The sequence below is a fragment of the Tasmannia lanceolata genome, unplaced genomic scaffold, assembly GCF_043159265.1.
Source record: "Tasmannia lanceolata isolate RefF3 unplaced genomic scaffold, GAP_Taslan_0.1 ptg000016l, whole genome shotgun sequence".
Lineage (NCBI taxonomy): Eukaryota > Viridiplantae > Streptophyta > Magnoliopsida > Canellales > Winteraceae > Tasmannia > Tasmannia lanceolata.
The window spans coordinates 8,813,794-8,874,584 of record NW_027518693.1 but is presented as its reverse complement, the minus strand read 5'-3'; the positions used below and the strand labels follow the sequence as shown (position 1 = coordinate 8,874,584).

General features: G+C 38.9%; 4 protein-coding genes and 2 pseudogenes across 5 annotated transcripts; 4 read left to right on the top strand and 2 right to left on the bottom strand.

The window, feature by feature from the left end:
- Positions 1-5,296: 5,296 nt before the first annotated feature.
- On the bottom strand, positions 5,297-6,811 carry LOC143848595 (uncharacterized). Its single transcript, XM_077357563.1, has 2 exons — positions 6,353-6,811; positions 5,297-6,080 (listed from the first exon to the last, which is right to left on the bottom strand). The coding sequence occupies exons 1-2, from the start codon at positions 6,575-6,577 to the stop codon at positions 5,682-5,684; spliced, it is 624 nt and encodes a 207-aa protein (XP_077213678.1). The 5' UTR covers positions 6,578-6,811; the 3' UTR covers positions 5,297-5,681.
- Positions 6,812-10,586: 3,775 nt separating this feature from the next.
- LOC143848976 (Major facilitator superfamily protein) lies at positions 10,587-16,104 on the top strand. Its single transcript, XM_077358014.1, is given in 8 exon segments — positions 10,587-10,710; positions 11,899-12,134; positions 12,136-12,222; positions 15,453-15,587; positions 15,589-15,672; positions 15,675-15,948; positions 15,951-15,973; positions 15,976-16,104. Coding segments are annotated over 8 exon segments (1,092 nt in total).
- Positions 16,105-18,896: 2,792 nt separating this feature from the next.
- On the top strand, positions 18,897-31,747 carry RABH1C (RAB GTPase homolog H1C). Its single transcript, XM_077357161.1, has 6 exons — positions 18,897-19,060; positions 20,932-21,002; positions 21,558-21,646; positions 28,650-28,761; positions 31,135-31,225; positions 31,312-31,747. Exons 1-6 carry the CDS (start codon positions 18,944-18,946, stop codon positions 31,456-31,458), a joined length of 627 nt encoding a protein of 208 aa, XP_077213276.1. The 5' UTR covers positions 18,897-18,943; the 3' UTR covers positions 31,459-31,747.
- A 1,944-nt stretch (positions 31,748-33,691) lies between these two features.
- Positions 33,692-49,358, bottom strand: LOC143849002 (Ribonuclease II/R family protein). 2 transcript variants are annotated; one of them, XR_013235515.1, is made up of 8 exons: positions 48,919-49,358; positions 47,186-47,721; positions 47,007-47,060; positions 46,833-46,901; positions 41,289-43,559; positions 35,110-35,181; positions 34,122-35,029; positions 33,692-33,951 (listed from the first exon to the last, which is right to left on the bottom strand). XR_013235515.1 is itself a non-coding variant. In XM_077358047.1 (7 exons), exons 1-7 carry the CDS (start codon positions 49,037-49,039, stop codon positions 34,613-34,615), a joined length of 3,540 nt encoding a protein of 1,179 aa, XP_077214162.1. In that variant the 5' UTR covers positions 49,040-49,358; the 3' UTR covers positions 33,977-34,612. The 2 variants fall into 2 exon arrangements, 1 of the variants encoding a protein (XP_077214162.1); XM_077358047.1 differs by lacking the exon at positions 33,692-33,951 and having other exon boundaries at positions 33,977-35,029.
- A 5,459-nt stretch (positions 49,359-54,817) lies between these two features.
- On the top strand, positions 54,818-57,267 carry LOC143848973 (putative inactive DNA (cytosine-5)-methyltransferase DRM3; annotated as a pseudogene).
- Positions 57,268-57,917: 650 nt separating this feature from the next.
- LOC143848972 (putative inactive DNA (cytosine-5)-methyltransferase DRM3) lies at positions 57,918-60,194 on the top strand (annotated as a pseudogene).
- The last annotated feature ends 597 nt before the right edge of the window (positions 60,195-60,791 follow it).

Sequence of the window (60,791 nt, the reverse complement as noted above, 5' to 3'; positions counted from 1 at the left end):
CTTTTTATTTGCACCTGTCGTTTCAATAAATGTTAGCATCCCCATGTATAATAATTAATAACATTGTATTATTAATATTATACGAATTCTGATTTTCTTTTTTATTATTTTCTTCTACGGAACAGTGGATTCATTGGCAGTCGAGAGTCTTTTGGAGCTTCTCGATGTTGAATCTGTTAAGGACACCGCTCTTCCATCACCTCACTGGCCGTCGAACCATATCGCCCTCATGGCAAGTTTCCGCTTCAGACCACCAGTCAAGGATCTAATTCAAAGACCATTGGTTGTGCAAAGGCTGTAGAGGGGGGATTTTTTCAGTAAGCTCATTTGGTCAATTTTCCGATGATCAGTTTTGCTGGGAAGCCTCAGTTTGTGAGAGGGAAATGGGTTATGTTTTAGGAAGTTGTGATGTTTTGATTGAAAATATAATTCAGAATTTTTTTTCCTTGAGTTGTTTAGTATGAACATGCCATGGTCACTTTTGGACTTATTGCCATCTTTTTCATTCTTTAAATCGCCCCGTTTGTGAGTGAAAGACATCAGACTAGAGGGATCTTGCCATGGATTTCTTATTATTATTCGAGATATGTTTTCTTCTTGGGTGAATTTTCAATGCAGAAGCTAGGGTTTCTTCCATGAAGAGTTTGGAATGGGTTAGATTCCAAATTCTCCTCCACGAAGATGTTATGTGAGCAGTTAACCGAAACCCTCCAGCACTTGGTTGGCCAGGTTGTAGCAGGTAGGGTTCTTGTCTAAATTGCTTGATTTTATGTATTAGATCTAATTCGCATGCTCACAATGATTTGCGTGTGAAGTTTGGAGTTTACTGAGGAAAATATAAAAAGTGCTTAGATTTTCAACATGTTCCCTTTTGAAAAGTATTAGGTTTTGAATTCACCTATTTACATTATTTCTCTTTTTATGTACAAACAGGCCTTTGTTTCAAGAACAGTTTCCTTTAAAGGGACTAAATAATCTTGAACATGTTGAAATTAAAAGAAGAATTACATATTTTGGAGGATCTTTTCTTCAGACTATAGTAATTGATGTGTCTCTTTTTTTCTTTTTTTTTTGTAGAGAAACAAGAGCTGATGGAACTCAGGCGTATTGTTTAGAACAATGTTGTTCAGCTGTTCTCTGTGTTACTTGAGAACAGTTTCCACTACAAAATGATGCCTTCCAACAAGAATTGAGTTGCCCAAAAATACATGTGAAAGTAGAGAAATATATAAACTCTCCAAGAATGCCTTGAAAGTAAGGGGGTTTTAATGTGATTTAACCTGCTAATTTGTTTGGTAGGGTTAAATGACATCAAATGCTTCTCAGTTGACTAGAAATTAGCTACTGAAAATGAATGAAGAGTAAAAAAACATAGAGAATTTGTTAAAAATTTGCAAAAGTGAAAGAGGCAGAGGAGATAAAAACACTTCAAAATTGCCATAAAATTAAGGGAGTTTCAATGTGTTTTAAACTCCTAATTAGCTTAAAAAATCCTAAAAGATATCAAATGCTTTTCAAAGGCATTGGTAGAATGTATTTCATTTGAAAAGGGGTTGCGACTATCAATTTATAACCTCCGCAAAACACAAGTGATTGTAGCAAACCATGCTCAAGAGGAGTCATGGTCCCATAAATGGAGAGGCATTGCCCAATTACCATCACCAGGGACAATCTTGACCGTCCATCTAATGAGTCCCAAATGCAGATGGGCCAATCTAAATGTACCCTGATTGCCTTATCCTAGCCATCAATTTGGTTTGTGTGATATTTGACGTACGACCCCACTTAGATAGAGGCACAAAAGATGGGCGGCTATGATTGTTGGCATATTGGACTACATGTACGATGACGATTTGAGTTATGGATTCTTGCCCTTATCAGATAATTGGATTCTCTAGGCCTTTGAAGGGGCCGAGTATAGAACGATAGAAGCTAACCCGCTAACAAAGAAATGTCAAAAAAGAGGTATTGACTATTGAGTATGCCTTCACGTTAGTTTTTCAGTTGAACCTTTCGATGTGACATGTTGTGAAGTAGATAATCTGTACACATGATGTGATGTGAGTTGAGAAGACCTCAACTAAAAGTATAAAGACAGGAGGAAATGTGATGTGAGTTAACAGGGCTCAACTAGAAGCAAAAGAGAAAAGTATAGAACCAGGGCCTAGTTAAAATTCGGATTGCGGACACCTTTTAAAACAAGAACAAAAACGGGGCTAAACTTCAAAATCGGGTGGTCAAAAGACCTTGATACCCTTATGACATCGACAGAGTCCTCCTTTTTCATTACTGCCTCTTAAATTGGCCCGATTCGCGATGCTTCTTTTAGTTCATTTAAATGTGTATTTGAACCGAGAGAACCTTGGGTTCGTTTCTATCCTAGCCGTCAGAAACAACTAGAGACGGATGGATCTTGACACGTGTTGGAAAACTTTTTAGAACCCTGATGTTATTGTACTTTTTGGAACATTGTCGTTATCTTTTCTCACTTATCTTTTGGCTTAGAACGGTAGACGTTATCTTTTCTAACTTATCTTTTCAACACGTGTCAAGCATACATCCGTCTCTAGGTATTTCCGACGGCCAAGATAGAAATAATGGGTACGCCGATGGAATTAATGGTTACAGAGAGGGAAATAATGAGTATGCCGGCAGAAATAATGTGTACGCCGATGGAAACAATGGTTACAGAGAGGGAAATAATGGGTACGCCTTTGGAAATAATAGGTACGCCGATGAAAATAATGGTTACAGAGAGGGCAATAATGGGTACACTTGCAGGTATGCCGGCGGAAATAATGGGTACGCCGATGGAAATAATGGTTACAGAGAAAGGAATAATGGTTACAGAGAGGGGTATCATTAGAAGACGCCACCGTTTCATATTGATGTCCACGTGTCGTGGATCCAACTGTCTATTCATATTGGCGACGACCAAGATTTAAAGGAATCCAAGGACTCTGGGTCCACTGAAAGATTTCAATCCAAACCAAACAGACTATGTATAGAGCCGCTAGCATTCCAAAAAAATTTTCAACACGTGTCGGGCGTCCATGCATCTCTAGGTATTTCCGACGGCCAAGATAGAAACGAACCCAAGGTTCTGTGACTTCTGTCGCTTCAAATACTAGACGAACCAAAAGAACCTCGTGAAACACGCCAGTAATGAAAAAGGAGGCTGAATGACGTTTCTGTTGTTGTCAGAAGGGTATCAGGGTCTTTTTCCAACCCGATTTTGAAGATTAGCCCGTTTTTTGTTCTTATTTTAAAAGGTGCCGTATATTCGCTAAACATCGGCCCGCATTCCATACTTTTCTCAAAGCAAAAAGGCGATACGAAATGTCATCTTCTCAAATGATTAAGAAGGAGATGTTAGGTAGAGAATTTGGAAGAAATTAACAAGGGCTCAACTAAATGCATAATGGCTATATGAAATGTCATCGTCTCGAAGGAATCAGGAGATGTTGCGTAGAGGATTAGGAAGATATTTAACGTGGCAATGAAACACCTTCAACAGTTTAACTCCATAAATTATGGGAATTTAAGTAATTAAACAGAGTATTGACAAATAGAAATGGATAATTTATAATATGGCTAATCCGAGGTTTTAAGATTGTTGTATGCAAATCAGAATACGAATAAAAATTGAGGTAGATGCATTTATCTATTTTTGAAGAACAGCCCTTAAATGAACAACCCATTTTGATCACTGTTAAAAAAGAGAACAGAAAAAAATGGCTGAGTCATGTCACTTGGTTACTTTTGTTAGGAATCGTATTCAACCTCTAAACCACTTCAAATCGTGCTCGGATATGGAACAAATAATAGAGGTAACGTATCTAGGCAACATGCCCCAAGGAGAAGAGGCAATGTTCTCTCTGCAACCATTAGACATTAGACAATGAACCACAACCATTAGAAAATGGCTGAGTCAGTTCGAGTGTTTGTTCGTAGGAAATGAACCACAACCATTAGACAATGATCATGTTAAAATTGGCTTACCTAAACAATTCCAACACCGGCCTCTTGAAAGGCCCAAGCATTTTCCTCCACATCATCTCTTATAAGGAGGCAAAAGTTTCTTCCACTTTCCAATGTCGCACATGGTCTTGAGTTTAAGTTTCAAGGCAACACTAAAAATAAGAAGTATAAATGCAAGAGGGAGATTCTTATTTTGAATCATCCCTCTAAATTTTTGAACAAAATTTCTAAGAGAGAGAGAGAGAGAGAGAGAGAGAGAGAGAGAGGGATCGAGGGGGGTGTTAATGGGTCAGATGGGTCAAAAGGATCTGAACATTAATGGACAGTATTTGGGCGCAAGAGCTGATCTGATTGTGTCCATTGGAGCCATATCCCCATGTCTGAATTTATTATGGAGCCACAAAATCCGGTCGAGCGTCCTAGATCGGAATGGAGGGTTTCAATGTATGAAAATGTATATGGTTCATATTTTCTATTACGCACCCGAATCGTTTCACAATGGGATTGATCTTCTTAGAGGGAAGATCAGCCTCTTGACCCACTTCGAGGGAAGGGTCGTCCTCCTTGCGCAAAAACACAATTTATGAGATAAAATTCTTCAATCAAAGAGATTAACATAGAAAGAGATCAAACTAGATATATAAATCAAGACTAACCTAATATAGATTAGTAACCCAAGCTATCCTAACTGCATCAGATCTCAAGATCTGATCTTATTCAATAACCTATGCCAAATAACTAATTCTAACCTAATATAGATTAGTATCCCAATCTATCCTAACTAGCTACTAAATCTATCAAATCTTGTGAGATATGATCTTATTCTATAATCCCTGCCAAATAACTAATATAAAAAACTATACTAATTTATTCCCTTCTAAATGCAACCCATCGCAGCATGTAACATTTTCATTCATTTAAATTTATTCACCAGTGGTATTTTTGTGACATTTAAAGCCCTACTAAAAACTACAATGTTTTTCTCGCTTTTCATTTGGATGACGATTCTCCTCTCTTTCACTCTCTCAAGTTTCTTCCCTCCTTCCTTCCATAATCCTATGCCCTAATTGTGTAGGAACTAGGTCACTCCGATGTGTGTGTGTGTGTGTGTGTGTGAGAGAGAGAGAGAGAGAGAGAGATTCTTTTGACGTGTATCCCATGTTTGGTTCCAATCTCATATGCTATATATAGCATGGGTAAGTAAATTACAATAGATTATTGCAATCACAGAATCTACCAAAGATTTTCCTTCATAAACATCCAGCCTATTATTAGAAGCTAAACCCAAGTCATCAATCCAAAGGAAACCTAAAAATGCAAAAAAAAAAAAAAAATCCATCTTCATTAAGGATAATCCATATGCCTTACAGAGGGAAATCTTGCTTTTCTATTACTTTTTTTTATGTTGATGGTGGTGAATCCTCTACACAAAACACATGATGCAATTCAACTATCTTTTTTCTACCACGTACTAACCTTTGTATATCTACAACATGATGGATTTCATTTCGTTACAACATTAATCTAATTCTACTATTCTCTGTGTCTATTATTTACTCTTCTACTATTCTCTCTCTATTATTTGTTTTTTTTTTCTTCTTCCTTCGGGTCACAATATATGGAAGATTAAGAGATAGAAAACCAGATGAAATGAGCTCTTGTGTCCAATTTGTATCCTTAGGCTTGATCAGACTCAATCCTTACAACACAAGCCTAAGCTTGGGCTTAAACATGGATAAAGGGTTTTGGGTTATGGGATGCATAAACTTGCAATTAGGGCACACAGGGGATGATTTGTGGAGCATCACCAACATATGACAACGCATGCACACCGCTGCAACCATCTCCTCGCGGTCCCCCTCGAGTGAAGCCCACGACGATGATCTCGAGAGAAGACCACTAGAATTGTGATTCCTTTGCTGCTTAAATTCCTTTGATAAGTCGCTTGAATTGCGCCCCGGGCTATCAAGGGGGTCACACGGGAGGTTGAGCTCCAGGTCCAAGCTCATGGGTTTGGAAGTTGGGGTCTCTGGACTCTGTCTCGGATCTCTACATGTTCTCTTATGGGTCCTCATGTTGTAGAAGTGTATTTGGCCTGACTGCATGGAAAAAGCGGATAAATATAGTCAGGTCACCCATTCTAGTACTACCCTCACTCAAGTATGCTTAAAAAAAAAGTGGATAAACATAGTCAAGGTCACCCATTCTTTAACTACTGTTAACTTAAGTATGCTCAACTGTGGTCACAAATTCTTAGTACTAATCTCACCCAAGCAGGCTTAACTGTAGAGCTTTTCGTAAGTTCCAATGCAATAGTGCAAGCCTTAATACACACAAAAAAAGTGTAATTTTCAATATTTGTATATGTTACCTTAAGATCGAGGCAACGTTGCCACTCCAGAGGCAAGGGCCCTTCGAGGTGGAGCTCGATATTACAGGTGGTGGGTTCGACAATTTCTTCCTTAGATCGCTTTGATGTGTTCATCATGTCATCTTCTTCGTCTTTGCCGTCAAAATGCTTTCTCTTCTTCCCCGAGTTCTCAGACCTGGGAAACGTCTCTCTCCCCAGAGAGCTGGAGTTTTGAAAGGAAACCATGGATTTGAATTGGAGATTTTTAGCTTTCAAAGCTCAGTCTCTCTCTCTCTCTCTCTCTCTCTCTCTCTCTCTCTCTCTCTCTCTCTCTCTCTCTCATGATTCATGGAATGGTGAGTTTAAGCTAGTTTTATAGCCTAAAATTGGCCCAAATTTGCAGATGCAGAACTGGAAGGGAGAATCCAATAGAGGAACTTTAAAAGGACATTGATGTGCCCCACCTCTCCAAACATGTTTCCCTCATAAAATAGAGAGAGATAGAGAGTTAGAGAGAGAGAGAGAGGATATTAAATGGGAGTCTGTATACAGTTGAAGAAAGGTTGAATGCCATTGCTCTTCAATAACTCCAACTTCCTGATTTGGATCAGCTAAAGAACTAAAATTTAAAGCATCCAACACCCTCAAATTAATCCTCAATTAAAACAACCATATCCAGGTGGGGGAAAATAAATAACCCACCCCCATTTAAGATCCACCCTTGTTTTAAAGGTAAACTTTCCTATCATACCCATCTATTCCCAACAAAATTCTGCTCATGCCATTTATTCTCTTTTCTCTTTTTCTTTCTTTATTCTTTCAAAATGTGCTTTCCAATTTAGCCTAATCACTGTTAGAGTGAGAAATCTCACCGTTGGATCTTCATGGTGTTAGATTAGATAACTAAGCTCGATGGGATAGTAAATTTAGATTATTGTTGAATTTATTCAAGATTACCGAAATTATTTTATGCTATTTTATTATGACAATTATAAGGAAAAATTCATTTTACTATACTATTTTTAATTTTAATAATTTTTAATTTATCTTGAATGTCAATTACCATTATATCACTTAAAATTTACCGACATGTAGCTGATAAATCAATTTATAGCAAAATAACATGTTGCCGATAGATTCTTGATAAAATTCTGACACTAATAGTGATATGATCAAACAATAGAACTTTATATAGCCATATTTCACAGCAGCGGATTAAGGGCATCAATGGAACTCCCTAAAAATGATTTTCATATATAGTGTTATTTGCTTACAATCTTATATTTAAGTAACTGTTATAATAGTTTATTATCTAACTTAGTTAATGGCCTCCAAAGTAGCCTAACGTCCCATTTGCAAATAAAATTAACTTACCATTTCTTCTTTTCCTAAATAAGGGTCAATTTTGGTAGCATAAAAAGATGCCCTAAGTCGTCCATAATTTATTTATTGACATTTTTTAGATAATTGATATCCGCACTCTCTTGTTTCAATTATGACAACCCAATATTTACTTTAAGAGTTTTTATATGATGCCTGACCCTGAGATTTACCACCTAGCCCTTGATTTTTTTATTTTTTTTTTTGATGATGTAGGATGTCCCCACCCCCTTTGCGAGTAGGACTAGTCCCTACGGAGACACTCAACGACCCACTCACCACATGTATCAGGTAAGTCGGGGGTGGGATTCGAACACTCGTCAACAGGGAGCAAACCCGTGACTTTATGCCGAAGAGCCAACGCCTCGGTGGGTTAGCCCTTGATTTTTTATCTGGTCAAAACGCTCAAAAAGGTGTTTTGACCAGATAAAAAATTAAGGGCTAGGCCTCCTAACCCTTGTTACTTTGACGGTCGGGCATCATATAAGATCTCTTACTTTAAACCTTTGAAATATCCTTTAAAACTTGTTATTATTCTCAAGATACTCTCAATAGCTAGTCAGAATAGTAGTTAGTTAAGTGTGGAGTGAGATTATCAAAATCAGGACACTCTTTTTATAAGTCTCTGATGTTGCAAAATATATATTTACTGAGTTTTTTTTTTTAGGGAAATAAACTCCAATGTTTTGATATCATGCATGCTCTAGTAGCTTGTCTTTTAGGCTGTCAAACAGGTTATTAGAATTCCCAAGAAGCTCTCACAAGCCCATTAAATACTAAAAGACAGTAAAGAGAGCGTGGATATCAAAACATTGAAGTGCTGATATCATTTCCCTTTTTTTTTTTTCTATTCGGAGAGAGAGAGAGAGTTGCCATTTTTTCAAGAGAGAATTGCCACCTGGTAGTAGATTTTGTCTTACTAGCGTGTCATATAGGATTTGCTAGACAATTTCGCAGAAAGCCATATGGATGTTCGCTTTTTCAGGGACAGCCACTTGGCAGTAGATTTTGTCTGAGGTGGTTGTTCTCCTCTGGGAAAGTGAGCCGCGAAATGGTTTTTGCCTACCAAATCCCACGTCATCTTATATGTATTCACTTCACTACTTTACTTGAGGAATAAGGGCACTTTATTAACCTTTTGACCTTTTGGAACTCGGTGGGTTTAAGGAAGGCAATAAGATAAAAAAGAGCCAAAATAACATTTAAAGCGACGAGAAGTTGGTCATTGGACTTGGGTTCGACCCCAACTGCTTCCATTAACTACCCATGAATTCCCTTAAATGCTGAATTCAGGGGCGCATTCACGCGCCTCGCTTTTCTTTTCTACACACTTCCCATCTCTCTCTCTCTCTCTCTCTCTCTCTCTCTCTCTCTTTCTCTACACACCGGTTTCTGTTAAATGCCCAACCCACCTTGCAGTGGTTCACAGTCAAACTAAAAAACTAAAAACTTTGAGCCATCGTAGATCAAAAGCATGTCCTCTCTGATGGATGGTTCAGATTAATGAAAGGTGGGACCCACTGTGTTGTAGTGGGCGTTGTATTACGATGAAGTCATTTTTGGCCTTTAGGAGTTCCAAAGCATGGCCTAGTTAAGCAATTCTCAAAGTTTAATATAGACATAGACATAGAGTAGCTTAGGACATTCATTCATTGAAAGTAGAAAGTTTTTAAACTTCAATGATTTTTCCGCCAAAGATAAAAGAGGGAGAGGGAAGTAATAGAAATTTATGACTTTCTCTCTCCTTGATTGGTTGTTTTATCTTGTATGGTTTTTGTTGTCTCCTTGTTTGTTGATCAATGTATCTTTCTTCATTATAATTCCTTATTGGGATTTGCTAGCGCAAAAGGCATTTCGCGGATGGTCTGTTGCATGTGAAACAGCCACACCGGCTCACTTTTCAGTAGATTTTGTCTTCATTTGTGAGGTGGCTGCTCTCACATGCAACAAAACTTGCGATGGACACGCTAGCAAATCCCTTCTTTAGTATTCAAAAAAAGTAATAGAAGTACCTCCTTTGGAAACCTAGCCAGATAAATGGGAGCTTAGGATTTCTTGGAAAAGACAATTACAGGGTTTTTTACCTTTACTTATTTTTTGAAGAACGTATATTTCGAGAAAAACAAAATCAATGCTAAATGAGTTAACCAAACTATGGAAAACTTATTTTTTAAGGAAAGTCTTTTCCAAAAAAGAAAAATTCCTACATCCAAGGTGGGTTTTTGCTGAGCATTTAACAGAAACCGGTGGAGAGAGAGAGAATTGGCATCAAGTCGAGGAAACAGGTTTTACCGGCTTGAGGTAAATGACGTGGATTTAACGCCCTTTTTCCAAGGGGTTTTTGCAAGGGTGGGCGCCCTTCATATTTTTTTCCATTCCTCATATAGTACAAGTAAATATGGGAATAAAACTTGGCTCAGGTCGGGGTCTGAGGAAAGTTCCTCGACTCCTTGCTAATAGTCTAATAGCAAGGGGTGTGGAAATATCAATTACATCTGAAAATATAAAGTAAGCATGTAATTGATATTTCCACACCCCTTGCTATTAGACTATTAGCAAGGAGTCGAGGAACTTTCCATGTAATTGATATTTCCACACCCTCACACCCTTTGCTATTATAGGGGGACTGAGGAAAGCTCCTCAAACCCCAACCTGTGCCAAGTTTCGTTCTAAATATGGTGCTCCGCAACTAACATAACTATTTTTACGTACTCATTATCCTTGAATATGTAATCCATTAAGTAGAGTAATGAACGCTTTGCATCTTATTCTTGTTTTCCTTTTGTTCTTTTCAAATTCCTCTCAGTAAAAAGGAGAGATGCTCCGGTTAGAATTCTCTCCTCTCTGAACAATTTTCAAAATCAGAGAAGAGAGGATGGCCGGAGGTGGGTTTGCCGACGACAAAACCCTCAATGGCAGGTTAACGGCGTCAGTTATCATCACCTGCATCGTGGCCGCTTCTGGAGGGTTGATTTTTGGATATGATGTTGGGATTTCTCGTGGGTTAATTTTTTTCTAAATCATTTCACTAGGTTTTTTATTTTTCAAATCATTATTATGGGTTCTTTGATAGATCATAATCAAAGTTTTAAAATATGGCTTTTTGATTGAATAATTGAACTTTCATAGGGTGGGCCATAGAATATTGTGAGGGGTCTTTGTATCATGATCTCGACCGTACGTTCATTCGATGGTGATTAGATTTGGTGGCTACCGATGGCTAGAAGAAAAACATGGGAAATTGTCTGTTAATTTACATCCGAGAACTGCTTGTTGATGGGTGGAATTTATCTTGTCGTGGCCCATGAGCCCATCCACGGTGTGGCCCGTGGTATGAACGATCAAGATCATCCTAATACGTATAGCCACGTGTGAAGTACTGGTGGTGCTAGGACTGGGACCCATATGGTTATGGATTTAGACAACACTGCCGCTTTTCTTATTACCATTTGTTAAGCAACATGATGGTTAGACCCCCGCCTTGTTTGGTATCAGAAAAGGAGATTGACAAAAGCATAAATATGTAATGGTGCGCATTTACCGAGAAAAGAACCAATATATCTTACTTAGGAAATGATAATTTCGCACCCCTATAGGATGATTCTCACCACTTTTACACAACAAAAGCGTTAAAGTCTGTCACGTGAAAAGGGAGCGAATCATCCTACAGAAGGTGCGAATTTATCATTGCCCATCTTACTAACCCGAAGAGCATGCGACTGACCCTTCTTGTTTTTATTTTCACAGAGAGAGAGGGGGAGACCAAAATATAAAGGCGGGGACAACTTTTTGTTCAATGACTAAAAAACATTCATTTGGTTAAGGAATAAACAAGGACAATTTTTTAATTTTGGAAAAAAATTCCATGAAAATGAGCATACCAAACACTGGAAATTGATTTTCCATAAAAAAAAAAATTGAATCTCTTTTTCCATACATCGAAACAGTCCCTTACATCCAAACAACTCAGGAGAAAATTTATTTTCGAGTGACGAAAATCATTGAATATATATAATTAGAAGTGATAAAAATCATTAATTATATATATAACCATATTCATTCTATATGTACTGACGAAAATCATTGAATACATACATTAGAACTGACAAAAATCATTAATCTCTAAGGAAAAAATGTTCATGGTTGCCAAACATGACCGATCATTGCGTTAATTATCGGATTTGCAGGAGGAGTGACGATGATGAGACCTTTCCTGGCAAAGTTTTTCCCGTCGTTGCTAAGCAAAATGCATGAAGCCAAACAGAACGGAAATTGCATGTACGATAGCCAGATTCTTACTGCATTCACTTCGTCTTTGTATGTCTCCGGCTTTGTTGCCTCGCTCATGGCTAGCCGTTTGACCAAATGTATGGGGCGCAAAGGCACCGTGATTCTCGGTTGGTCCACCTTCATGATTGGTAGCTAGTGCTCTCAGTTTCTTTGCGGAGAATGTGGTGATGCTCATCCTCGGTCGCCTTCCGCTTGGATGTGGCATCGGCTTCACAAACCAGGTGGGTCATACATAACCATGATCATGGAAACACATTTCTCATGGAAAAAATTTTCTTGGGATTTTTTTCCCATAATTTAAAGGGAAATGTTATGATCATTATGGCATATTTAGAAGGATGTCCTTGTAAATTAAGTACATGTACGTTTGACAACCCTAAAAAAACATTGGGAAGTAATATAGTCGCCTTCTTTTATTACCTGGCCAACCTCCTCGAGTGTATTTTATGACTAGTGGGGCCGGATGAGAGAGCGATGAACAGCCAAGCCCTAGAAAAACAAGAATAAAAAACCTAATTTGATTGCACAAAAGTATGGGAGGCTTAGGGATTATGCTTGGCATTTAGGTGTCGTTTGGTTATTGAAATCTCTGGAGACTCCTCCGTTTGGTTGCTGGGTTTTTTTTTTCTTAGGATTAATGTGGGAGAATATTTAGTGTTGTCTCCTACCTTTACCCACATAAATCCCAAGAAAAAAAAAAACCCGGCAACCAAACGGAGGAGTCTCCAGAGATTTCAATAACCAAACGACACCTAAATACCAAGCATAATCCCTAAGCCTCCCAGACTTTTGTGCAATCAAATTGGGTTTTTTATTCTTGTTTTTCTAGGGCTTGGCTGTTCATCGCTCTCTCATCCGGCCCCACTAGTCATAAAATACACTTGAGGAGGTTGGCCAGGTAATAAAAGAAGGCGACTATATTACTTCCCAATGTTTTTTGAGGGTTGTCAAACGTACATGTACTTAATTTACAAGGACATCCTTCTAAATATGCCATAATGATCATAACATTTCCCTTTAAATTATGGGAAAAAAATCCCAAGAAAATTTTTTCCATGAGAAATGTGTTTCCATGATCATGGTTCCCTATGAAAATTTGATCAAGCCGAAATCTACAGCAACAAAAAACAAATGTAAGACTTTTGCCTGAATGGTGCTTTTTCTCTAGGGGTGGCAACGGGGCGGGTCGGGGCCGGATGTTGGGGTCCCCTTACCCTTCCCCTTTGCGGGGAATTTTCCCTCTCCCCTTCCCCTTCCCCTCTGCGGGGATGGTGGGGAATCCCCCTCCCCTCCCCGCGGGGAATATCTAATCCCCTTCCCCTCCCCTCATCCTTCGGGGACAAAATCCCCGCCCCGCCCCCTCTTTGGAACCCAACCAAACCAGCAAACAGAGCTTCTTTCTTCTACGTCCATTACAGACAATATTGTGATGAATGCTATGATTCTATTCATGTGATCAACAAACAGATGGACAAAATCAGAAATGCATGGATGAGACAACAAATATAAATAACAACAGGACCTCATCTTTCAGCAATTTTTTGCATAAATTATGGAATGATAAATAGGAAATGAGCACCAGGATTACCTTCATTAACAGGCAGCCAATGTGCAAAAAGTAACTATTTCAGTAGTCACAATGAACTTTAAAAGTCCATAAGTGGGCGCTCACACACGCAAAATAATGTTCATCAGTTCATTATGTATAGCATGTTAACTCCCAGATGAGCATGAGAAATGAGAATGGAGAAGAGAACAAAATTAACAAATGACTTATTTCTTTAATTGCAATTCAGTCTAGTGCTGACATGAAACAAATTTCTAGTAGCTAAATTTTTCTTGTTGAAAATTAAAACCTGCAATCCAACCCTAAAATTCTGTTGGCACTACGATTTTTTGATAATTGCATACACTCAGCGTCTCAGGCTCTCAGATTGTCTTTATTATTTCAACATCTGTGAAAAGGTTATTATAGTTCTCAAAATGCTCTCAGAAGCTAATTAAAAGGAAAAGACAAGCTAAGTTTATGTTTGGGGGAATCTTGTAGCCGATCCACAGAGTTTCTAGTCGTTTTTCTTAAAAAAAACACTTAAAAATTTACAAAAAAATGGCATTGATTAGTGGGGCGTAGCGGGGCGGGGCGGGGACAACTCCATCCCCTTCCCCTTCCCCTCCCCGCACCGGGGAATTTTTATATTCCCCTTCCCCTTCCCCTTCCCCTTTCAAATCGGGGAATCCCCTCCCCAAACGGGGCGGGGCGGGGCGGATCCCCTCTTTTTCGGGTGAAATTGCCAGCCCTATTTTTCTCTCTCTTGCTCTCTCTCTTCCATCTCTTATCTCTATATTGGTAATGACAACCCCTTCCACCATTCTCTGATGTTGACAACCCAACAGTCCAACACTATAGACCGCTGTTCTCCCAATAAGTTATATTAAATCCAATGCTTATCTCCTGCCTGTTGACTACGTACTCCACTACTATACTTTCCGAGGTAAATGCCCACAACCAAACATATGAGGGTAATTTTTCATGTTCTCTCCATTCGTGCCTCTCAAGTACACTCTCCCCCTCCCCCTCCCCCTTTCTCAGCTTCTATTTCACAATAGGGTTCACTACTATTCAATAGAATAAATTTTCATGGCTGTCAAACATGCCCTCAAGGTAAGGTCGTGTAAAATAAATACAACCCAAACTTTAAAGTTCCTTTTTTTGTTTTCCAGTAATCTAACTATGTAAAAGCAAGAAATTCTGGAAAAATGTTTTCTTTCCAAACTTGTCCAGAACATTCTGCTATAAAAATAGGGCCTTAACCGTCCATGTGACGGAACACAACGTAAATATGTTGTTCCCCAAAAATCATTTCCGTAGGATGATTCCAGCCCTCCGATCTATAGAAGTTTCCATAATATGCAGTGGGATCATCTTATAGAAATGATTTTTGGGGCATAACCTATTTACGTGGTCGCACATAGGGGTGCAACTTGGGCGGGTTCAACCCGAAAAAAAGACGGGTTGGGTTTGGGTTGAGGGCTTGGGCAACTTGACCCGAGTCAACCCGACATTTTTAATAAATTTTTTTTTTTAAGCTTAAAATCTCGGTTTGGGTCGGGTTGAACTCGGTTTCGGGTTGGCAAAAAGGGTTCCTCAGGACGGGTTGGGTTGGAACTCGAGTCGGGTCGGACCCGGGTTGAGCAAATGGTTGGTCGGGTCAGGTTCAGATTGGCCTCAACCTGACCCAACCCGACCCGAGTTGCACCCCTAGTCGCACATCATATGGACGGTTTGGATCATCCTATAGTATTGTCTGTGTTGAAAAATACGGGACAATAAGGGCTTACGCCATATAAAGTCTCGTAAAAAATAGGGCCTTAGCTTACAAAGTTTAGTGGCAGGGGTGTCTCTATCAATTTTGAGTTCGTTTTACTTAGGATCTTCCCCTGTATATTCTAGTCGGCTCCAGTCTACCTCTCCGAAATGGCTCCACCAAGATGGCGCGGCTCCTTCAACACCGGCTTCCAGCTCTTCATGGGCTTTGGCGTATTCGGCCTCAACCTAATAAACTACAAAGCGGCTCAGCTCGGCTCGATCCTGGGGTTGGCGCTTCTCACTCGGCTTAGGTATCGTACCAGCTTTAGCCATGACCAACGGCAATTTTCTAATCTCCGACACCCCCCATCCAGCCTCATCCAAAGTGGCAAGCTAGACAAAGCTCGAGCCACCCTCGGCTCACTCAGAGGAGCAGGCGTGGACATCGAGCCGGAGCTCGACGATTTAATCCGTATCGACGAAGTTACAAATTCCATGAATAAAAACCCTTTCAAAAGCATATTACTACGGCCGTACAGGCCCCACCTAGTGATGGCGATTATTTTGCCGATTTTTCAACAGCTCGCGGGGATTAATGTGATAGCTTTCTACGCGCCGATTCTTTTTCACAGTGTTGGAATGAAAGCGATGTGGCTTTAATGGCGGGGCTATGATACTCAGCTCGGTCAACATCGGCTCCGTCCTCGTCTCAATAGCCGTTGTGGATCGGTACGGAAGGAGAGCCTTATTTTTGGAGGCTGGATTCCAGATGTTCATTTGCCAGGTGAGATACTGAGATATAAAGATTTTCCTGCATGCTTACGGGAAATGATATTTCTACACCCCCTGTTCTCAGTATCCGCCCCACTTTTGTTTGTCTTTTAATGAATATATTATTTTAGATTTTGAAAAAAGGAGATAAAAAGAGTAAAAGACAAACAAGAGGGGGTGGAAATGCCAAAAAAGGGTGATAAAAAAGAAATTTACGTAGAAATTGTGTCATATTATCTGAGTAGGGATTTGGAGTTGGCGTCCATCGCAAAGGGCATTTCGCGGATGGTTTGTTGCATGTCAAAACAGCTACATAGGCTCATTTTTCAGCAGATTGTCTTCATACATGAGGTGGCTGATATGCAATGCAACAAATCATCAACGAAATGCCTTTTGCGACACTAGCACATCCAGGGGCAGAGCCATGAATTTACACTTGGGTGGGGAGTTGGGGGTGGCGGACTAATTTACACTTGGCTGCATTGGTCATTGGGGGCCATGGCCACTAAACTAACTAAAGCATGAATGTAGACCACTAAAAACTAACTAAAGCATGAATGTACACCCATGCAGTATTAGAAGGAATTTTGCAAGTCGTGGGGGGGCCATGACCCCCCTCATGCTATGTGTGCCTCCGCTCCTGAGCACATCCTTTTGAGTTTGTACGTTTTGTTTGCATCAAGTCGCGTTTCACAATAAAAAGACCAAAATACCCTCTTCTCTTACCATTTTTTCTATTTTTCTCATCTCCACCACTTTCGGCACTGTTGTTGCAACTCGGAAGAAGAAGAAGAAGATGACAGAGAAGAAAAAGAAAAACAAGCGGAGGGGGGATAGATAAAGAGAAGAAGAGGACAGGGAAGAATAAGAAAAAGAAGAGGTGGGGGAATAGATAAGGAGGAAGAAGGAAAAAGAAGAATCAACGACAAAAAATAGAAGACACCGGGAAAATTGAAAGTAAGAGGAAGAAAAAGAAAAAAAAAAGAATCAATGAAGAATCAATGCCAGAAAAAAAGGAAGACGGCAAAAAATAAAAATGAAGAGGAAGAAGGGAAAAAATAAGAATCGACGTAAGAAAAAATGTAAGACACCCGAAAAAATAAAAAAACATGAACTTTTTCAACATGGCCTGAACTTTCCTACTTGACCCAAACTTTTTCTGACACTATCTGAACTTTTTCTATTTCCAATTTTTCCTCCTTGGACCCAACTTTTCTTTCACGACATAAACTTTTCCAAACTTGATCCGAACTTTTTACGTCGCGACCCAAACTTTCCTATTGACCCCTATTTTTCCTACACGACCCTTACTTTTCTCAACACAGTTAGAACTTTTTTTTTCACAACCTCAACTTTCCTTTCTTCTTCCTTGTCTTTTTTTCCAGCATTGATTCTTCTTTTTCCGTCCACTTTCTTCCTCTTCATCTTCTTCTGCTTCTTCTACTTCTACTTCTTGTGAGTTGTATAGATGGTTGTGGGTCGTGGTGGAGATGAAAGAACAGAAGAAATTAAAATAGAAGATGAGGGCATTTTGATCTTTTTATCGTAAAGCGCCGGACAACAGACATGAAATCAAATAAAACACCATTTACGTGTCATTTCAGAAATATAACTTAATTTCTTCATCAGTTACCCAAGATAAAATTACTTTATTTTGTCAGGGGCGCTACTCTTTGGCAGTATTGGTGTTGTTGGCCATCTTTGCGGCGGGACTTGGATGCTCATGGGGCCCACTTACATTGCTCGTGCCGAGCGAGATTTTTCCGATGGAGATCTGATCTGCGGGCCAAAGTATAACAATGGCCATGTACTTTGTGTCCACCTTTGTGGAAGCAGGGGCGATGCCACTTGAAAGGAAAGGGGGACAATTGCCCCCCTTAATTTTTGGAAAAAAAAATATACTTTTATTTTTTAATATTTTTTTATACTACCCCTTTTTAAAAAAAATATGCCCCCCTTTCCGATCATCCCTAAGATATAAAATAAGTTTAAAATTTTAATTTTACCATTTTTATCTCCCTTCTTCCTTGTGCAATATTTACTATAATTTTTGCCCCCTTGTGCAAAATTTCAGATAGAAATTTTTTCTATCTTAATTTTAAGATAGAAAAAAATTACTATAATTTTTGCCCTCCTTGTGCAAAATTTCTGGCATCGCCCCTGTGTGGAAGCACAGGCATTCTTAAGCATGCTTTGGGTGTAAGGCCTTACAACAATAAGGCCTTTGTACGGTGGAAGTACCACCCTTGACATTTGATCTAACAACAGCTCCTCAAAAAGTTCAAAAAGTGCGGTAGCTGACAGTATTTCACGGGCCGTCCCATGCCATGGTGTAATTTTTTTTTTGTTGTTTTAAATTTTCACCGAGATTTTTGTAGTGTTACTTGGCACATTCATGGCAAACACAGCAGGCACTTTCGTTTTGTTTCCTTCATTTTTTGGGAGTAAGTCCGCATTTTGCACACCCATATACCAATTCATTAGGCTCTGTTTCTTTGGACGTAAACTGGGCCCAAAACAAATTTCACGCTCACTTTTTCACTTAAAAATAGGTGTAAAATTTGCTTTACGCGGAGGTTGGGAAAAGTCAACCCGAACCTAAACCCGGCCCGATTTGTTTTGGGTTGAACCCGACCCGAGTTGCACCCCTAAATAATAATGTCATTACACTTTCTTGAAAGCTATAAGAAGCCAATTAAAAAGGAAAAGACATGCTACTTTCGTGCAATTATTAAAATATGGTAGTGCAAATATCAGTAGAATTTGGCGCGCGCTCTTCTTGCCGCTTCTCCATATCAGATCTATTTTTTCTCCTCTTCTGCTTAGAGAGAGAGAGAGAGAGAGAGAGAGCAAAAAAAAGAAACATGGCGATTGTTTCTCCTCTGGCCAAATACAAGCTCGTTTTCTTGGGCGATCAATCGGTAGGAAAAACCAGCATCATCACTCGTTTCATGTATGATAAATTCGACAACACTTATCAGGTATTTTTCCATCTTTTGTTTGGTTTAATTTCGTTTAAATTTTTGAAGTTTTTTTTTTCTTTTTTGACATAGCTTAGGCAATTCATCTTTGATCAGTGTTTGATTATTGGATCTTGAATTTCAAGTAGGAATTTGGGTTGTGAAAAGGCTTTAGATGCTTGAATTAGGGTTTTGGTTCAAAATCTATCTTATTTTTCCTTTTGTATATTTTGAAATTTAAGTTCATGTATATTTAGATGCTTGGATTTCAGGTCGGAATTTAGGTTGTGAAATGTATTTATATCTTTAATCAGTGTTGGATTATTGGATCTTGAATTTTAGGTCGGGATTTAGGTTTTTAAAAAGATTTAGATGCGTGAATTAGGTTTTTGGTTAAAAATTACCTTCCTTTTCATTTTTTTCTTTTGTATATTTTGGAATTCAAGTTCATGCCGTGTAATTTTACCTAAGTCCTTCTGTTTATACTATAATTCGAGCATTTTTATCTCAATTTTGCATCTCCGGATTTGGATTTGTCCATGGCAAATTGGTGTCATATTATTTTTCGCGAGACAATGAAATATGGTCTTGAATCATGATCCTAGAAAATTATGATTCATTTGATTAAAAATTACATTAACTTCAGAGGGATATGTGTCGTTATAAATTTTGTTTTGTTGGAAATGTTGATTGTGAAATGTTCAAATTTCATGGTGGGTTTTTTTTCCCAACTTATTTGCTCTCTCATGCTGTAAATTTCTAGACCTGGCTTGATACTACTCTTTTCGTTACTTTGACAAAAGGTGGAAGAATATGCTTGCATTACTAGAAAAAAAAGGGTTATTCTCCAATGTACTTGAATTCCAAATAATAAAAGAGAATAATAACATAATGCCTAAAGACATATTATATAAAGAAAGGAAAAACATACTTATTTCTGTGCCTTCAATATCATCTCAGACTAGGACTTGGTGGAGATTTGGAGGAAAGGAACTAGTTTATTCAGGCACTTTTGATGCAATTAGGATACTGCCCTTCTTAGCACAATAGAACGATTCAAGGGTGATAAAGCAGACCTTGCTGTCAAATAAAAGAATTTATAGCTGTACATAATGTAGTATCTAGCTTCAAGACTATGCTTAGCTCTGGTGGAATTTATCTTGCTTACAGTGCTAAGGAACATACAAAAGCCAGACATGGAGTGACAATGATCAAAAGAGCCCACCCAATCTGCGTTGGTGTGAACATTGAAGGAGACACAAACAGAGGAAGATATAAAGAGACTCTCTTCATTTGTAATGGATGATGCGTTAGGAGGTTGTCTGATCATGTCTGTTGGGGGAACTATGAACTACCTCCTGGTCAGGTCTGTTAGGTTAAAAAATGTCTTATCCAAATGATGAAGAAGTTCGAAAATGTTAAAGAAATGCTGGAACTGTAACAAAAAGTTCATTACAATGCTCGAACCTATCCTATCTCAGATTTCAACCGTTTTTGTCAGAACAAGTTGTGTGTGATTAGCATGTGATAGAACTCTTCAGTCTAAAGCAGGAATTCATTTAACGTAGAATAAAATGCTTATATTTCCAAGTTCAGTATTTTAAAATGCTACAAGGTATCATGTAGAAACCCCTTTAAAGTTTTAGGGTTTCCATAACCCACATTGAAATTTCATCATGTGAAGACATTAGATTGCACTAGCTTGTTTTCTTATTTGATCTAATTAACAAGTTACTTTTCTAGATGAGGATCTAATGGAATATCATGAGTACATATATCTGTCCAGCCTTTCACCACGTAGAATCTCAATTTTTCATTTTTTTTCTAAAGAAAATCTTCGTTTGTCAATTAAAGTGAGCTGCTTTCTCACTTCCTTGCCAATGAAATTACAGGCTACAATTGGCATTGATTTTCTGTCAAAGACAATGTACCTTGAAGACCGGACAGTCCGTTTGCAGCTTTGGTAGGATATCATTCTATCCTAATTAACCTATAATAGCAATCTATTTCTATTTCTATGCTCTTGTAAAATCTGCTATATAGATCCAGGGAAACAACTCAAGTGTTGAACAATTTTCAGGCTATTTGATTTCCACTAAAAGTGAAAGCCGGGAAATTGAGTGTGGGGAGTGTTTGAAAACCAGAGGAGGGTGTGCTTGGATTGTAGAATGAATCTTTTCATTTCATTTCCCACTGTTATTTCAAGATTACCTAGTGATCTTTCAGCATTTCTTTAGCCTTTCTCATATGCTCGTGCCCTTTCACTTACAATTTCCCTCAATTTTAAGGATTGTGTTCTCAGTCCATGCATTTGCTTCTAATCATAATTGTGATCCTTGACCGCAGCAAAATATTGGTAGTCTCATTTTGAAAATTCCAAATGCAGATCTATTATCGTTTCTTCATTTCTTTTGGTTTTTATGACATATATCATTATGTTCCATTTTATGCTCTTTTTTGTCTAAAATTTAATACTGTCTTGTACTATTCTCTGGATCTTGATATTCTAAATTTACAGGGATACGGCTGGACAGGAGAGATTTCGGAGTCTTATTCCGAGTTACATTAGAGATTCTTCCGTTGCAATAATTGTCTATGATGTAGCTAGTGAGTAACAGTTCTGTTGGACAATTTTTTGTTTTGTAATTTTCTTTAAATTACTGTACCAATTTCTCTCAATTCTTCATACGAGAATCAAGAAAAGCAGAACTACAAATTCAAAAGATAAGTACGATTTTAATGTATGTTTCTAAGGTGATAAATAAAAAATATATCCCTCAAAATTTCCTTTTAAATCCCAAAAATGCAGACCTAGCATTGGAAATGTTTCTTGATATACAGAGTTTCCTAATTCTTGATTTTGATTTTGATTTTCTTCTGTCATGCGGATTGTCCTTGCATATCCATCTTATACCTTTAACCTATGTGATACCTTTAACCTTCCCATGCCTCTACATGCTATTCCTTCATTTGGGCCTTATAATAAGTACACTTTGGTGTGAACCTTGTAATGGGACAGTTTGGCACGTGCAAACTCATCCCCTACTCAAAATGTTGTAATCATAGTAAATTCTTCCTTGGGGTTTAGGCAAGTAGGATGGTCTGGTGCAAGGTTGCCAGAGCAGGAAGCGAAGGCTCTCAGGAAGGCGGGAAGCGTGAAGAGTCGGAGAATTTTTTTTTAATGGTTAAATATTAAAAAAATAAAAAATTACTAAAAATTGACCAATCAGAATTGCCTCCCAGAACCTATAATTGTCTCAAAAGGTCCAATATATATAAGAAATAATTATACGAACCAAATATTTAAAAGAAAAAATACTTTTTTATTAAAAGATCCAACATTTACTTGAAGGAAAATCATAATCAGCTGAAATGCCTGTGTTGACCAGTACCCGACAAGAAGAAAAAATTTTAGAAACCAAATTATGAGATTTATTTTACTGTACTTTTGAGATTTAATTATGAATTTTTAAAATTGGAAAAATATCCCATCGTTTGGAAGTTAAGATTTTGACCCGACCAGTTTTTTCGAATTTTGTACTAGAGCTGGAAAGTTGACTTTTTATCCTCTTAGATTTGGGTCTTGAAACTATTTTTAATAGATTTAAATGTGGGTTATTCCCTTATTTACATGTAAATCTTAAGTACTTAAATGACTTCACATGTAAATACCAAGAAGAGGAAGAGAAGAGGACTAGTAAGAGACAAGGAGGGTGGATAGGAAATGCGGCAATGCGCTTCCCATAGAGTGGGATACGCATTTCTCATAGAGTGGGAAGCGAATTTCCCATTGAGTGGGAATCATGTTTCCCACGTTTCCGAAACGGGATTCCCAAAAATCGGGGAATCGAGAAGATTCCCGTTTCCGAATCGATTTTCGGGGAATTGAGATTCCCCATTCTGAGTAGAGATTCTTGCTTCCTTGGTCTGGTGTCCACTAGCCTGTTGGTTGAGTGGTGAGTGGTGACCAAAACTGGCTACAACTATTAGGCTTTTTGTAAAAAGCCTCATAAGCTAAACACTAGGAAGACATTTTCTGAGACAAGACACAGGAATAATCTTAATAATATGAGACCCAAAAAACAATATAATTTCAAATTATTAGAGCATTTTTCTTCTATGACATGCTCAGAAAACTCATATAACATACTTGTTGATATTTCAAGGAAATATTTGATAGTTCTTTACTGTGATTTCCAATTTAACAAAATATTTCACTCAAAGGGTGCGTCCACAATTGATCAAATGAGTGTGTTAATGTCAATGCTAACATCGCTAATTGAGTTTTGCGACATTGATAAAGGCCTTGGAACCAATAGATGCATTTGATTTCTAATTAGATGGGTTAGGAACTTAAGATCTCTATTATGAACAATTAGCAAATCCATAAAATACATTGAAAGGTCCCACACCTCATTCCAACAGTTTTATTTGTGGTAGTGTGAATAGTCTGGCAAAGCCTGTAAGGAACCGAGAGTCTGAGAGTCGATAGAAGTTACTGATCAGCCTAATCTAGAGTCTTTCATACTATTTTGACCTGTGATGTAGATTGGGCCAAGCCTTGGTGTGACGTCAACATTGATCAAAGGCCAAGATTTGGCTAGGCATGGTTTAGAGATGGAGAACCTATGGTGTGGCTTGGATACGGAAGTTGTGATGTGGTTTTGTAGCCAGATGTGTGTAATTGAATGTTTACATGTGTAAATGTGTGAGTGGGCCATAAATGTAAGTGTGTAGATCACTAATGTGTGGGCCACTTAAAGGGGCTGATATGTCTATAAATAGGGGGCTTGGTTATAGATTAGAGTAGTTTTGAAAATGTAATGTTTGGAGACTTGGAGTTTGTAGGGATCTTGGAGATGTTCCAAGGGAGGAGGAGGAGGTTTTATCTGTTAGGGATTTGCACCGTCGTGAATGGATGTGCATTTCTTCTTCGGATTGTCGGTTCTTCTTGTCGAGTGCAAGATCCGACACCTTCATGGTGAGTAAATCTTGTCGAGTGCAAGATCGCTTGAAGAGTTATAACTTTCCCTTTCCTATCTTGGAAATTCTATCCATTTTCTTGGCATAATCCTTCTTTACTTTCTTTCTTAGATCATATGAATTTCTATTTTGCTCTTTAATTTCTGCTTATAGATCTCTTTTTCCGCTCCTAGTTTAGTGAGAAATAAATTCCATATTAGATTTGGAAACCAGTCCCTTTTTTATTATTTTGCAAAATTAGTCCACTGCCCTAGAAATCTGCATTCAAAACCCAAGCCAGAGAACTCGTAAACCCTTCTGCATCCGCTCTGCGTCAAAATGGTATCAGAGCAGGTTTGCAAGAACTCCTATGTTTTTGCAGTTCCTAGCTGTGCCAACTTCTCTAAAAAATGTCAAGAAACAAATCATAGAGCACATTGATTTCTGTACTTTTGCTTCTGAGACCTGCATCCCTTCGGTGAAATTTGTTTGGAATTTCAGCACCTATGTCCCGTGGATCTGGTCACACTGAGAGGAGCAAAGTACAGGTGCCTTTGGCAAAATTCTTTCAATGAGCTTGATTTCGATTCATTATTCTCTCCGCTGGAAGACTTTCATCGGTTGCAAGACGTCTGTAAGCAGACTTAGAACACTGAAATTCTCTATTCCAAATATTATCTGAGTGGCATACTTGAAGCTGAATTTCGTGACACTTTAACTCCTAGCCAAGAACGACCTTGGGCATGAGAATTCATCATTTGGCCTCTATGATAAAGCCTTTAATTAGCTCCATAGAGCAGTAGGAGATTTGACACCTGAATCGGTGCTCAAGAATGCTTCTCTGAAGATGATTTCGGGAATTGAAGATTAGGTGGTTGAGTAAATTCCTCAACCAGTCCTTGGATACCACTATTTCCTCATTCATGTGTTAAGGAGATCAACCAATTTTCTCTATTTGGAGTCTAATTTCTGGTCTAAAGAGAGATCTTATTTTCTTGTGAGTAGGCTGCTAATTGAAGGTGCAATTTGTGGATCAACACAAAGCAACTATGGAAGGAGTTAAATGATTAAGGAGTCATTTGGTTCAATTCCTATGCAAAATGATGGCCTCGGTTCAGCCTCTAAACATAAAATCTATGAGTTTCCTATTTACAGAATCTCAGACATTATGACTCCTGAGTAATGATCCTCTTCGGATGAATCTAAGCCCTCAATCTTGAGTGTAATATCATCAGCCCTTGAAGCTCTTGCTACATTGGAGTGTCGTGTTGTTGTACATGCAGGACACTTATGTCTGTTGGTAGAACCGAAATTTGCTTTTGACTTTCATTGAAGTTCCTCTACACCAGCAGCTCATACAATGGAAATTTGAATGAAGGTTTTCATACAAGGAATATGTTCTGAAGGTTATGTTTTAGCATGGGGATATCATTGTTGCTTGCTTTTTCATTCACAATCCACTCTGGTTATGTCTAAGAGCAGATTAGAAGCAAATAATTTACTGATCATCAAGAGTATTAGATGCATCGAGCCTTGGAACTCTTCAAGCAATAAGCCAACTTCTGCTCTGTAGTAGCTCGACGAAATGCCTGAATTTAAGGTCAAACTAAGTCAGCTGCAAGGGATATTGAATAGCTGAAATCATGTTGGATGTTCTGTGTTAACCTGCAATCAAAGCTGATCCGTCTTGGCCAGTTGAACTAGATAGCAGAGTGCTACTTGGGGTTCAACATGAAGGCAACCAAGCTGAAATTTAGCACCCAAAGCATAGCTCCAGAACCTTATATTGAAGATGGTTTATTCATGAACTGAAATAGTTAAAGTGTTAAAGTGGGCTGCCCTGTTAAATTCTTGTACCTCCAACTCTGCTCATACACAGTGGAAAGTTGCAAACCTCCAAGAAGACTTGATTCCTTGTTAGTTTCACGAGAATATCTCTAGAATCACCTCTCGAAATTTCAGAATTAGTGCATGTGTTAAGTGAAGGCCTACTGACTGAATTTTACCGAACGAAGTGACTCTCGGGATCTAATTTCCTAGACATCCAAGAGTACTAGGATTACCCTCAGGAGCAGCAACTGTACTTAACCTCTCTTGTTTGAATTCTGCTTCCAAGTGTTTGGCTTGAGAAGGAACACCCCAACATATTGGCTTTTTGGGAGTGCCAACTCTTATGAGTTCCATTTGAGAGTGGAATTCAATTCTGCCACGTATAGCGCTGCGTCAAATTCAAAACAACAACGCCACCCGAAATTGGGGTTCACATCAGCACAAGTAGCAAGGAAGCCTAACCGTCCTCTTTATGCATTGTAAAGTTCCATGTATGCTAATCCGTTGGTAGCGAGCTTGGGAATCTTAATAGGGTCTTTCAGATCCTAACCTACATCTTCTCAGTCTCAATGTTAAAGCTGTCGTGGTTTCTTGACCACTGACTATAGTGGATTACCTGTCTTTTATCTAGACTCTTCCTAAGTGATAAAACTCGAGCTGTCTTTATTTGAAAATGGACCGGAAGCATTAAGGGCAAACACTTGGGATGCTATTACTATATCTCTTATGGCCAGGACTCCCCAAAAATTAAGATTCCACAGACTTGGGATGCTTAAGCAACTAGATTGGATATTTCTCTCGAGTTTCCATGCTTGAAGGAAGCTGGTAGAAGGATGCATGCACTGTCAGATGTAAGTGATGGACATGGCATGTCTCACCTCAATATTGTGAGAATGTTTTCCTTTGGACACAAGTATACAATTTGAAGCTACAGGAAATTTTCATTTGAAAGCCATGAAGGAATTTTCAGCTTCCAATGAGTGTGTTATTGGTGAGACATTGGCATTGTTTGGTGAAAACTGGATTTGGGGCACAAGTTTATACAAGGAATTTGGTTGAATGGGGAGATCTTGTTCAGTCAGAACAGGGATGGGAAAGGGTTGTCCATTCTCTGTTGGAGTTTGGACTAGTAACAGTTGTCAAATGCCCCCTCGAATTTTAGCCTAGTCCTGCAGGATTTCAACCATTTGACTTTTCAATATTCTCACATCAGGTTAAGCATTGTCTTGCAGAGGTGCATCCATGATATGAAAGCAAGCAACTTGTCTCTGTCCAATGAACATCAGAAACATGTCGAGGAATTTATGCATGCAGAAAAGCTAATTTCAGAATTGGAGCTGGAAAATCATGCAAAACCGATGGACAGAATCATGATCAACCAGATGGTATCAAAATCTCCAGATATGGTTTTATATCTCGATCAGTTGGACATGCAAAACAGGGACATACAAACAAGGCTAGCAAAGAGCAGTTTGTGTGCCAAAGGATCAGGACTGGGTTCACATTTGTCACTTATACTCTGAAGATGAGCTCCCTGTGTAGATGTGCAGTGTTAACCTCAAGCTGTTGGATAGTACTTTGCTCCTTTAGGTTGAAGAAGGGTTGAGCTTGAGGACAAGCTCTCTTTTAAGGCGGGGAGTATGATGTAGATTGGGCCAAGCCGTGGTGTGACGCCAACATTGATCAAAGGCCAAGATTTGGCTAGGCATGGTTTAGAGATGGAGAACCTATGGTGTGGCTTGGATATGGAAGTTGTGATGTGGTTTTGTAGCCAGATGTGTGTAATTGAATGTTTACATGTGTAAATGTGTGAGTTGGCCATAAATGTAAGTGTGTAGATCACTAATGTGTGGGCCACTTAAAGGGGCTGATATGTCTATAAGTAGAGGGCTTGGTTATAGATTAGTGTAGTTTTGAAAATGTAATTTTTGGAGACTTGAAGTTTGTAGGGATCTTGGAGGTGTTCCAAGGGAGGAGGAGGAAGTTTCATCTGTTAGAGATTTGCACCGTCATGAATTGATGTGCATTTCTTCTTCGGATTGTCGGTTCTTCTTGTCGAGTGCAAGATCCGACACCTTCATGGTGAGTAAATCTTGTCGAGTGCAAGATCCGACACCTTCATGGTGAGTAAATCTTGTCGAGTGCAAGATCGCTTGAAGAGTTGTAACTTTCCCTTTCCTATCTTGGAAATTCTATCCATTTTCTTTGCATAATCCTTCTTTACTTTCTTTCTTAGATCATATGAATTTCTATTTTGCTCTTTAATTTCTGCTTATAGATCTCTTTTTCCGCTCCTAGTTTGGTGAGAAATAAATTCCATATTAGATTTGGAAACCAGTCCCTTTTTTTTATGTTGCAAAATCAGTCCACTTTGCCCTAGAAATCTGCATTTAAAACCCAAGCCGGAGAACTCGTAAACCCTTCTGCAGCCGCTCTGCGTCAACCTGCCATATCTGTATTTTGAAAACCAATTCTTATTCTTTGTGACAGAATTGCAAATTATTATTATTTTTGATGATTTTGGTTCTCCGTCGGTTCTCCATTAACTTAATGGATTATTGTTCTTTAATATATTTGGATATCTATGGTACGTAGATAATCATGGAGATTATACTGATCCTATGCAAGTTCTAGAAATACAAAAAGGTCAATTATTTAATAACTAACCTCCACAAAGCCACTTTATGTATATGTAAGACCACTCTGGATTACCAAGGGAAGCAATGGTTTGCTAATTTCTCTTCTTATAGTATCAATATCTACGAAAGGATGCAAGTTTCCATCTGAACATGACCTTTATTTGTTTGATGTGGTGCAGATCGACAGTCGTTTTTAAACACTTCCAATTGGATTGAGGAAGTCCGCACAGAGCGTGGGAGTGATGTCATTATTGTCCTGGTTGGGAACAAAACTGATCTTGTGGACAAAAGGTGACAATTGATGGATGCTAGAAAATTTCATCTTTCCTTATGGTTATAATAATTCAACTTATGTTTCCTATTTTGTGCATACAATTCCATGCCTTTGTTGGTTCTAAATCAGCATTAGTATTGAGGCAGTAAATCTTTGGGATTCATAACCTATGTTACACAAACATGGGGATGAGGGTTTAGTGCAGCATGGCTAAATGAACGTTGCAAGTTGCAACCATGGATTTACCGAAACCGATTTTTTTTCAAATTTCGGTCATTTCGGCCGAAAATTTTCAAATTTCAGCCCAAATGACCGAAATCCAAACCGAAATCTGAAAATTTCAGATTTCGGACCCAACCAAAATCCGAAATTTCGATTTTGACCGAAATTTAAAACCATGGTTGCAACCACAAAAAAAGAGGAATGTGGTATGCCATGATTGCCATCACCATGCGTGTTTGAATAGTGTGCTCACTAATCCCTCCAAAAATGCTGAAACCACTGAAGACATGTAGGGCCACCTGCACAGATTCTTAACCAAGGGTCTGAGTGATATCAGCATATTCTGTACCCATTAATTCTTGGTATAATAAATATTTGGGATTTGGGACCCATGTCACACAGGGGATGAGGGTTTTAGACTCCTAGTTCAGCATTATGGTGCAAGTTGCTACCTCAAAGAAGAATATGTGTGGACATGACATGCCTCCGTGTTACATGTCTGAAACAAGTTTGTGGCCCTTGACCCCAGTTTACACGAGTGATTATCAAATTTCTGTTATGCCAACTGCAAGTTTTTGCTGTAAGTGATCCATTTCTGGTCAAAGGATTTACCCGTGTCTGGTCAGTCTCTTGTTGGTATTTTTACCTGGTCTTGGAATCTTCTTTGGATCTCTGCTTGCACCATATTTTTCCAACTTTGGTTTGCATCTAAGTTCACTATTAAATTTCATAGGAATTCCAGATCCATGGTATTTTCTGATCAGAGAATACGAGTCTCGTGCTAAAAGAACCAAAAGTTTCTAGGAGTGACTTCCACTAAAATTGTGTTCTGGTACAACCAATATGAAGGTTCATTCTATGTTCCATCATATTTCTTACATCATCAAGTCTAGAATGTTTAGCTTTTCTTCTCTTTGCCTATGCATAGCTTTTTTTAAAGGGATGTATTAAATGCATACAGATTTATTAGGTGATGGGTTACAAGTGGTAACATGAATTTGTTTCACTGATCCAGAGAGAAACCAAAACTTTGTAGAAATAACTTTAAAATTCGTTCTATTTATTGTCACTGAGATTATGCTCATGTACAAGCAATAGGAATTGGGATGTACATTCCTTCCACCTTATTTCTTATTTGATAAAACTATGACTTTTCATCACTTTGCCCATGCATAGCTTTTGGACGGAGATGTAATTAGATGCACAATTTCTCTGTAGCAAACAATTCTCTTGAGAATACATTTCTTGTTTGCTTTCTTTTTCTGTAATATTATCAGTTTATTAATCAGATTCTTATATATATGCTACTGATATCCACACGACTATGTTTTAATAATGGGATGACTCAGTTTGTTTTTCACGTCTCTCATTGGCTGCTGATAGCTTTTTGGGAATTGTAATAGCCTTTGACAGCTGGTTAAAACATGTAAAACAAGGTGAGTTCTTCTCATTCTCAAAACATGGTCGCGTGGATATCAGTCCCCTATATTATATATTATATTGGATAGGTATTCTTTGTCACAGTTGGCTTCATGAACTCGAAAGTTCAGCACATGATAAATATTTACTCCATTCTTTAATTGCAATGTAGGAGCCAGCAAGCCTGCTTTTACTGAAAAACATTAAAAACATCTTTATTTGTGAGTACAATCTTTTGCTTAAATTTCCAATCCTCCAATTAAGTGTTCCAGTTGTAATGACATATGAAAGTCAATGATAAGATACATTTTATAAAATACATTTTATAACTTATAACCCATACTTACATCATGCCGGCATTTTCTAACAATATTGCACTAGATTCTGCTTCCACATGCTGTAGCACAAGCTAAGGATCAAACTCTCCCATTTTTTTGGATCTGTATTGCACTTGTTTAGTTATTTTGATTTCCATATAAATTAGGATATGGTAAGCTCTGAAAGCTACAAAGTTCAAACCAATGTCTTATTGCTCAACTATCGTCCTGTTTGTGATTGTTCTATTAATAGAGTAATTTTATAGTAGACTTCAAGAAGTTATCTATGCATTAACTAATATTAGTGCAGTCCTGAACTTAAATATTAAGGTAGCCCGAATTAAATTCAGTAATGCATAATCATAAACTATAAAGCCATTGTCTTTTTTTTGGGGGGGGATCTTCACCTTATCTCCATCGGGAATCAAACAGGCAAGTGTCAATAGATGAAGGAGATGCAAAATCCCGTGAATTTGGTATCATGTTTATGGAAACCAGTGCCAAAGCAGGATTCAATATCAAGGTGAAACACATTTGCTTCTTTCATTACTTTTCCCTTCTTATTCCATTACTTTCATCTTATAATATTTTTCATGTGAAAAATCACAGCCATTGTTCCGGAAGATAGCGGCCGCCTTGCCTGGGATGGAGATCCTCTCTTCAACAAAACAGGAAGACATGGTCGACGTGAATTTGAGGCAGCCCAGTGCCAATTCATCACAAACTGAGCAGCAAGCTGGAGGCTGTTCTTGCTAGAGATGAAAAAAACCAATAATCCGATTCCATCTACCTAATACAAATTTCCAGATTGATGCTGAACTGTAATTTCGCAGTATTGAGTCTAAATGCGACTTGAGAGTTTTGGCAGATCTGAGGCTTGGGAAAATGATGGGTTGGTTGGAGCATGGCCAACCTTCCTATAGCCAAGATGTTCTAGCTGCTACATAATTCACAGGTTACAGTTACGGTCAGTATTCTTTTTGAGTTGTATTATGAATTCTTTTATTCTTTTTTTTAATAATGAATTCTTTTATTCTTTGTTGTCCGTTTTCATTTGTTTCTTTCACTTGATGTTAGAGATTCTGTTTTTGAGTTTATTTGTAGGATGACTGTCGTTCGAGCCCTCATGTATGTGGAGAAATGAGTAGAGGCCCTAAGGGGCCGTTTGGATACGCGGACTTTAGAATCCAGGTTTTTAGTTTGAAAACAGTGTAGAAGAGGGTTCATGATTAAGCTGGTGTATGCTGTCCTGACAGCGTTTCTTGGATTTTAAGTGAGAAATTCAGGTTTTAAAAATCTCTCCTTTTTATTTTTTGAAAATTAACAGTGAATTTTATTAGATTCAAATTGGGACAAGATGTCCCAGCTCAAGAGTACAAGTGATAATTCAATGGCCATCAGCCTATTGAGATGGTAGAGATTCTACACAAGTGACATTTGTTTCCGTTAGAAGAACCCCTGCTTTTGCTAACTCATCCGCCGAGGAATTTGCCGATCTCCTATGATGAACTAAAAGTGGACGGATGCTCCTGATGAGGTATTGAATCTCATCAAGTGTATTCTGCAATCTCCACGGTTTTAAAAATCTCTCCTGCATCCTGAGACTTCTAAAACCTGGAAATGTGGGAGGAGCTGCTACTCTCTTGCTGATGGAAAGAAGGGCAAGAAGTCAAAAACGATGGCCGGTTCGCTTCTTCTCGTCTCTTAGCTACAATTTTGAAGAAATCCCGGATTCTAAAATCTTCGTATCCAAACTTCCCCTAAAAGTTTTGATCTCAATATTTTTGTCAAACTTGTTATTCATCATCCACCTTGTGGGTTTTATTTCAGTGCCTAAGAAGATCCTCCTTTAGTATAACAAACATTCCTGATCCTAGAAGGATTTTCTTCTCTGTTCTTATGATGAGACTGTTGAATCTCTTGTCAAAGTTGATTTTGAAGCTTTTGGATTCTGCCTGTTGCTTGTTATTTAAGGTTTGCAATTCGGTTGCTTCTGTCTTTCTCAGGAAAAAAGTGGGAATGGTTTTGTGTTGTAACTAGTAAGAAGTAGATTTGAGGTGAGAGGCCCTCGATGGATTGGCCCACGGCCCAATAGAATATTCTATTTATGAGGAATGCTCGAGTGGGGTGCAACTCACTTTGCCATAGTAGGCCACACCTTTATTGATCCAGACCATTCATTTGATAGGTATTGCTTTGGATATCTTATAGCTCAAAAATCACGTGAAGCACGCAATCCTAATGCCTTTTAATTTCCATTTTTTATTGAATGTGAAGGGTGTTGCCTGTATGTAGTTTTTGCCCTCTATATTCAACAACAACATTGGATATTAAGATTCCTCTTGACTTGCCCATCTCAAGGACTAATAAATTCAAGAATAATGAATGTAAACTCAATTCTCAAATATGAAATATAAAAGCTTAAATTCGAGGATAACCTTGCTTTAAAATCTGAACGGAAAGGACCTTACCATTTCCTTGGGGGATTAAACTTCTTAGATTCACCATCTACAAGTCTCAATTTTATTTAAATATCTAAGGGATTTCGCAGCTAGCTTTTGCATGTGAGCATGGTTTTAAATTTCGACCGAAATCCAAAATTTCGGTGGAGACCGACAACAAAATCACACTCATCCAAAACGGTATTTTAGTTTGGCCGAAATTTCATTTTTTTCTCCAAAATTTCACCCAAAAAACCTGTATTTTTTTTAAAAAAAAAGTATTTTAATATTTTACCGAAATTCCGGCCTAAATTTTATATCAAATAAAATACTATTTTCTTTGTTTCGCCAAATTTCGGCCAAATTTTCGATTTCCGGGGGGTCCGCAACCGGTATCGAAACCAAAATTTAAAACCTTGCATGTGAGAACAGCCACCTAATTTGAAACCGGTATGAATTAAACGAATAAGACAAAATCTGTCAAAAAGTTAGCATGTGTGGCTGTTCTCACATGCAAAAGGAATCTGTGAAACGGCTTCTGCAACATCGCCTAGCAAATCCCAATATTTAAACATGTAATTACAAGTTATAATAACTATTCCCCTTTCACCCACATTGGTCAACGATCAATGTGGCCAACTTTCTCAGCGTAAGTATACAGTTATCAAAGTTGAGAGCATAGAGCAATGCAAATAGGGGATAGAAAATTTTCCAACGCATCGTTTCTTAGCACATGGGCAAAACTTGACAAGAGTTGCAACATATCACGTCTTAGCATGTAGGGAAAGCTTGACAGAGTAACAACAAACTGTTAAGAGCAATGACAACCAGTATCATCAAACATGGTTAAAACAAATACTTTATAATAAAAACTAATGCATGAAATAGGAGAAATAACATCAAATGCTTGTTGAACTAGACGACTGCATCCATAATCATTACAAAGAGAATATTACTCCAAGCTCTTGTATATCATACCTCTAGAGATTCAGCCCAGAAGAAAAAAACACTTGGGCTTGTTCAAAATAGGAACACCAGATAATTGTAGCATGGGTCCAGGTGGAAAATTTGCAGGCACAGATTTGAACTGATGGAATCAACCAATCAAAAAACCTAGGCCAATTCCATCAAGCAGATTAGTAAAAGAGAAAGCCACTAAGCCCCAGCCACAAACCAAACTCTAGCTTATCTACACCTACCACGACAATTTCATCTTCCAAGGTCAGTTATTCACAACACAGAAACCTAAGGGGAACCATGGGAGATCAGTTTTCTTCTTTTTGACTCCAATCTAGCTATACACAAATGAAATATCTATAGAACTTAATACCCATTTCAAGTGAGACTTATCTGCAATTGAGTTGCACTTCTTTCTTCTCTTATTCCTCAAGTCCATAGCGCAAGGCCACTATAAGAGCATAACGGCTCATCGCTCAGGTCATAAGGTTGCAAGACTCAAAATCCTTGGCTTACCTAAAATATGAGCTCAAGTAAAGTCTTGCACCTATATCAAGGGGGCCACAATCTCCACCTACCGCATGGAGGACTATTGGGACGTATGAAAGGAGCCGCAGAGTGAGAGGAAAAACAGCAGGATCAGTTCCGTTTTTTTCTGAGACACCGAGTGTGCCCTTAGGAGCTACACGAGTGGGTCCTACTTGGGTTGTCTCTACCTTATGATTACTCTCTTCAACCACAACTTGGTCAGAGTTCAGGTCACAAGGGTTAACAACCAACGCAACGTCCTCAAGTCTTCGGTATTTTCCAGGGCCACCTCTTTTTTGGAAGCGTTTATTTGTACATAAACCCAGCACCAAAGTGGATGTTGTCTCAAGCCACTCAACAATCAGACCATCAACATCATCATAATATATCCGCCGCTCCATCTACAGACACATAATATTACTAGCATAAGATGTCTGCAATTGATTATGAATATAAACTAAGAGAAGGGGAGGATCCTTACAGCAAGCTTATGAATGTAGATGGACATGAATTTTGGCCCAAGTCCCAAAATTCTAGCATCAGAAATCATACTCTGCCAAAAGAAAAAACAGAGAGATATATATTATTTGAACCATCTACCAAGACACAATGAGGAAGGCAAAAATATTAATCAATCCTCAAGAACCAACAAAAGTTCTAATCAGTCGTCGATTGAAGCTACTGCACATCTCAACAAATTATTTTCTGTTAAATTAGATAACAGCTTAGCATCCCATTCAGCTATTGGGTTTGAGCCCTGAGACCTTATCAAAGCCTTCAAATCCACTGGAAGTAACCAAGTTATTGAAAGCTGCAAGCATAAAAATCAAGACAAGGCCATGTAGTATTCATGCAAACATCATGTGAACAAAATAGATATGTATAACGAGAAAGAATTAATAAAAACGGATATTCCTACAAGTACAAATGCATGTGAGGTGTATTCGCATTGAAGCAGGCACCTTCATCCACAGGCAGAAAATACAAATGCATGTAAGGTAATAAACATGTAGCAATAATCTCCATCTTTTATTTCTCATTTTCAGGTTACCATATTCTTGTGAGAAAGAGATGATATTATCTTTAAATTTATCATGGAAAACAGAACCTGTCAGAAAAATGCTTTTCAGTTGATTCACGATATACTATCGCCTCCCAGTATTATTAGGTATAGTAAAACTGTTTTTAATGTATATTTAGATCATGTCTACAAGCCAGGGATTTTTTTTTCCATGATAAATTAGTGTCTCCAAGTGGTGAGAACTGGCTAAAAAATAAGGAAAAACTCAATCCTATTTTGAGTAGAGTTTTTTGTTTCCTGATTAGCCACTTCTCACCACTTGGAGACAGGCGGGTGGGAGAAAGAGAGATTTGAGAGGGCACAATTGAGATGAGGGTGAGAAATGGCTAAAAATCAGGAAAAACTCGATCCTATTTTGAGTAGAGTTTTTTGTTTCCTGATTTTTTAGCCACTTCTCACCACTTGGAGACACTAGTTTCCTGATTTTTGTTTCTGATTTTTAGCCACTTCACCTGCCTTACCCCTCCTCTCCCACCACTTGGAGACTCCTAGTTTATCAATGAAAAAAAAAAAAAAAATGGTAGCCAAACGTGCCCTTAATGTTTAGTTACTTTATCATAATTTGCATGTAGAAGAAATGAAGTGTGAACTGACACACCTACAGATCTACAGATATGAAACAAAGAAACAGTTTACAGAAACTTCCACCAAGGGAGCATTTGGATGCATGGTTCGCTAAAAGTTTGAAATTCACAGAATTTAAAAACAGTGAATTTAAAATCCCTAGATTAGATTTCACGTTGTTTGGGTGACATCCTTTATTTTCCTAGGATGCAGTGTTATGTTGTTTGGATGAAATCCTGTATTTTTCCTAAAAATTGCATTTCGATTATTTGACTTATAATTTCATGACCATTATCATTTACTAAATGAGTTGGCAAGTTGCAATGTTATTCACTACTCGAATGTGTTTAACTTGTAGCATTACTCAACTCTCCAAGAGTATTTCTCCCATGTTTTTTTCTTAAATGATATCACATAAATAGTAGGGTAACTTCTATGATTAGTAGATACATCTTACATCATTCAATCCATGATAATCAATAGCATCATGGGACTCCATTATAGGTCCTGTCACAGGATAGAAGCTCCCCCTAACTTAAAAAATAGCCAAACTACTGGGATTTGTATTTAAAAAAAACTAATCCTTAATAATAATATGACCCAGGTTGAGAACTATATAAATTGTCCAAAAATCAGAGAAGAATAGAAACATGAAACACATAAAATCTATGAGAAGAAGTAAAAGCGAATAAACGGAAAAACCGCACAGTCCCCATATTTTGAAGTGAAGGAAGAACATGAATGATATATACTCTTAATTAAAAAACAAGAGTTTGAACTCCAATGAAAAAGAAGAGTTAGAACCAAGAAAGACTCCAAGAAATGGGTGCGATAGGGATATAACCATTCTTCTTATGATAGGGATATCCCATTTTTCTTATGAGAAAGGAAGTACACCCCTTGTCAAAGTAAAGGGTGTTCGGGCTCAAATGCGCAAACTGCTTGATGAGAAAGAGATTGAAATTTGAGAAATGGAGTAAAAAAAGGTGCTTTACTTTTGACCTTGAGCTCCATAACCTCAAACATCAAATCCCAAACCAAAACCACACCAGAAACCAACCCACAATTCCAGAAATCAAATTGCAAAAGAAAATGCAAAAAATAAAGGGGGGGGGGGGGGGGGGGGGGGGGGGGGGGAGGGGTGGGGAGGGGGCTTGGAGAGGAGAAAATGGGAGTAAGAGTTGCCGGTGACCCGTCCTTGGATGCGGCATTGGACGAGAGGTCCTTTTATATGGTCCTCGGTAAGCTCAGCAGAGAGAGAGAGAGAGTTGATAACCCTGAAAGTGGTCAGCAGTGCCAACAATTGGTAAACTTGGACATAGACAGACTCAGACCCTGATCTTTGGCAAAGTGAACAAGAGATAAGGGAGACATATGAGCAAGAGGGAGAGGGAGAGTGCTTTCAAGTGAAATATGTCCACATAATGTTTTAGTTTTCATTAAAAGCAAAATCTCATGTTTTATGATGGATGGAAAACACCAAAGTTTACGTTGATTTTGGGCTAGTGGCGATTACACATTAACACTGAAAAGGAACATCATAATGGAGAGGGATTTGGGGAGACATATGAGCAACAGGGGGAGGAAGACTGCTTTGAAGTGAAATATGATGTCTACTTAACGTGATTATGTTTTCATTAAAAGCAAAATCGTATGTTTTAGGGCGGATGACAAAAGGCAAGGTTTTTGTTGATTTTGCTCTTGTGGCGATCACACTTGCCACTGAAAAGGGAGATTAGTCAAAAGTCATAAGCTCCTCCAGCATCGTCATTGAGCAAATTTGTCGATCACCAACATGCTGGAAAACCACTGAATAACCCTCAATTCTATCCTTAGCTTCCTCAATTGTGTCTGCTAAGTGCCGAGAATAATTACCCTTTCATCCATTAAATTACATTATAAGAATCTCCTTCCACACAGAGAGGTATTTGCGAAGATATTGACCCACCTTGACAATACCCGAAAGGAGAAAAGTTTCCGTCATGTTAGAATTTTTTTTTTTTTTGTAATGGTGAAAGATTTCATTAAAGAAAGGAGGGCCGAAATGGTCCAATACAAAATATGGGAAGAAAAAAAGAAGAAGAAACAAAAAGAAAAAGAACAACATAAAGAAAACAGTAATAAAATCAGGCGAAATGTCGGCAGAGAGAAACCAGAATCAAGGGGGGAGGAAATTAAACTTCTCCGATGACTCCAACCCAACCCCCTTCTTCCTAGCAAGCATGTCAGTAACCTCATTAGCAGATCTCCTCACATGATGGATAGCAATATTAGATGATCCCACTATATCATCTATCTCGTCAAATAAGTGCGCAAAATGCCAAGGGCATGGGAGAGAACCACTAAAGCCCTCAGGGTCCCCCTCAACCGACATGTTAGAATCACAAACCTCAAAAGGGCCAAAAAACGCATGCTAACATCCCCTGCATCACGCAACAACCCCCAATGCCAGTCAAACATAAATTTCCACGGCTAGGCCCATCAAAATTAAGCTTAAGGAATCCAGGAGCCGGCTTATCCACCATGACTCTACTAAGCTAAATCTCGTTTCAGAACCTTCTAATCGAGGGAGCAGCGTAATCGCAGAACTCAGGAAGAACCTCCACCCATTGGGCAATAGTTTGAAGTTATCCGTTGCCGGATCGCCCAAACCTTATTCAAGACACCCTCAAACACTGTTGTTTCTTTCCTTCCAAAGGATCCAAAGAACAACAGCCAGAGCCAACCCAGAGAATATGCCCCCTTGTCGGCCACTTGATCACTAATCAAGCAGCTTCGCAAGATGATAAGGAATATTGTATGTTGTCCTCGGTTCTATCGTGGTGTGTACTGTATACATTAAATCCATTCCAAACTGTAAGAAGAAACTTTGATATTGTTTTAAAGTCAATACATGCTACACCATTCTAATTGCAAAAAACTAACTATGATGACGGCTGCGTACGGGATAGAACAATGATTGTATGTGCACTCTCGAAATTGGGTTGGTTCTCTCCTCAGTTTTGATTGCTGCTTTAACCTATAAAAAATGATTCCCCTTGAAGCAAAAGCCACAACCTTAAGACAGTAGCAGACCAGACCAAGATCGGGAACAGAAGAACTCTCTTTTCACTGATCTCTTTTGGCAGGTAGATTGGTCTCAATCAATAGAGGTGCAACTCGGGTCGGGTTCAACCCGAAAATGTCACGGGTTGGGTTTTGTTTGAGCCGGGTCGGGTCGGGTTCAGGTTGGAGGAATGGAACCCAAGTTGTGTTCTGGTTGAGGTGTGGGGCAACCCGACCCGAGTCAAAACCCGACTCTTTTTTTATCATTATTTCTGCTTAGCTGTTTTCTTTTAAAACATTTGACCTAAAAAGAACTCTCCTTAATTAAAGGCTAAAAGTGCTGTCCTTTATAAAAGGCTAAAAAAGTAAAAACCCTAAAAAGTTTTCGTTTTTATCTCCCGCCCAATCTCCATTATCCCTCTTTCTTCCTTACCTCAATATCCTATGCGATTCTCTCATTTCCCACCTTTGGATTTCATCTACACTTCATATTCTTCCATTCCTAACCCTACCGCAACAAGAAGAAAAGAAACAGCAGATGTGTTATTGACGAGAAGAACCCTAAGTATTTCTCTCTTAATCTCATCTCTCTCCTCTTTCATGTTCCTCTTTCTCCTAGTTGTGTTTCAATCCTTCATTTTAATTTCATTTTTCTCTAATCCACTAAAGATTCATATGGGTTTCATCTGGAAAAAAGACGAGGTGCCTAAGTTGGCAAAGGGTGGGTTTTTTTTTCTTCTTCTTTTGGATTTTGGTTTTTCTTTGACTTGTCTAAATGGAGCTTTTATATGGTGCCCGACCGTCAAGTCCCTTGTGCGCGGTACCACCCTTGATGTTTGATCCAACAGCAGACCACTTTTTAAGAGGCTGCTGTTGGATCAAACATTAAGCGTGGTATTTTTGACGTACCACCAACAAGGGACTTGACGATCAGGCACCATATAATTTCTTGTCTGAATGATGGATTTTACAGGTAAGAAGTAGCAGCAGCTTTCGAGACGGCTGTGACGAAATGCGGAGTACTGTTTCGAGGGTTTTACATTGGAAGATATATAGGGCGTACATGCCGTAGATGTGGCGACTCACCAGATGACCGATGATGCACCATAAAAGTGAGTTATTTTTCTTATTTGTTTTATCGTTTTTTATTTTTATTTTGCAACTCAGGTTGGGTTCGGGTTGACACATAAATCAATGCGGGTTGGGTTCGGGTTGAGAGTCGGGTTAGGGTTGGGCAAATGACATCTCGGGTTGGGTTCGGGTTGGCCTCAACCCAACCCGAGCTGCACCCCTATCTATCAGTGACACCTCGCAACCACGGAAGAATGTTAACCCCGTGCTTATGTGAAGGGAAGTACTCAGCTAAATATACAAGAATTTCCCAAAGGGCAATCCCAGCTTAATTCAACTAGCAAAGTATTATAGGCAATCAGATGATATTGGTTTCATGCAAAGCAATACAATGACTATAGATCCATTTCAACAAGTTTGATTATTAAAACTAGAACCACCAGATACAAATAACTTGTTACAGAACTGAAAGGAAACGAAATTAACAAAGGTATAACTCTAAAAAGAGCCTGTACATAAAACCAGTGAGACAATTGTGCTAAAAATATTGATACACACTTCACACAACATATGGAGAAAGGATTTTCCTTCACACAAGAAGGCATGCAAAAGAAGAAGAAAAATACACCAAAATTGCTCGAGAAAAATAAATCTATGGAGCTCAGAAAACGTGCTGTAACATCCTTTTTTAATCTTAAGCCTCATTTTATAAGTATACTCAACTCAACTCAGCAAAGCCTTTGTCCCAAACTAGTTGGGGTCGGCTAAATGAATCCTTTAGAAAAAAAATCATCATCATTTTACAAGTATAAAAAGCAAAAACAAAAAATGCAATCAAAACACAATAGAAAGTGCATGAATATACGAGATAAAAAAAAAAAAAAAAGGCTAACATATACCTCTTTCTTCTTTAGCAGAGCCCAAAGGTAGACTTTATCACCAGCGTCCACAGCAAGCCTGCTAGCCAACTTTCTCTCATTGCAGTAAGCCGCAACTTCCGCAAGGCCCGCACTTCCAAGGATCCTGTGCTTTAAAGCCGCAGCACATATTGCTTCCCGACCTTTTATGGATTCCACAGCATGCTTATCAAAATAAAAACCCGTGAAACATTTTCTTGCAAATTCACTGTCGGAGGAAATAACGGCATCCCCTTTAATTTCTCTCCATTGCTGCAAATACATTTCTTCAGCATCCAGGGAGGCATTCAATGTCCGATGCACAATAATATCGGGATACCTACGGAGAGGCGAAGTAAAATGAGTGTAAAAGGGAGCAGCCAGTGCATAGTGGGCCCAATCGTTCTCCCTGTCGTGTAGATCTCCAGTACAGAAGTATAAAGCTAGTTGCATTGGTCTTACAGCATAAGAAATGAGAATTTGAGACAAAACAGGGTCATTCTTGAGTTCTTCCTGTATTTTCTGCAATGAAAGATGGAGCTGACTAGAGGAGGAAATATCTAATTCGAATCCATGTTTGCCGCAAAATGCTTCAAACTCTTTAAGCTTCCGTAAGTTAGGTTCTGGATGCCTACGTAATAAGGCACTATCAGGGAAAACTCTAGATACAATTTCTGCAACCATCTTATTCGCCAAAAGCATAAATTCCTCAACGAGAAAATTCGAATCAGTGCGCTCACAAAGCTTACTATCATATGGCATTCCACAGTCGTCAAACAACAAAACAAGCTTGGGGTTTTCTAAACATAGAGCCCCATCTTTGAATCGGTTTTCCTTCAACCTCTTAGAAATTTCAAGAAGACTTCTGACGGATTTGATGACATCATACCATTCAAAGTGGCCATAAAGTTCAGGACAACCATTTTCAGAGATATTATGACTATTCCCATTCAATGATCCATCAATGATGTCCTGGGCATTTTGGTACGAGAGCTTGCAGCACGAACGGATCACAGTGCGGCCAATCCAATGGTCAATAATGCTCCCCGCAAGGTTAATGTCCCAGGTTATAGAAAGAGCAAGCCTATCTACCCCAGGAATAAGCGAACCCAATTCTTCCGAAAGCAATGAAGGTAACATTGGTACCTTATGCTTTAATAGATAGACGCTTGTAGACCGGGCTTGAGCTTCTATATCTAAAGCTGTGTCTGGCAGAACAAAATACGACACATCCGCAATGTGGACCCCTACTCTGAAAATGTCATCAGACACTCTTTCTACTGATAGAGCATCGTCAAGCTCAGTGGCAGTAGAAGGGTCAATAGTAAACGTACAAAGATTTCTAAGATCTCTTCTTCTTTTCAGCTCCTCCTCAGGTAACTTCCATGGAACATTGGGAAGACAAGCAAGTGATTCAGAAGAAAACCTAGAAACATGAACTGCATTTTCAAATAAAATTGCAGCTATTTGTGGTTCAATTTCTCCACCCCGACCGAAAACATGCATGACATGGGCTTCCGGTAGAAAACTTTCTTCCTTCCAGGCATCAATTCGGGCAGCTATTAATTCCATTTCAACTGTCACATCACCATTCTTCAGTCTGTCTTTAATGCACTCTGGCAAGCTTCTTACAGAGACCATCATTTTTGGAAATTTTGGATCAGAGGGTGTCATATGGATGTATTCCCTAGAAGGAAACAATGTCGTATTCTTAATTTTTTCCAACAATTGTCCACCAATCTCCTTTTTACACCCTTCCTTGTAAGAAAGCAAGTGTTTAACACCAAGGAAACCAACGATAGCGTCACGACGAGGTGACTTTTCAATGATACCCAAGACTCTGCCAGTCGGACGTTTAGATGGGAATGAACTTATCATGGCACATACCTTCCCCAGTGCACTTGCGGCTTCTCCCTGCTCAGAGACACAACCTCTATTTGAAGGATATAAAGCCAAATGATGTCCATTAGCCCCATTATTAGAACTTGAAGGTCCAAATACCAGATCAGAATCAACAGGTTCACCAGTAAATAAATGCTCCTGATAATGATACCTCCCATTAGAAGGCAGGAGGACATTTCTGGAAACAGGATACTCAGAGTCTACGTCCACTTTAGCTTTCCCTTTGTAGTTGTCACCAACGACCTCTGTGACGCCAGGGAGCACATCAGAATCATCCGACGGGATGCAATTACAAAGACGACTAGCAGAACCTTTCAGTTTAGTCCATGATGCCACAGGATCCAATCTAACGGCTACAATGTCACCCTCTATCTACATCACAAGGAGAATACATCATGCTTAAAATGTGTGTTATAAGAAAAAAATACCAAAACAAAGATGACAAATGACACCATTAGAGAAAGAATATGATTCCCCCCAAAAGCTGATGGTGCATAGTCCAAGCAAAGATCATTACAGAAGGGCTAAGAAAATTCTAAATGAATGATATGCCGAACCAGATGAAAAACATAAGGAAGATGCTAGTAAATCAGTCTAAATTGATGTTTGACCAACCCAGTCATTATTTGAGGATACACATACATTTAGATGCAATGCCAAATGAATATTAAGCATGCTTTCTTAAATGAGCGCTTAAAGTAAGAAGTGTATATACGGAAATGGAACAGCTTGAGTAGGTTTGAAACAGAGGAGAAAATCGATTATGTCTGTAGCTTCAAGAAGGCAATATTACTATTAGACTCACAGACACCCCGAGCATAGTTGGCAGACTACTATCGAAAGATCATGCAGTACAAATTCATAGGTCCCCTAAAGTCATGGGAGAGAGTAGGCCCTTTTTTTTTAACTGAGATCAATTCTCCTCCATCGTGACAAAGTGCGTCGCCTAGGAATCAACCTTTCACGTTTTTGTGAAGAGATGAGATTTAGAAACGTCTTTCTAGTGAGATTAATCTCAGCCCTTTAAAAAAAAAGTGAGGGGCTGATTCCTAGGCGAACGCACTTCGTCGCGATGGAGGTGAAACGAGCTCTTTTTAACTTAAGTGATTTAAGTGACACCTTCAAAATACCTAAACTGCTAATTAGAGTTCAAATTCCCAGGTGGGGCCTATATCTTCAATGAAGCTCCCTACAAAGGCCTAGGGTTGACAGCGTAGTCTATGGGTGCCATGGAAATGACCATTTCCCCTTTCTTGTTCTTGTGACTATAAACCTTGAATTGGACCCTATCACCAATGCAAGAAAAGTAAGATCACCATTGAATAAAGTTAAAAGAGCTCTATTGAAGTTAATCAACTTTCAGATTAGAGCTTCTCTAAACTTGAGGATTCCAAAGCCAATATATTTGTGGTCACTACACCAATGGATCTGCAAATTATTACACCATTCTTCGTCGGAATAATTTCCCCGATCAACTTCCTAGTGGACTCTCTAATTGATTTTAAACTTTCTTGAATCATCCTTCAAGTAGTAATGTCTACAACAATAAGAGCCAAGCACATTGCAGACCGTCACACCGGTCAATTTTCAGTTTATCACACTAGAGATCTACTGGAGACTACACCAATGAATGTACAAATTACTACACGATTGATCTCTCGATTGTCTACGATGAATATTCAACTCACTGCACCAATTAACCACCATGTTGTCACCTCAGCAAATCCTAAGATCACAAAGATATATTAACAAAAGTTCATGTCTAACAAAGAGTTCCTCTTCCGAGAGGGCTCTTTTAAAAAAGAAGAGTCTAGAAATTAAACTTTTAAAATTCTATACAACTTGAAGGAGTTTTCCTTCAGGGAAAACTCTTTTCAAGAGTAGTTCAAAGGATGAAGGATTTAACAAAGGTTCATGTCTTACAAAGAGTTCCTCTTCAGAGAGGGCTCTTTTAAAAAAGAAGAATCCAGAAATTAAAATTTAAAAATTCTGTACAACTTAAAGGAGTTTCCCTTCCGGGAGAACTCTTTTCAAGAGGAGTTGAAAGGATGAAGGATCTTAAAAACTACATTATTTTTTCGGGTACTAAAATTGAGAGAATCAATGAAAGTAGGATTACGATGCAAAGGACAACGGGTTCAAAATTATGAACTTCAAAATTATCAAGGCTCCTACAATCTTTCTTTTTTTTCTGAAAATGGACGCTCCTATAATCTTTTACAAGAAAAATAGTGGGAATGAAGGAGAAAGAATTCGTCCCATAAAAAAAAGAGAAATTATGAAGGTCCCGTTGCCCTATTGCAATATGGTTGGTGTCGTACAATACCTAACGTTTACCATACTTGGTATCATCTATGCAGTAAATCAGTTACGTCAGCATCTACATGGCCGTAGAGAGAAACACTAGCAGGTTGCTAAGTGTGTCACGGACTACTTTACGAAATACAACAGTATAGAAGTGAAAAGGGTGTAGGGTACTCCAATGAAGATTGGACAAGTGACCTTGACACCACAGCCGGTCTCACAGGATTTTTTATTATGGTGAACGGATAATTTGGTATCATGGACTAGCAATGCCCAATCTAGCGCAAAGGAAGAGTACAAAGAAATGGCATCAACCACTGCAGAGCTTACTTGGCTCAGTCGTCGTCTACAAGAGCTTCGCCTTAAGATCAGGTCCTCATATATTGGTTTGTGACAACTAGGGTTATTAAGATGGAACAACACCCAATGTTTCGTGCCAAACCAAACATATTGAGACTGATTAATACTTAATCAGTGAAAAAGTGAAGAGTGGGAAACCATATCCGGTTCATGCTTCTAGTCATGTCTAATTTGCTTAGTTACTGTAGAAAATCCGAGAAATACTTCTCAACACAGATCGAACACGATGTGCAACAAAATACCAAAAGAACGATGCAGAGAAACACAATCACACAAGAAACACAAGATTTTATGTGGTTTGACACTGCCTACGTCCACGGCGGAAGATTTTCACTATTTCGGTCTAGGGTTACAAAGTCTCTTCTTCTTGGCCAAGAAAAACAAAAGAATAAAAACCTTAAACCCGCAACCCTAACATGTGGCTTATATATCAGCGCCACTACATGGAGAAATTTACTGAAATACCCTTAAGAAATTTACCGCAACCCTAACATGTCGCTTACAAAGTCTCTTCGCTCGACCCGCGTGTGCGTCGCGCACACTAGTCCATCAGGGTCCTGTATAAATGCCAGAATACAAGACATCTGCACAACAGTTACTCACAACTGGGATCACCGCAGACCATCACAACTATTTGACTGACAAGTTGAGAATGTTCCAAGAAACCTTCCAGGTTGAGAAGAGAATCAAGAATGTTAGGAAAGGTCATTTAACCTTAATGTAAGTGTACTTATGTCACTTGTCCATATATGCATATGAGTCGTTGTAATTGCTCTTTTGTTAGATGACTGAATACATTATACAACTCTTCTCCAAAAAGAATAAAGAAGTAATATTGAACTGATTGAACTTCAAATAGAAAAAAAGGGGCGGCCCATTGCACGAGGCTCCTGCCATTGCGGGGTCTAGGGAGGGCTAGATGTACTTCAAATAGAAAAGCATAGAAAAAACATACAACAAAGAAAGTTACTTCATACTTACTGCCCTATTTTGAGCGGCAATTCCATTGATGAGGACATCAATAGGTACTCCATCTAACGTACAATAAGCCTGACAGAGAAACATTGTAAGTCATTTTTTCACAGACAATAAGAATAATTTAACCAAATGATGAACAGTACAACTCTAAATGTATTCACGCGAAATGATCCTCACTTCAAGTCGGTTGTGAGCATTCACACGAAATGAAGCTCTAAAAGCACCACCTTTCTGCAAAACAAGAAAAAAGATGCCAATAGTCATTTTATTCATGATTGGTACAAAGATGTCCAAGCTCATAAAGATAACCAAGCAAGGTGCTAGAAAATATGTTTCCCCAAAGTAACCCAACCAACCTCGATTGCCTCATTAACAGCCTCGAGCGACAAGTGAGTAGCAAAATACTTTCTCTGTGTCATATCAGGATGCCCTTCATTCTCATGGCAAGGAAGAAATTCCTTATTTGGAGATGGTAATTTTGTCTTTTCGTAAGAGATTGGATCTGGACATGAGCTGGAACTAACTGCTAAAACAATGCCGTCCAAATCAGATGGAAAGTGATTCTGATCTTGCATACTACCCAATTCCGTTGATTTCGCCTGACTATTAATGTGCATAGTTGGCAGTGAACCGAAAGTAACATTAGATGCTCTAACCAGTCCTCCCTGGTCCTCAGATGCATGGATGTCTACTTCTCTTTTGTTTGAAGGAGACAATTCCACAGGAAGTGAAACATAATTTGAATTTCCATTGTTTCCGACATAATTTGAACTTCCGTTGTTTCCAACATAATTCGAATTTCCATTGTTTCCGACATAATTTGAACACACATTGTTTCCAAAACCTTCTGATGCCTGCCCACATATTCTATCGGCTGAACTACAACCTGTCCCTGCAAATAAGGGAGAAAGAGAACATCAATGCGTCGCACGCAGATCAAACAATGCTGGAGATTTGTGACTTGAATTTTTTTTGCAGATCATTGCATAGACTTCGAACTCAGACTGGTATCTATAAAAAAAGATCAGAACATCCGGCAGCATGCAACAAAGAGGCATTTCCTGAACCAAAAGAAGGATGAGAGCAACCCCAACCGTGCTTGCTCCCCACAGCTAAATCTCAACACAGGAATAATAATTAGTACATAAAGGTAATAAGCAACACAAATCACAATGTAGTCCTCAGTTTTCTAATTGCTTGTATTAAGAGAAAAAGGCAGGCACAAGATACATTACTATCTAAGTATATGTGAGTAGAATAGGTTTAAATCCAATGAGAGACAAAGGTCTCAGAACTGGTAGGCATATCTGGTTGCCTAAGTACTTTGTAGAGGCCATGCGTTTGTGTTGATGCCCATTGAGGTATTCTGTGACGAACCAGTTCTGAACTGGAATCAAGGATGCATCAAAATAAAAAAACGTACAGGTCAAACAATGGTTGCAATGATAGAAGTCTTCTAGTCCTTCTCAATGGCATTCAAATGGAGGGTCCTCAGAATTGTTTTCGTCGTTTTCTAGCAATGTATGTGGCTCGTAAAGTCGATGCAGATACAAATACAGGTCTTTCAAACACGCAGTTAAAATCAAAAGTTCGAAATCTTCTAGCCCCTCTCAAGGGCATTCAAATGGAGAGTCCTCGGATTTGGTATCCATCAGTTTCTAGTAAAGTATATGGGGCCTAGGTTCCATGCAGACGGATACACATCCAGGTCTTTCAAGAACGCAATAAACCATATTGATCTTCTTAGAAGGGAGATCAGCCTCTTGACCAAACCTATCACTCCCAGAAACTAGGACCAACTAGGACTATATGAATACTTACCCACAATCTTTATCACAACGAGTCCTACTTCCTACCTCCGTGAGAAGATCCTAAGAAATAACAAATAACTAATTTATTCTTTACCCTAGATACATAACAAATTTTGGTGCAATTTTGGCTTTTAGATTTAACTCTAAACATAAATTCCAACCTATAAAAACCTAAATTCCCATTTGGGCCTAAATCAATACAAAAGACTTGTAAGATAGCAGTCAAAACAAGGAAATAGAGAGAGAAAAAGACGAGATCCCAAAATAGAAACCCTAACCGAGAAGAGGCGATGGATTCTGCTTGGAGCGTCGATTCTGTCTACGCCTTTTCTTCTTCTCCTTCTCCATTTCATCTGCTCTCTCCAAACCAACTTGATTCTTCTCTACTATTCCTTTCATAATTTTAAACAAAAAAAAAAGAATTCAAAATCCGAAAAAAAAAAACAAAACACAAAAAAGCAAAAAACAGATCAGCAAATCAGGAGTCTTTTCCTCTTCCAGCTCTTTTCTGTTCGCAAAAAAAAAAAAATTACACGGAATGAAGAGTTGAAGAAGAATAGAACAAAGAGAAATAGGGATTTCTTTTTTTTTTTTTTTGCCCTTTCTTGTTTTAGAAGAGAGGGTGAAGGAGAAGGAGAAAAGAGAGATTGTGGTTGAAGAAGAAGAAAAAGGACGTGATATAATGGTCGGCAAGATAGTCGACTCTCTCTCTCTCTCTCTCTATTCCCCATTTTCTTTTCCGTTTTTAGAGCTGTAACGAAGACGCGTTCTTGTTACGATTTCCGTGACAGGATTTATCTATTTTGACAACTTTTCAAAGAGATTTTTTTTGTGACAAAAGTAACCCCCACCCTACGTTTCTATAAAATGATAATCTTGAACGTGATTTATAAAATGACAAAAGTACCCTTATCTTTTTATCCTCTCCTTGATGAAACTGCAAGGCTTTTTCTGTGACAGCAACTTTGCGAGGGTCTATAATAGACCTGGCAAAAAGTGACCCGGACCCGCGGGTCACCCGGCCCGCCCGTAAATTTATGGGTTCGGGTCACCTATTGGTGACCCGTTAGAAATTGACCCGCGGGTCCACCCGGCCCGTCAAAAGTGGGCCGGGTCGGGTGGACCTGCGGGTGCCCGTAGAAAAGTGCGGTTTTTTTCTTATAATTGTCATATTGTTTTACTTTTTTCCGTAGTTTTCTCGGTAATTGTCATATTTTATATGTAATTTTTTTACTTTTGACCTTTTTGCGGTAATTTTTCATTTCAAACTTACAAGAATCTTTCAAAAATCCGTAATGATTACTTCTCTTTATTCTCTTTATTTGCTAGCCACCTTTGCCCCGACCGTACTTCACCCAATCTTTGCAGCAAAGGAGGGGCTACAAGCCAAAAAATAGCCCAGGAGAAGGTGGCTAGCAAATCCCTAAGTAATAAAAAAACTTAAAAAATACGTCAAAAATCCGGTGACCCGCGGGTCGACCCGGCCCGTATGGGCCGGGTGCGGGGTCCAATGTCAATGACCCATAGAATTTCCGGGTCACTTTGACCCGGCCCGTTGACCCGGACCCGGACCGTACGGGCCCGGTCAAATCCGGCCCGGCCCGCCCGTTTGCCAGGTCTAGTCGATAATGAAGATGCCAGATCTCCATGGACACGTGTCATTTTTGTCTTGATTTCTTTGATGGGGGCGGATAGGATTAGGAAAAGAAACTTTAATGTATTTTCATAGTTTTTTTTTTTCTGTTTGGCACACTTATTTTTCATGGAATATTTTCCAAAAATTGAAACTTTTCCTTTAACTCAACTAATCTTGCAATTTTTCTATCTATCAATTTTTATCATATATTTTTTTCCAACGGTTCTTCATGAAAATTTTTAAAGGATTCATTAGACGACCCCAACTAGTCTGGGACAAAGGCTTTGTTGAGTTGAGTTAAGTATATTTTCCAATGTGTGAAAATTATCTTGAAAAGAAATTCTATAAAAAAAAAAAAGAGTTTTTCGGCATTTCTCGAACCCTTTTAAATGAAAAAAAAATAATCTAAAATGTTAAAAAAGTTACCCTATTTGCCCAGAAAATTGCAATCCTACTAGACCCTGCAAATTTCCATCATTTCTAGTTCAAGGAAGTGAAGCGAAGTGCTTCTTTCAATAGAAGCCTTTGATTAGTAGGGGTGACTTGAGAGTATAGGCTGTGATTCCTCTCAGATTGAGAGATTGAAGCCTCCTACTTCTGATTCCGAACTACTATGTGTAGGGGTGGCCAGAACCGAACCAGACCAGAAGAACCGAACTGTTTAAAAATACTTTGGGTCCGCTTCGGTTCTACTGATGGAGAATAGAACTTATTCGGTTCGGTTCCGGGTCTAATATTTTTGGTTCGGTTCTGGAACCGAAGAACCGAACTTTTGAATATATATATATATATATATATATATATATATAATATTTTTTGTATTTCTATTATACATATACTTATTAATATAAATTACTTATAATATTAATAAGTAATAGTTAATAGATACTATTCTTATAATAAGAAAGTAACTTATATTATAACTTTAATTAAAAGTTTTTTATAAATTATAATTAGTAATTAGTAATTAGCCATTAGAACCGGAGAACCGGACCGGACCGAACCGATTTTGTTCGGTTCGGTCCTACTATGTACTACGGTTCGGTTCGGTTCTTACGGTTCATGGAACCGGGAACCGAGAACCGAAAAAAATAAAATAACCGAGAACCGAGAACCGAACCGGTTGGCCACCCCTAACTATGTGGGTGGGAACCAAGGGGTCTGGTCTTCGTCCAGGTTGTGCTCATTAGGAATCAGACACCCCCTAAAGCAGCCCCCGAGGAAGTACCACTCGGTGGTTGTAGACACAAGTTTTTTTTTTTCTCTAAATCCAAATGGCTTGTTTTGATGCGAGGAAATTTTATTTTGGAAAATTTTTTCTATAAAAGATGAGTTTTCAACATTTGGCTAACTCATTTCAAAAAAATTCAGAATCAGAATACATTTTTTTTACTACTTCTGGCAATCAGTTTTGTTACAAGCTTACCCATTTTAACAAAATCTATCTCTGTTTGTTACAAGCTTAGATTTTTTCAATTAAAAATAGGGAGATGATACTTTCACCCCTTTGCAGTATGCATTCATCCCCCTTAGAACATGAACAGTGGGCAACTTTAATGCTTTTTTTTACGTCAAATCACGTTAAAAGCGGGGCGAATGCGTACTGCAAGGGGTGAAAATATCATCGCACTTAAAAATAATCTCATTTTGTTACAAGCTTAGATGAAGTGTGGGGAAGAAAGAAATTGAGGAAATAAAGGGAAACAATGGTAAATGGAGAATGCAAGAGTATTGGAACATTTGACCTGAACCCACGAACAAATGCAATTATTGAGCCTGCTAAATGAACAGTCATGATCATTTTACATCTAACCCATGTGCATTGTGTTGACATGATGATTAAAAGAAAAGAGGCTTTAACAATAATTAGTTAAAGATTAACATGGAAGACTTGCAAATTGTTTTTTATTCTGATATTACATTAGGTAAAAAGAATCTCGGAAAGCTTACTAAAAACTTTTTGTTCACAAAACCCCCCATAAATTGTTTCTAATTGTCAAAAAGCCCACTCTACTGAGGGGACTTTTTATTAAAAAGAAAATGGCAGCACATGAATTATGGAGAATATGGAGAAGGTGCATGGTTCAGACCTACACCTCGAAACATCTATACAAAAGTATAAAGGAGAAGCCCTCTTTTACTTTTTTTAGTGGGGGCAATAAAAGATAGAAAATCAAACTTTAGATTTGAATATATGCACCGACCATTGTCCCATCAAAACCAAATGAATCTGTTCTCTAACAAATCAACGCCATTTAACTGCTAAAAATTCATTTTTTTTAAAAGAGGAAATGGTTTCTGCGCTCGCGCGCAGATAAGAGAACAGAAAGGGTGGGGCCACATTTTGGGTGGGATCCAAAGCATTCATTTGATGAGACCTTTCATGGGTAGGGTGTCCACAAAAAATCAGCTCCATTGGATCACCTTAGAGTGTCCATTTGTGAGGCCAAAAATGGACAGCATCCATGATTGGGCCTTCCAAATGAATGGTTAGGATCACCCCCCAATGGCTCCACCCCCCTATTTATGTGCTCAAGCGCAGATAAGCCTATCTATGCTCGAGCGCAGAAACCCTTCTCTTTTTTAAACTATGAAACTTTAATAATAATGATATGGTAACCGAACGAAACAAATAGCCTCTTCACACGTTGTTCTTTTTTGGGGGCTTTTTTCCGTAAAATGACAAAACTATCCCTCCCACGCCACGTGGTATGTGGGGATTTGTTCGGTTCCACGCTCGGTCTCCATAGCAGCACTCACTCTTTATTAAAAAAGAGTAAAGGAGGGCCTAAAACAAAGACAGCACAAAGATCAACAAAAACTACGAAAACAACAAAAGCCAAGGGGAACCCCACTTCCAACATCTCCACCCCACTTATTTCTCTATTCCCGAAAAAAACATGTAATTTTTCTTCGGAAAATGATATTTTCCACCCACTTTCTCAACATTTCCACCCACTCTTGTTTTATCTTCCCTTGAAAATAACTGCATTCCACCCCCTTTTGTTACCTTACCCTAACGACGAACGAGGAAATAACATTTACCTTTTTCTTTATACGCTAGCTTCAGGATATTAGTGATAAAAAAAAAGATATTAGTGATAAAATGTAACAAAAGGAAGCTGGCTCTGGTGATGTTATTTTCAATTCAAACGACTAGTTCATATTAGAGAAGAGTAGAGACATGCATACAACAAGGAGTTCAATCACAGACTTGTTCATATTAGAGAAGAGTAGAGACATTTTTGCCTAACAGCTATGATCACTCTTTGCACTAACCAGTAACTCTCTTCAGCTTCACTAGAAAATAACAACCAGGAGGGAAGATAGCACCCAGTTTCTAAGCAAATTGATCTAATTTCTTAACTCTTGGTACTAAAAGTTTTTCAGTGTAGGAATGGAGTTCCTATTTGGGCATCTAAGCATGCGCTTTTTTTACCCAAGATACCTCGAAAGAATCTCTGCGAATGCAGAAACAGGTGTGAACCCACCACAGAAAATATGCAAAGCAAGGAACTATGACTAACATCTTTTCAAGTAAAACTTTTGAAAAGAACAAGCAACAAGAAGCTCGGATTTCCAGGTCTATGTCAAACATGCCCTAGCATCTGTGTTGGTTTGATGTTTTATTTGCTTCCATAGTTTTTGAATATTATAATAATCCCGAAAGAAAATAATTCGGGTTAGGCCAGACGATAAGGCAGACATCGTTGGTAGAACCGTAATCAAGAGAATCTAAGAAAGCTCGACTGAATTATTAGTCTCTGGTGATCCAAAAAAGCTCAACTGAAACTAGCTCATCTGTTGATTTGACAACTGATAAGGTTGGTGAAAATGCTCCTCTTAATGAACATGTAGACTTCATAATTGCTGCTCATACAGCTGGGAGCTCTGGAGAAAAGGTTGCAGATGATCGAGTTCATGGTTATGATAGGAAGGCTAAGGTAATTACTACTGAAATTTTGTTTGGTACGATGGACAGGAAACTTCACCTGCTTGAAATGTGGTTTTCTGAAGATGACATTGCATTTGCTATGTATAAATTTAGTGCAGAAATCCCTATCTTGGTTCCATCAAAATTTAAAAGTAATCACTGCTCCTGGAATCAAAACGATTCAAAGTGTATAGGTAGTGCCACATAAGAACGTTTGAAACGCTGTTTTACTGTAACTTAAGTAGAAGAAACTGAGGCATCATGTTCAAATGTTCCTCATGTAAAGGATATATAGACTTTAAAAAACTGGGAAAACAAAAACAGGCAAAACATATGCCTTTAGATCAGAAATTTGCTTCCTTTGAAAATCCATAGCCAGAAGCAAGAATGCTTGACTTCGACTCTGAAAGAAATGAAAAAGAAGAAGAAGAGGAAAATGCAAAATATAAGCCTTTAGATGACAAATTTGCTTCCTTTGGCGCTCCCAAGCTGGAAGCAAAGGAATGTTCGAAAGGCAAGCCACCAGCCATCTCATGCTCTATCCGTATAGAGGGGTCCATGAATCAGCTGAAGCGGGACAGAATGTATTAGAAATACCAATAAACGCATGCCCAACCTCTGTAGGAATCTTAGTCAGGTTGGAGCTAAGCCACCTTATTTCTTCCATGGAAATGTTTTGGACATCTCCCAAGAGACATGGACCAAAAATTCTCAGTTTTTATATAGAGTCCAGACAGAATTTGTGAATTCTCGGTTCTTCTCTGCCTTTATTAGGAAGGAAGCCTATATATACACAATCCTCCCACTGATAATAGGTCTCACATCCTTCCACGGCCACCGATGACAATTGAAGATGCAATGATGCATATGAAGGAATGGTAAACATTTAAGCTGCATCAGGTCTGAAACTATGGGACTTGACCGGATATGGCAAAGGTTGGGGAAGATTTTGATGGAGTCTCAAGGCATGATTTAAATGGAACAGCAGAAGCACGTCCTTCATTAGTGCAAGACGTTGGATCTAGTATGTGGAGGCCACAACAAACTGAGTCCCAATGAGCCTGATCAAATGGAATACATATTAGGATGCCCATTGCAACACTCTTGGATTGGGGGTTGTCATCCAGCAGAGAGACTAAGGTCACCCAAAAAAAAAAAAGCTACCGAACAGACACATTGGGGTATCACCTCTCCGCCTTGAAAGGGATTTTTCCAGATGGACTGACAATTGTATCCGTGTTCAGTGAAATTGGAGGGGCAAAAATAGCCCAATACAGGCTTGGCCTTAGCCTCAAATGTGTTGTTTCAGTTGAAACCATAGTTTTAAAACTCTCGCACGTCATCGTGGACTCCCCCGAGTCTACTGCCTTTCCCTTGAACGCATTTCGCATTTTTGCCCAACAGAGTCAATAAAAACTCCTTTGACTCTTCCGAGTTATGACCGCATGAACCGAGTACTCAGCCGCATCAAATGTGTTCTTGGCCAATCCGCGCCGGGTCGACAAGGATTTTCTTGGCCGCATTTTGACCCGCATCCGCGTTTTAAACATTGTTTGAAACATCCAAAACAAATCAAAAATTTCTGACAAGTTACAAGCTTGAAAGTTTGATTAGAGAGTTTGACGGCTTCAACATTGTTATTGGTGGAAGCCCACGTACCCATGAAGATGTGGAAAACCAGTGGGGCGAGACTTCATCTAATTTTACGAATTTGTACACGTGCTGAAACATGTGAGGTGTATAATCGGAAGAAACAAATGATACAACCTAATATATGTTGTGTTCTAAAACACTTTTAGCACATTCAATGTGCAAATGCTTAGGCATCTACAAGTATGATTTCATATTTTCAACCACCTTATTTTTTTTTCTATGGAAATGTTGTGGACATTTCCCGAGAAAAATGGAAAAAAATTCTCAATTTTTATATGGAGTCCAGCCAGAATTTGTGAATTCTCAGTTCTTCTCTGCCTTTATTAGGAAGGAAGCCTATCTACACAATCTTCCCACTGATAATAGGTCTCACATACTTCAACGGCAACTAATGACAATTGAAGATGAAATGGCACATAGGAAGAAATGGTGGCCTTCATGGGACACTAGGAAACAGTTAAGCTGCTTCATGTCTGAAACTATGAGACTTGACCGGATATCTCAAAGATTTTCAGGAAGATTTTGGAGTCTCAAGGCATGATTTCAAAGGAATAGCAGATGGACATCCTCGATCAGTGCAAGACATTGAATCTAGTATGGGTAGACCACTACAAACTGATTCCCGTTGAGCCTGATCAAGTGGAATATGTATTAGGCTACCCACTGCAGCACACTCGGATTGGGGTTGTCATCAAGCAGAGAAACTCGGGCCACTCATAAAAAGCTACTAAACAGACACATTGGGGTATCACCTCTCCGCCTTGAAAGGGATTTTTCCTTATAGACTAACAGCGCTATCCCTGTTCAGTGGAATTGGAGGGGCAGAAATAGCCCTGTGCTTGGCCTTAGCTTCAAATGTGTTGCTTCAGTTGAAATCATAGTTTTAAAACTACTGCGCGTCATCGTGGACTCCCACGAGTCGACTTCTTTTTCCCTTGGCCGCGTTCTGCGTTTTACCACCGTATTCCGTGTTTGCCCTACAGAGTCAATAAAAACTCCTTTAACGCTTCCGAGTTATGACCGCGTGAACTGAGTACTCAGTTGCGTCAACCGACTTCTCAGTTGCATCCGTGCCGAGTCGACAAGGTTTTTTCCTGGCCGCATTTTGAACCGCATCCCCGTTTTTAAACACTGGTTGAAACATCCAAAACAAATCGAAAAATTCTAAAGAAGTGGTGGTGCACCACTATAGAGGCTGGTGCCTTGAGGCTGATCAATGATATCCAGAAGATAACAATTTACAAGCTTGAAAGTTTGATTAGAGAGTTGCACGGGTTCGACATTGTTATTGGTGGAAGCCCATGTACCCATGAAGATGGGAAAACCCCGGTGGGGCGAAACTTCAGCCAATTTTACGAATTTGTACGTGTTGAAACATGTGAGGTGTATAATGGGAGGAAATAAATGATACAACCTAATATATATATATATATATATATATATATATATATATATATATTGTGTTCTTAAACACTTTCAGCACGTTCAATCTGCAAATGCTCAGGCATCTAAAAGTAGTATTTCATATTTGCAACCACCATATTTTTTCAATGGAAGTGTTGTGGACATCTCGCAAGGGACATGGATAAAAAATTCTCAGTTCTTCTCTGCCTTCATTAGGAAGGAAGCGTATATACAAAATCTTCCCACTATTAATAAGTCTCACATACTAGGGTATCAAAAGACTTGATAGGGCTTTTCTGGATAGTACTATTGTGGAGGGTGACTCACAAAATGTGGTTAGATGGCTGCGAGGGACAATGGTTCGTCCATGGAGATTTACTTCATTTTTTGACGATAACTCTGATTTATCTTCGCAATCTTCTTTTGTATTTAATCATGTGAGGAGATCTGCTAATAGTGAAGCTGACTCCTTAGCTAGGTCTGGGGTTGGTCGGGTGGGTTTGGAGTGGTTTGATTTCTTACCTCCTAGAGATTTTTGTATTTTCTGTATTGTGTACTTTGGGGTGGCCCATCTCAGTCCTTCCCCTTATCAATGAAATTTATTTACCATTTCAAGAAAAAAAAAATCTCACATACTTAAACAGCCACCAATGACAATTGAAGATGCAATGCCGAATACGAAGAAATGGTGGCCTTCATGGGACACTAGGAACACTAGGAAACAGTTAAGCTGCATCAGGTCTGAAACTACGGGGCTTGACTGGATATGTCAAAGATTGGGGAGGTATCACCTTTCCGTCTTAAAAGGGATTTTTCTAGATGGATTGACATTCGTATCCCTGTTCAGTGGGATTTTTTTTTTTCATTTTTCGGGGGATGGGGAGCATAAATAGCCCTATGCAAGCTTGGCCTTAGCTTCAAATGTGTTGTTTCAGTTGAAAGCATAGTTTTTGTTTAAGTAGAAAAGAATAAATAACACCTTCTCCAATAGCTTAAGCTTTTGGAGTAACTGGTTGTTTGACATGGTACCAGAGCAAGGTCCTGAGTTCAAAGCTCCTTGATGTAAAAAATCCACAGGCAATGGCCAACCCAAAAGTGGGGCCACATGTGCCACGTGTAGGCTAACCCAAAGAAAGAGGGGCCACATGAGAGGGGGAGTGTTAAAGTATAAAAGAATAAATAACGCCTTCTCCAATAGCTTATCTGTTGGAGTAATTGGTTGTTTGACAGTTTTAGAACTCCCAAACTTCACCGTAGACTGCTCCAAGTCAACTCCCTTTTCCCTTGGTCGTGTTCCGCGTTATACCGCCGTGTTCCGCATTTTGCCCTACAGAGTCAATAAAAACTCCTTTGACTCATCCGAGTTGTGACCGCGTGAACCATATACTTAGCCGTGTCAACTGCGTTCCTGGTCGCATCCGTGCCGGGTCGACATGGATTTTTCTTGGCCGCATTTTGACCCGCATCCGCGTTTTTAAACACTAGTTGAAACATCCAAAACAAATTGAAAAATTCTAAAGTGGTGGTGCGACACTAGACAGGCTGGTAGCTGATTAATGATATCCATAAGCTAACAAGTTGGAAGCTTGAAAGTTTGATTAGAGGGTTGGATGGGAACGACATTGTTACTGGTGGAAGCCTATGTACCCATGAAGATGGGGAAACCCTAGGGGCGAGACTTCAGCCAATTTTACGAATTTATAAGCGTGTTGAGACATCTGAGATGTATAATCGGAGGAAACAGATGATACAACCAAATATATTTTGTGTCCTTAAACACTTTTACTTCGTTCAATGTGAGAATGCTTAGGCATCTAAAAGTATTGTTTCATATTTTCAAGTGTCAACCAACTGATTTTACCATGGAAATGGTGTGGCCATCTCCTAAGAGACATGGACCAAAAATTCTCAGTTTTTATATGGAGTCCAACCAGAATTTGTGAATTCTTAGTTCTTCTGTCTTTATTAGGAAGGAAACATATGTACACAATCTTCCCACCGATAATAGGTCTCACATCCTTCCACAGCCACCAATGACAATTGAAGATGCAATGCCGCATACGAAGAAATGGTGGCCTTCATGGGGAACTAGGAAACAGTTAAGCTGCAGCAGGTCTGAAACTACAGGACGAGACTGGATATGTCAAAGATAGAGGAAGATTTTGATGGAGTCTCAAGGCATGATTTCAAAGGAACACTAGATGGACATCCTTGATCAGTGCAAGACATGGAATCTAGTATGGGTAGGCCACTACAAACTGAGTCAAGTGGAACACATATTAGGCTACCTATTGCAACACACTCGGATTGGAGGTTGTTATCTAGCAGAGACACTCAGATTGCTCATAAAAGGCTTCCAAACAGACACATTGGGGTATCATCTCTCCGCCTTGGAAGGGATTTTTTCATATGGACTGACATTGTTATCCCTGTTCAGTGGAATTGGAGGGGCAGAAATAGCCATATATAGGCTTCCCCTTAGCCTCGATTGTGTTGTTTCGGTTGAAACCATAGCTTTAAAACTCCCGCACGTCAACATGGACTCCTCCGGGTCGACTCCCTTTTCCCTTTGCTGTGTTCTGCGTTTTACCCTATAGAGTCAATAAAAACTCCTTTGACTCTTCCGAGTTATGACCGTGTGAGCCAAGTACTCAGCCGTGTCAACCACATTCTTGGTCGAATCCACGCCGAGTTGACAATGATTTTTCTTGGCCGCATTTTGACCTGCATCTGCATAAAGAAATCGAAAAATTCTAAAGAAGTGGTGGTGCTACACTAGACAGGCTGGTGACTTGAGGCTGATCAATGATATCTAGATGCTAACAAGTAACAAGCTTGAAAGCTTAATTAGAGTGTTGGACGGGTTCGACACTGATATTGGTGGAAGCCCATCTACCCATGCAGAAGGGGAAAACCCAATGGGGTGAGAATTCAGCTAATTTTATGAATTTGTACGTATGTTGCAACATGTGAGGTGTAATGGGAAGAAACAGATGATACAACCTAATATAATTTGTGTTCTTAAACACTTTTAGCACGTTCAATGTGCAAATGCTTAGAAATCTAAAAGTATTATTCCATATTTTCAACCCCCTTATTTTTTCTATGGAAATGTTGTGGACATCTCCCAATGGACATGGACCAAAAATTCTCAGTGTTTATATGGAGTCCAGCCAGAATTTGTGACTTCTCAGTTCCTCTCTGCCCCTACATACCGAATCTTCTTACTGATAATAGGTCTCACATCCTCCCACAGCCACCGATGACAATTGAAGACGCAGTGCCGCATACGAAGGGATACTAGGAAACAGTTGATGCAGCTGCATCAGGTCTGAAACTACGTGACTTGACCTGATATGTCAAAGATTGGGGAAGATTTTGGAGTCTCAAGGCATGATTTTAAAGGAACAGCAGATAGACATCCTTGATCAGTACAGGACAATTAATCTAGTATGGGCAGACCACTACAAACTGAGTCCCATTGAGCCTGATCAAGTGGAACACATATTAGGCTGCCCATTGCA

What these genes read in the sequence shown, in the direction of transcription:
- LOC143848595 (XM_077357563.1), bottom strand. Translation starts at nt 6,577, where the DNA reads ATGGTTTCCTTTCAAAACTCCAGCTCTCTGGGGAGAGAGACGTTTCCC. An exon ending in AACGTTGCCTCGATCTTAAG is followed by an intron (nt 6,081 to 6,352) that starts GTAACATATACA and finishes TTTTCCATGCAG; the next exon opens with TCAGGCCAAATACACTTCTA.
- LOC143849002 (XM_077358047.1), bottom strand. Translation starts at nt 49,039, where the DNA reads ATGAAAGGAATAGTAGAGAAGAATCAAGTTGGTTTGGAGAGAGCAGAT. An exon ending in ATGCTCACAACCGACTTGAA is followed by an intron (nt 46,902 to 47,006) that starts GTGAGGATCATT and finishes TTTCTCTGTCAG; the next exon opens with GCTTATTGTACGTTAGATGG. An exon ending in TTGCCGCTCAAAATAGGGCA is followed by an intron (nt 43,560 to 46,832) that starts GTAAGTATGAAG and finishes CTTGTGATGTAG; the next exon opens with ATAGAGGGTGACATTGTAGC.
- RABH1C (XM_077357161.1), top strand. Translation starts at nt 18,944, where the DNA reads ATGGCGATTGTTTCTCCTCTGGCCAAATACAAGCTCGTTTTCTTGGGC. An exon ending in AATTCGACAACACTTATCAG is followed by an intron (nt 19,061 to 20,931) that starts GTATTTTTCCAT and finishes ATGAAATTACAG; the next exon opens with GCTACAATTGGCATTGATTT. An exon ending in AATTGTCTATGATGTAGCTA is followed by an intron (nt 21,647 to 28,649) that starts GTGAGTAACAGT and finishes GATGTGGTGCAG; the next exon opens with ATCGACAGTCGTTTTTAAAC.